The sequence below is a fragment of the Alnus glutinosa genome, chromosome 1, assembly GCF_958979055.1.
Source record: "Alnus glutinosa chromosome 1, dhAlnGlut1.1, whole genome shotgun sequence".
Taxonomy (NCBI): Eukaryota; Viridiplantae; Streptophyta; class Magnoliopsida; order Fagales; family Betulaceae; genus Alnus; species Alnus glutinosa.
In genome coordinates this window covers 39,498,394-39,570,482 of record NC_084886.1, presented here as the reverse complement: position 1 = coordinate 39,570,482, position 72,089 = coordinate 39,498,394, and the positions used below count along the sequence as shown (strand labels likewise).

Here is a 72,089-nt window from a genome sequence, read left to right as displayed (position 1 = left end):
TATAGGAGAGCTAGTAGATAAACTAAGTAAGCATTTATATAAACATAAAGCCAGATAAGTAGAGTACGTTCTATATGTTTAGTAGTTTATACAAAGCATACAAGAAAGAGCTACTTTTGTAGTCCAACAATGCCGCGGTTTCCTTTTCCGATAGGGGGTTCCTTGATCACTACCCCACCAAATCTATTGGCCGCCTCCTCGTGAGTGATGACAGCAGGCTCTTGTTTAGAAACATATGTAATATATTATTCCTTTTTGGTTGTGGCCTTTATATCACATTTACGGTATTTACTATGTTTATTATTTTTTCAATAAACATATACGGCATTATGGATATTTCCATTAATTTAGATTACCGTAAATATGGAATCGGTATTATGGTTATTTCTATTAATTTAGATTACCGTAAATATGGAATCGGTTAATTGATTTTAAAATCAATTAACGATATTGTTTCCTTGATGGAAGGAAACAAATACGATGTTTACCATTTTGAGGGTCCCTAACCTAGCCTATAAATAGAGTGCCTGTGTACACCATCAGTACAGCCATCAAGCAATAGGCATAGGTTAGAAGATCCCTCAAATAATTTTTCCTTGTTCTTCAGATGGATCGTGGAAAAGCTTGAGCAAATATGGCTAGAGGTAAGCCTGAATCCTGCCTTATTCGTTTTCCGCTGCGCATGTTAGTTTAAGAAATATGTTAAATATTTCTAACATGTGGTATCAGAGCCATCCTCTGTGCTATTTTGCTTAGCGTATAATTTTACTATGCGTTATCAATATTGAATCAAGTATTTTTATTGGTTATCAATATTGAATCAAGTATATTCTATTTGGTATTGTTCACTTCTGTTTGTCAATATTGTTTGAGCAATATTTCGTCTTTTGTGACATGATAGAAACGCATTAGCGATTATTTTGTGAATATTTGTTGTTCACGTACTATTTGTGAAAACCCATAAATTTGATAAAACTATTTTTTGTTTTATCACTATTCTGTGTATTGTGATATACTGCCTAATTTTAAGTTGTTGTAATTTTGATATGGGTATTTTCATAAAGGGGTGGCGGCTAGGGTTCTATTTTTAGGGTTTTCAACCCATCTGGAACATTATGGGTCGGGTTGGTTGGTGACTGGGTAGGGTTTGGACCCATTAAAGTTTTTGGGTTGGATATATTTTTCGGGTAGGGTTTTTTTTTTTTAAAACCCATGCAGTTTTTGGCCATTTAAATGGGCTGACCTAGTTTGGGCCAGCACTATACATAGACCCAGAGGCCCGACCCGATTAAGTGGGTTGACCCAATTGCCCAAATACAGTAGCCCATTTGGAGTCTTGTGACCCAGAAACCCAACCCAATATAGTAGCCCATTACAGTAGCATTTAAATAAAATAAAAGATTTGGCTCATATGGGGTTCAAACTTGGGACCTTCATGTCCATAAAGTGACAAGCTTCAAACCATTGAGCTAAGTCTGGTTTTATGCTTTCACATTAAGGTTTTATTCCCTTTATTATTTACAGTACTGTGTATTAAAATTATTGTTTATTTAATACATGAGTTGATGAATATATTTTTAATTGTTGAATTTATATTGTTTAAATATAAATTGCTTGATGCCTAGACCTAAGAATAATTAACAATACCATATATACTGGTGTGTTTACAGCAATATCTAAGAATGCAATGTCGGGGAAAGTTCTGGCAAGGAAAGTCTTGGGATTTAAGTGTGTCCGGTGTGACCCCCCCTCACTTTCCTGGGAGCTCATCTGCTTGCACCTTGGAAAATGCTGTTTACCCCTTTTAAGTATTGGTTTGTTATATTCCTGGGGCTATTCAGGGGGCATCTATAAAGTTGTTAGATGTTAATGAAGTAGCAATTATCATGATAATTTTGGGAGAGCCACAGCATCCCAATTTTGAATGACAATTGCATCAAGATTACACACACGTAATTATCATAATAATTATGGGAGAGCCAAAGCATCCCATTTTTTGTATGATAATTACATCAGGATTACACGCATGAACCTCATAAAGATATATTAGATGTTCATGAATTACAGCGTGATTATTATGATTTTGGGAGAGCCAAAGCATCCTAATTTTGTAATAATTGCATAAGGATCGTACACATGAACTTCATATAGAAAAATTAACATCGTATTGTAATTAATTCATAAATTTAATTACCTATCCCCAAAGGGAAGTTTTTATTTTTGTGACTTAATTAGAATAAGATAACAAATTTAGTATTAAAAGTAAAATTTCTTTCGGTTGCCCAAAGGTACGAAGAATTTTATTTTTTAATATTTAAATTTGCTTTAGTCTTATTAATAAAGAGTAAATTTCATGCGTGATGCAACCTTTGCCCAAAGGTAGGTTGAAATTTACTATTTAAATTGGCATTGGCTAATTTAAAATAAAGTTGATATCGTCTTGTAGTTAATTCATAAATTTAATTACTTATCCCCAAAGGAAAGTTTTTATTTTTATGACTTAATTAGAATGAGATAACAAATTTAGTATTAAAAGTAAAATTTCTTTCGGTTGCCCAAAGGTACGGAGAATTTTATTTTTTAATATTTAAATTTGCCTTAGTCTTATTAATAAAGAATAAATTTCATGCGTGATGCAACCTTTGCCCATAGGTAGGTTGAAATTTACTATTTAAATTGGCATTGGCTAATTTAAAATAATATTAATTCATAGCATTAAAGTGTTTATTTTCTTGGGTTATTGCAGCTATTCCTGTTACTCTACCTTTTGGTGGTTTTATATTCCAATACATTATGATAATATTTTTCTGACTGGAAAAATGATTGATATGCTTTTTCATTTAGGGTGTTAAAAATTTTGGTACTCCGTGTGGACAAACCACCTACTCCCGCGGAATTAAGTACGCCACGTGAGATTATTAAGCATGAACGGTGGGAGTGATTTAATCACTTAAGTTAGATGTTCATGAAATCTCATGTCACTAAAGTCATCAGGGATTTATTCCTGAATGTTTTAGAGCCAAAGTTTTATAAAGGTTGTTTATGAACATTTAGTAAGTTCAAACAAAACTTGGCCAGCACCCTAATAGAAAAAGCTTTAAAGACAAACCTTTTACAGTTTCTGAAGTGTTTATAATCCCATTATGGGAATGAAGGATATTATAGATTAGCTTAAGTCCCTAAAGATTGAGATTTTTGAGTTATTGTTGGTCTATTTCAATTTTTTGAATTCTCTCTTCTAAGTGTAGAATTTTATCTTGTAACACACGTAAGGATAAATGGTTAGTAAATAAACTTCTAACCATGTGTGTTCAAGGATATGAGAGAATTTATAAAGTGTTCACATGATTATTCATGTCAAAGGAAGGACCAATAAATGCAATCATGTCCAACACTTAAAGCATGAGAATAAGGTGCCAATAAAGTATTATGGCAATCAAGATACATATTTCTCATGAAATAAGGAAAATTAAGGGCATATAAAGAAAGATTGCATGAAGTATAAGAAATGACTTAAAATAAAGATAATCTCCATATCTAGTATGTCGTGAATCTCTTTTAGTGACTCAATCAAATATATTGTGGATTGATTATGGTTTAACAATCCACATTGTCAACACAAATGCAGAGTCCTTTTTAAAATGGATAACACGTGTTTATAATTTGAGCTTGTTGGGATCTATAGGTTAATTTTAAAATTCAGTTATAATTTTGACCTAAAAAATGATTTATATTCCATAATCTTTTTGAAATCTATTTTCTAGTTTGGCTTATTAAAAATTTCAATTTTTATTTTTGAAATTTTTCTTATTTTTGGTGGAATATTGGTTGGGGTTTATTTAAAGTCTATTTAAAATTGACCTACATCCCAATTTTTGAAACAAAATTATTTGTTTATTTCTGCATACTGATGTTGACGTAAAGTAGAGTCTTTGAGAATTTAAAATGCTCTGGTTATGGCTTTGGAGATTGAAATATATCTCCATACAGTAAATAAAAGTCGGTAATTTACTGACTTTGGTTCTTGTGTGGGCTGCATAAGGGAAAGCATACCAACAAGACCACTAGAGGTGCCAAAGAGAGCATTTTGAGATTCTTGAGATCATGTACATTGAAATGTGTTAACCTTTCCATACTCATTGCCTAAATGGTCAGAGATATTTTTATCTCTTTTAGTGATGACCATATAAAGTTTATGTATCTCTATCTTCTAAATATTAAAGCTGGGGTTTATTTAAAGTCTATTTAAAATTGACCTACATCCCAATTTTTGAAACAAAATTATTTGTTTATTTCTGCATACTGATGTTGACGTAAAGTAGAGTCTTTGAGAATTTAAAATGCTCTGGTTATGGCTTTGGAGATTGAAATATATCTCCATACAGTAAATAAAAGTCGGTAATTTACTGACTTTGGTTCTTGTGTGGGCTGCATAAGGGAAAGCATACCAACAAGACCACTAGAGGTGCCAAAGAGAGCATTTTGAGATTCTTGAGATCATGTACATTGAAATGTGTTAACCTTTCCATACTCATTGCCTAAATGGTCAGAGATATTTTTATCTCTTTTAGTGATGACCATATAAAGTTTATATATCTCTATCTTCTAAATATTAAAGCTGGGGTTTATTTAAAGTCTATTTAAAATTGACCTACATCCCAATTTTTGAAACAAAATTATTTGTTTATTTCTGCATACTGATGTTGACGTAAAGTAGAGTCTTTGAGAATTTAAAATGCTTTGGTTATGGCTTTGGAGATTGAAATATATCTCCATACAGTAAATAAAAGTCGGTAATTTACTGACTTTGGTTCTTGTGTGGGCTGCATAAGGGAAAGCATACCAACAAGACCACTAGAGGTGCCAAAGAGAGCATTTTGAGATTCTTGAGATCATGTACATTGAAATGTGTTAACCTTTCCATACTCATTGCCTAAATGGTCAGAGATATTTTTATCTCTTTTAGTGATGACCATATAAAGTTTATGTATCTCTATCTTCTAAATATTAAAGCTGGGGTATTGAATGTTTTTAATACCTATAAGGAAGAAGAGGAGAAACAATTTGAAGATCATAAGATCTAATATAGGCATAGAGTACTAAGGTAGGTACACACAAAGGGAAATGATTAGTAATACTAATCTGCTATTACCCTTATAAAGTAAAGCTTTGAAGACCATTGTGTATATGTTAAACAGGATTCCATCTAAGGTTGTCTTTAAGACACCTTTTAAAGTATGAAATAGATGAAAGCTTGGTTTACATTATTTACACATATGGGGTTGCCTTGCTAAAGAGAGGATTTATAATCCTCGCCTAAGGAAATTAGATTCAAGGACAATCAACGGATCTTTTATAAGCTATCTAGTAAACTTTAAAGGGTTTTAATGTTTTATTATCCTTCATATAAGCCTAGAGTTGTTGATTGTAAAATTTCTAGAGGATACGGAACCTAGTGGGAGTGCTCATTCACATAAATTGGAATTTGAGGAAGCACTAGAGTTGGCCAAATCTCCTCCTCATAGAGGATGATTGATTGTATTCAGGAAAATTAAATTGATTATCCTGAGCCACAATCACTTCTAGAACAACCAACTCATACAGAACAGGTTCAAAATCTATTCTCCCATTGCAAAATGCAGAGGAAGTAGAATTAAGAAAATCCTATAGAATAAGTAGATTAACAATTCTTAGTGATTATGTTGTATATCTCCCAGAGTCTGATGTTGACGTTGGACATAAAGATGATCCAAATTTGTTTTCACATGCTATGAATGGAGAAAACTCCTCATTGAGATTCAGTGCCATGAAGTGAGAGTTAAGTCCATGGCTGAAGGGTCGAACTAGACTCGTAGCCAATGGTTTTACTCATAAGGAAGGCATTGATTATCGTGAAACATTCTCTCCATTGTCTAAGGATGGTTCATCAAGATGATCATAGCATTAGTAGCTTATTTTGATCCAGAGCTACATCAAGTGGATGCGAAAACAACTTTTCTGAATAGGGATCTTAAGGATGAGGTTTACATGAAACAATCAAAAGGTTTTATAAATAACAGTCAGAAAGCTTGCAAATTAAAGAATTCTATTTATGGGCTGTGATAGATCTCTCAATGGTAAGATACTTTTTACAAGGTTATTGTTTATAGAAAACCTTGTTGATTAGTATATATACCTTAAGGTCAGTGGGAGTACAGTAATCTTTCTAGTCCTATATTTGCAAGTGGTGATTTAGGTTTGCTACATAAAGTTCACAAAACTTTGAAATGAAGGATTTGGGTGAAACCTCTTATGTCTTTTAATATAGAGATTCACAGAGACATAAAGAATATTAACATTGTCTCGGAAGGCCTACATTGAAAAAAGTTTTAGAAAAAAATTTAGAATGAAAGATTTGCACCTTCAGTAGCAATTAAGAGGGACTAATTAAATACAGATTAATGTCCCAAAAGGTATTGGAATAAGGGCAGATGAAAAGTTTTAAGCGTCTGCATTATACATAACCATATGACTGACAATAAGTATATTGAGTCAATAAAGTGCTGCAAATAAAGCCTTGCGGTATATGCAAGGAACCAAGAAGAACAACTTAACCTAAGGATACACTTTCCATTTGAAGGTGGTTAGTTGTTTAGATTTGAGTTTGCTGATTGTGTAGATAGTAGAAAGTCTACTCTAAGGTATATATCTTTTTATTGAAGGATAGATCCTAGAGATGCAGTTTGCAGACTATAGTTGCTACGTCTACCAAGAAAGCTAAAAGTCTAGCGTGCTATGAATTTGGTACACAGGCATGATGGTTGAGACATTTGTTGAAAGTCTCAATCTTGTCGATTTTACAGTTAGACCATAAAGATACTCTGCGGTAATTCTACTATAATCTTCTTTTATAAGAATAAAGAGTAGAAGCAGAAGTAAATCGACATTAAGTATCTCAGTACGAGAGATAACATTAAGAGACATAAAGGGTCTATTGAGCATATAAGTACTGAATTAATGATTGCGGATCCCATGACTTAAAGTTTACCGGTAAAGAAAGAATAAAGTCATGCGGAATATATGAGACTCATTAATTCATTTTCGCTTGGTTTGTCTCTTTTTGGTCTATAGACATAAAGTTATTGTAATAAAGATTTTTTGTGCACATTTGTTATTTTATCCATGAGGATAAATAAAGTTGGACCCGAATGACTTATAGGAAGTTCATTCATAAAGCTTGATTATCCATAAGGTACTCATGTAAGGAGTGTTTTACATCGTGATACATGGAAGGGACGACCTAATTTTATAATGGTTTTACCGCCATGATTCGTGTGAAACATTTCTTAACTGAGTTGGAGGATTCCATAAAAGATTGGCCAAAACTAAAGAACCTAATACCATATGGTCATGTGTTATAAAGTCCAAGTTGGAGAATGTAATATATTATTCCTTTTTGGTTGTGGCCTTTATATCACATTTACGGTATTTACTATGTTTATTATTTTTTCAATAAACATATACGGTATTATGGATATTTCCATTAATTTATATTACCGTAAATATGGAATCGGTATTATGGTTATTTCTATTAATTTAGATTACCGTAAATATGGAATCGGTTAATTGATTTTAAAATCAATTAACGATATTGTTTCCTTGATGGAAGGAAACAAATACGATGTTTACCATTTTGAGGGTCCCTAACCTAGCCTATAAATAGAGTGCCTGTGTACACCATCAGTACAGCCATCAAGCAATAGGCATAGGTTAGAAGATCCCTCAAATAATTTTTCCTTGTTCTTCAGATGGATCGTGGAAAAGCTTGAGCAAATATGGCTAGAGGTAAGCCTGAATCCTGCCTTATTCATTTTCCGCTGCGCATGTTAGTTTAAGAAATATGTTAAATATTTCCAACAACATATACTTTTCCGGGCTTCGTAGCGCCGCGCCAGCAAGGTAATCTATCATTTCAGGCATCCAACGCATCCTTAACAAGGTTTGGCTGAGGTGCCATACTTATAAAAACAGGAGAACAGATATACAAATCAAGTTGCTGTCTAGCTTGCTCAATTTTCTGATACAGATTAAGGTTACTGCCCAAGCCCCATTATATAGGCATTTGGATCCTCTCCATTTCAAGATCCTCTCCATTTGAAATGGAGAGAACTTGCATGCAGCAAACCCCCTTAAGATTCCCACCTTAATTATGGGCCCAATAAAGAACGTGAAACAGAATATATATGGTCAAAAGAGAGAGATCGAGACAAGTAGAGGAGCCCCAACTTTTGGTGATTCACTTCAAAGATGCGTAGTTACTTGGAAACTTCCTCTGAAATTGGACTATAATGCACAATATTTTAGTGTAAGAGTGGACTACTGGGAAATGTTATTTTCCCCCTCACCCCACAAAATAGAACATATTGCTTTGCACACCTCCTGTGCTCACTTTTCTTATACATATCCGTAAGGTGTTTTTTTTTTCTTTTTTTTTTTTGGTTCTCTCCATAGATATCCCTTTCATCTTTGTGTTGTTTTCCTTAGCCAAAATCTTTTTGATCCATCATAGTTTTTGTTCTATTCTTCAATATAGATGAAGGAATATACCTATTTTGGAATGAAGAAAAAAAAAAAAAAAAACCTTTTCATTATTATTTGTTTATTGTTAAAAGAGTACTTTGTATAGAACCATTATTTTTTGTGATTGCTAAATTTTATTGGATGGCTTTTTACTTCTTTTATATTGTTTTCACGTGGTTCTTGTTCTTAGTTATATATAGTCTATTCTATTATGCCAAGATGATGAGAATTAAAGAAGGTTATTTGCTTTATGTGTCATGTGTAGTCTCTTTTGGAAGTGATACATTTGAATGTAAAAGTATGAATTACCACCTTTATGCAATATTGTTACTTGAAAAATATAATATAATTTACTAAATTACCTATTGCAAATATATTTCTTTTGACCTTTTCAGTTAGATTTCTCAAACTAATCATGTAATTTGAAAGAAAAAAATTTCTTACAAACTTATTTGTAAAAAATTCTTACAAATCAATTTCTAAAAGCAACATGAAATGGTTTAAGTTATTAAAAAAAACATGTATTTCTCACATAGAAAAGAGCTAGACATGTTAATTTTAAAAGTTCGTTTATAGAAAATTTCTTACAAATTGATTTGTTGAAAATTTATGTCCATGATTAAAAAGGTCATCAATTGATTAGCTTTCGAAGTTGTAATTTTTAGTGAGCATGTTTTTTGAAAATATATTTTTATAATCATTGTGTTATAGCATGAGCATCTTATACTACACAATACTATAATACATGATCAGCATCTTCACCTCATGATTTGCATTTTGACAATTACTCGTTCAACACTGATATTACTACAATAATGATCGAGTAGACAAAGCATAACCATAATCAAGAAGATGTGTGGAGTCAATTCTAGTTGATGACAAAATGAAATTAACATATTGGGAAAAATACATTTTACCTCTCATGTTGTATCGGTGGTTTTTTTTTTTAATTTTTAATTATTTTTATTTTGTCTCAAATGCTTACAAATTGACAATATCTCCTCACTAAGTTTATGAAATTGTCAATAGTGTAACCCATCCGTCGGTTAACAATTTTCGTCTTTTTTGACAAAAGAAGGACCCGGGGAGGGTTTGGTGATCATCTCGCCTTCAAGATGTATGGTCTCTACTTCGAGTTTTAATACACTAATATCATTTAACAAACTTAAAAATAATCATAGTAATTATAAGAAATTAAGCCAACTATAGCTTAACGAAAAATTCTTAATTCCAAATGAGGAGAGAATAATTAAGTAGACTTACAAACCTCAACATATTTTTTTTTTAAGAAAAATGTACCATAATTTGTACTAAGTTTTTCATTAATTAATTAATTAAGGTTCTTTTTATAATCTCATATAAATTGTTGAGATCTACATTATTAAAAATAATCATATATATATATATATATATATATATGATTTTAATTATAGTAGGGGCTTTAGACATTATCTTAACATTTATAGATGTCCCATTAATATATACAGGGGCGGATGGAGGAGGGGTCGAGAGTGGTCAATTGGTCAAATGCCTCCTGGCCTTCACCTCCCAAAATTTTTTCTTACTTTTGGATTTTTTTTTTTTTCAAAAGTCCTAGTTATCCACCCTCAAAAACTCATCAAGGGACAAATATTTTTTAAGATGATCAAATTTCATGAACCACATCACATTCTGCTATTTGCTACTGGTTTTTAACCTAAAACCAGTCACTCACCAGCCACAAGTTGAAGAATGTGATCGAGGTTGAAGATAATTTATTTATTTATTTTTTTTTTTTTATAAAAACAAAACGAAACGGTGCGTTACTTCGTTTAAACCAAGTGAGGTGTGGAGATCTATCATTGGTAGATGTCGGTATCGTAGGAGAGGACAGTTCACATGGGATGAAGAGATCAGGTGGATCCGAGACAATTTATTTTTAATCTGATGGGGTGAATAAATTTGCTTTCTTTTTGTGTAACAGTGTATAGTACCGCGGGTGAACGTCACTCTCATCTTTTATAAGGTAGATTCAATATAAGTCATGGGAAGAGATAAGCATATATATATTGGATCACTTCATTTAAAAAAAAAAAATTAAAAAAAAAAAAGGATATTTTTTAATATTTTTATTTATGCTCCTGAAAAAAAGAAAATTTGACCTCCCTTAACTAAAATTCTAGCTCGGCCACTGAATATATATATATACATCCATAATAAGTGAGTAGCAAATTATATTAAATCACAATCCTAATTATTGGGGATTCCCACAATGCGTGCCATGTGCCGAGTAGTGCCAATATATAGCTTATTATATATGTATGCTTATGATCTTCCATCTGATTTCAAATAGAAAATATACTTGATATATTCTCTCTGGAGTACTAGTGGGGAAGGTTTTTGATCAGGGGTGGAAGGATAAGATGCTTCTTGCAATATTACTTTAAGGAAAAAGTGGAATCGTATCTCTTCTTGGACATTTTTGCCAAATAATTTGGGTTCAGAAATTAGATATTTTCTTCTGATCATGAATATATAACATAGATAAAGTTTTTTGGTTGCAGTTTAAACGCCTCCGGTGGAGGCTCGGCGATCAAATGAGGAATGAGCTCTCTTTCTGTGCCTCTTTATTTAACGCCTTCTAAACAAATTCCTACCGGCCGGTAGTTCTATTTGCGATCGATGGGAGGTCTAAGTCAACGGACAACTATTATTTGTTGTTTTCTTTTTTGTTATTTGGATCGTCTAAAAATAGTGATGCTTTGTGTTCCTCCGGATCGAGTGGGCTACTTAATATCCATGAACCTCTCTCTATATATTTGCAAAAAATTCACCACCACCATTTTGTGACAAAAAACTTATTCTGTTATGGCTGGTTTAAAAAGTCTCATCATCCTCTTAAGGAAAATAAACTTCATTAGCAGAGAAATTAGAGATCATAGAGCAAATAGTATTTTGACATTTGACCTTTCTTATTTTTTTATTTTTTTTCTTTTTTTAGATGTTGCTTGTCAACTGATGCTTCAAGTCGAATAATTGGTCCTCCTCATCTCGTTTACCTAAAACTATTTCAATCATATACCCATCAGTAATCTCTTCGCCACCAAAAAAAATAAATAAATAAAAAATTATGAAAATAATTGGTCACTCTGGTTTTTGGTATACTCTCTTCAGAAGATACGAATTAAGTAAGCAATTAATATTAATTATATAAACAGGAAATTAAGCCAGATAAGTAGTTCTATATATAATATTACCGGAAAAGCATGTTTTCTAGCTTGCTGCAGAAAGCATATTACTTCTATAATACAAGAGGAGTATGTTTAGGAGTTTATACAAAGCATACTAGAAAGAGCTACTTTCACAGCGGAACGTAGCCGCGGTTTCCTTTTCCAGCAAAGCGTTCCGTGATCACTATCCCACCAAATCTCTTGGCTGCTTCCTCGCTATTGATGACAGGCTCTTGCTTTGGTGCACAACCCTTATGAACATAATTTTTTCCGGTCGGCTTCCTGGCGCGGCCAGAGAAGGCGTCTATAATATCAAAGCCTTCCAACGCAAACTTAACAAGGTCTGCCTGAGGTGCCATAACTATAAAAACAGCAGAACAGATGTACAAATCAAGTAGCTGTACGTCTTGCTCCTCAATTTCCTGATACAAAGGTTACAGGCAAACCACCCCTTATATAGAGCTTACAGCAAGCCCCCTTAAGCTTCGCACCATAATCATGGGCCCAATAAAGAACGTGAAACAGAATATGGACCCAAAAAAAAAAAAAAAAAAGAAGCGGAGGAGCCCCCAACTTTGGGTGATTCTCTTCAAAGATGCGTATAGTTACTTAGAAACTACCTCTGAAATTGCCAAATTGGACTATAATGCAAAATATTATCGCTAGTCATATGGTGTAATAGTGGAGAACTGGGAAATAACATTTGCCCCCCTCACCCCACAAAATAGAACATATTGTTTTGCACACCTCCTATGCTCACTTTTCTTATACATATTCGAAAGGAGTTTTTGTTTTTGTTTTTTTTTTTTTTTTTGTTCTATCCATATATATTCCTTTTTATCTTGTTGTTGTTTTCCATAACCAAATTTTTATGATCCACATATTGTAGTTTTTGTTCTCTATTCTTCAATATATATACACGAAGGAATATACCTATATAGTTGGGAATGAAGGGTTTTTTTTTTTTTCGTTATTATTTGTTTATTGTTCTTATTTTGGGTTTTGAAAAGACTTTGGATAGAACCAATTATTTTTAGTTTGTGATTTTTAAATTTTTTACTAACTCCCTCCCCTTCCCCTTCCCTTCCCTCCCCTTACTTTTACCTTTCCCAAAAAAAACATCAAATTCAAAACATTCTTTTCTTTTTTACTTTTTATATCACATCAATAATTTTTTATTATTATTTAATTAAAAAAATTCACTACAATACAAATTTTTTCCATTTTTCCATATAAATTCTTTCTACTTTATATCACATCAATCACTTTCTATTTTCACACAACAAAAAAATTCTCACAAAAGGAAGGGGAGGGGATTACTAAACGGGGCCATTATTAATTTTTCACATAGTGCTTTTTCTTAGATAGTCTATTCTATTCTGACAAGATGATGAGAAAGAAGGTTATTTGCTTCATGTGTCATGTACTCGTCTCTTTGGGATGTGATTAACGTAAAGTATGAATTACAAAACCTTACGCAATATTTTTACTTGGAAAATATAAGATAATTTACTAAATTACCAATATTGCAAATATATTTCATTTGTTCCGGTCATCAGTTAGATTTCTTAAACTAATGTTATTTGATGTACACCAATTTTTAGAAATTGACTTTTAGAAAACTCCTGCAAATAAATTTTTAAAAGCAACGCATGCTCTTTAAACTATTAAAAAAATATGTATTTCTCACATACAATAACACATTACTTTTAGAAGCTGATTTATAAGAAATTTCCTATAAACTAGTTTGTAAGAAGTTTTTGCCCATAATAAAAGAGGTTATCAACCGATTAACTTCATGATACACAAAAAGAGAAATTTTATTGGCGTTATGACTATGGTGATTTAACATGATATCAGAGCAAAGGTTTTGAGTTAAACTTTGTTTGCGTCATTTACGTCATATTTTAATTAAAAATTCTATGTGTTAGGTCTCACTTGTTGATGAGAGGAGTTTGAGCTCACACGTAAGGGGAGTATGAGAATATAATTTAAATGATTAATTTTACCATTTCTTATTAGTTTATGTTTAAGCTTTTAAGTTAAGTGATGATTTAACAATGACAATTACTCACTCAACAATGATATTAGTACAATTGCCGAGTACACAAATCATTACCATCATCAAGGAGATGCGTGGAGTCAATTGTAGTTGATGACAAAAAGAAATTAACATATTCAATTAGGAGCTATCTTGGTGATGCGTCCACAACCACAAGTGCTAGATTTTTGAATTGGCTAATATAATGGCGATATAATTTTTGTAAAGACCTGCTTTTTACAAAAATATGTAAATGAAAATTTTGAATTTTCATATATCGTTAAGACATCATCACTGACATTGTCAGAGTATAAATTAGTAGTGGAATATAATTTTTCTTTTACAACTTAGGAATCATAACACGTTGAGCTGACTGAAATACTTCTACTAGACATTCATTCTGAAATCATTCAACTATACATTGAAATAAGTGTCACTGATGACACTAAAAACATATATGAAAAATCAAATACAAGTATTCCTCTAAGTATACTACTTTCCAAAAGAATACAAACATTACAAGGAAATCATCAGCTACATTAATAAAAGCTTTAACTCTTCAATGCTAACATAATCCAATCCTTTAATTTAACAATCTTTGTACCTACATAATGGACTACCACCCATATATAAATATATGGGTCAGTCTACTATTTTCAATAATATAATGAATATGCATTTATTTATAAAATGCAACACAATGAATATATAGCTCTATGATTATATGTATATCCAATTCATATTTTGTAGGCATGAAAATATAAACATAAGGATAAAGAAGTAACGTGACAGTTTTAATGCAGTATCTTAATTAATCATCTTTTGCACACCATTCGTTCGCGAAGCCATAGGTCCGGTATAGCGTGTTAGCCCGGGATTACCGTCCCCTCACTTAACGTTTATTGGTTTGTTACTGGAAGCCAAAGGTTCCAGCGTCAGGTTATTTATTAGGTTCAACTGAGATCTGATGGTCCCACCACTGGCCTATAACCCCCTCTGCCTACCAGCTCGTTATTAAGCAGTTTAATTAAAAATATAAAACATGTAAAATCACATGCACAACCAAATAAACAAATCCATAATCATGATATTATAGAAAGTTACAAATAAGTATTCTAGAAATACTTAGAGCATCTGTATTGAACTCGGCATTTCAAACATTTTACTAAATTTTGGTGAAACTTCTCAAAATCACCTATGCATCAAGCTCTCCAGTCCTTCACCAAAATAGTTCTTGTCAGAATCCTTCTCCAGATTTAACGCCCATTTGATCTCACGCTATTCATTTTTTATTATTTTTGTTCATTCTCGTGCCATTCTTCACATCCTCCATCACCTGCAAGACCATCACTTTCCTCCGCATGAACCGAAACCCAACTTGCTGCTTCTAGGCACTGGGCCAACTCGCCTAGGTGATTCCAGTGGCTTTGGACCGACGAGAACGAGATCGAGCTCCTCCAGGGATTTCTCAACTACACGACGTCATGAACGCCGACAACGCAACCGGCCGAGAACCCTGAGAACGCAACCTTCAAAATCTACCGCAAGATCTGGAGCAACGCCAAGAACGCAACCAGCCGCCTCGTCGTCGATAACGACAACTGTCTTCAACTACGAAGATTCCAACCTCAAAAACCCTAATTTCACCGATGAAATAGGCGAGAAGATGCTAAATTTTACCCCGAATTTCCCTTCCCAAAATGTGAGTTTCATTCTTTGTTTTCAATTGATTTTGGGTTTGAAATTGAAACTTTTCTCGCCCACTGTCTGTCAACAAACTTTTCCCAAATCGTTCAAGTGAAATTAATGAACGATCGGGTGGGTAGCGGAAGATTCTGTAGAATCAATGATGCAGAATCAACGGCCGTAACCTCCCTTCCAATTGCTCAATCTCGTTCGGCTGTTGATGCGAGACCCAGTTCAATGATTGGAGGACGATGTGTTTTTTCCTTTGGCTATTCGGATTTTGGTTTTGATGTGCTGGGTTTTTATGCTTTTCTTCGGTTGTGTATCACTGTGGTTTGGAAAGGTTGTAGGTTAGGTGCTCGATCTTTTTTCTAACCCAGTACACTAGATGGGTATTCATGCTGGGATTGTTTGATGTAGAAAATCAATTAAAAGTGGTTGGTCTCAAATCTAATAAAAAATAATATATAATTAAAATAGAGAAATATTTAAAGAATTTGATATATGAAGTTTTTAAAAGTGTGAGATAAAATAAAAAAAAAAAAAAAGTAGATTGCTTGGCTAAAATTTGGAGATAATTTAGCTACTTTGATGACGATGCTCTTACAACCCTTTTCCTGAGTCTCTTCTCATCATCTGCAATAACATATATATATATATATATATATATATATATATATATATATATATATATATATAGAATATTAACATCATCACTCCTGAATATTAATTATATTCACAGATTCGATTATCGATTAACCTTGGCAAAATCCTTCTTAAATTCTTAACATATCTCACATATTAATTTCCAAACACTTTGTATATCTTTCCATAAATCTATTAAAACTCACATTATTACCACGTATCGTTTTAGACACCCCAAAATCATTTTCTTTCTCTTATAATAAAATACACCATTAAAACAATTACTAAAAACCATTCTACCCAATACAAATAATCTCACAAGATTTCATATTCATCCAAAACTCATTATTAACCATACTCACTGTTAATCCCAATTCCAGAAACTTAACAAATACAACCTAAATAAGAGGAAGCAATTAACACAATAAACACTCCGCCATAACACTATCTAACTAAGACATCACTAAAAATCTTCATTACAACTTAACAAAGAATGCAGGAAAATCACACGGCCAAACACAACATTCAGCCATAACACCTATACACAAGACAAGACACAACTCCACCAAGAAGGGAAATCCTTACCGAATCTAGAACAACCCATAAACTGCCGAACACTCACTATCCACAAACGGCTAAACTAAGAACAACACACACACTCACTTGGAACAGGGGAAACACAGCCAAAAACCCAAAGCCATTACTCAACCATCCAGCAACCGACCGAAACAGGGAAACACACAACATCCTAGTACACACAAGTCACTCCAAAATACTCACCAACCAAAACTCAACAATAAACCCAATCGGTTGAAGCTACAAAATACCCATAACCGAAATAGAGAAGACTCAGTTTAACAGAGACAATCGACCAACAGAAGGAGACCAAAACAGAGGAAATCAACACACAAAAACCCATTTCAGTCCATAAACCTAACCAGCCAAATATCCAACCAAACATTAACCAAAACCCTCACCGGACAAACACTACAGCCGAAACCCATACACACACAGCCGTACAAAATCCCACTCCACCGGCCAATCAAGACCCAGAACACCCAATATTAGGACACCACGGTAACCGGCCAAAACCAAGAAGAACTCCGAAAAATCATCAATGCCCATTATATATTTCAATAACAAAACCAAATAACATCATTTAGAATTTACCTTGAGAATTCCTTAGGAATTTATCTGAGAACAACCCATAGAAAGTCTCACTGGAAACCACCGAAAATCGCCACACAACTACCGGAAATCATCCTACGGTCGACCCATGTTATGGACTTAGTTGATTTAGAAGTAAAGAAGACAACTTTTGACACTTAAAGGGGTCAATCCCTCCTTTCACTCTAACACTCGGTTAAGAGGAACCACTTTGAATAATAATCTGGATAATTTCATTCATAGAAGCTATTAGACTTTAAATACAAATAATTTGAACAGCCCACGACTTGAGCTACTGACCCACTAAAGAAATGCTGTAAATAACTGACATGGCCCACTAACCCAGCCTATGTCTAACCACTACCCATTAATCTAGAAAGCACTAACATAATGTAGTTATCAGCTAACTACTGCTCCCATTTCCCACGATGACATTACTGCTATGCCACCTGTCTACCTTTCCTTCTCTTGAGATCTACTTGCACTTCCCACTTAGCACGCACACTGTTATGGCTCACATCTTCACACGTCTTCACCCCTTCCGCATATTTCACATATCTGCATTCCACTTCTCCTTCTTTTCAGTGTTCTGCCTCTTCTCCGACCAAGGCCATAACATTCGGTCATTCTCAGAAGACCTTGTCCACAAGGTCAGGAAATTTGTTCTTGAGCTCGTGTAAGTCCTCCCAAGTGGCCTCTTCTGCCGACGTACCAGCCCACTGCGTGAGAACTTCCGTTGTGGCTTGCTGTCCTTTTTTCTTCAACCGGCGCTCTAGCAGCTTCTCTAGAACAGGGGAGAGTGTTCCCTCCGGTGAGATGTACGGAAGCTGGGTAATTGCTTCAGTGTGTTGACCGAGCTTCCTCTTGAGGTTGGAGACATGGAAGGTAGGGAAGATTTGGCTATCAGGTGGTAGTTTCAGTGTATATGCCACCTGTCCGACCCTTTTAATTACTTGAAATGGTCCGTAATACCTTGGCGCGAGCTTGAGGTTTCGACGAAGGGAGATTGACATTTGGCGGTACGGGCGTAGCCGGAGGAATACCCAATCACCAACCTCAAAGCTTCGATCTGTGCGATTCTTGTCTGCAAAAAACTTCATCCTCGCTTGTGCCTCTTGCAGATTCTCCTTCAGCAGGGTAAGGATGAACTCCCGGCTTTTGAGCTCGTCGTCGATAGCTTGCACACGGGTGGCACCGTGTTCATGAGGTAAGAGTGCCGGTGGGGGGTAGCCATATACCGCTTCAAAGGGGCTCAATTTGGTGGATGTGTGGACGGAAATGTTGTATGACCACTCGGCTAGAGGAAGCCAACGCATCCAGTCCTTCGGCCTATCTCCTGAAAAGCTCCTGAGGTAAGCCTCTAAGCCCTTGTTCATTATTTCTGTTTGCCCATCCGTCTGTGGGTGGTACGCCGTGCTCATTAGAAGCTCGGTGCCACTTAAACGGAACATTTCTTTCCAGAAATTGCTAGTGAAAACCGGGTCCCTATCACTTACAATTGATTTTGGGAGTCCATGCAGGCGAAAAATTTGATCGAAGAAGACTCTTGCCACAGTTCCAGCAGTATAAGGATGAGATAGAGACACAAAGTGGGCGTATTTGCTCAGCCTATCCACCACTACCAGGATGACATTTTTACCCATAGAAGTAGGCAGCCCTTCTACGAAGTCCATGCTTATCTCTGTCCAAATGTGTGTCGGTATGGGTAACGGTTGTAGGAGGCCTGCTGGATGCAGATTTTCCACCTTGTTGCGCTGGCAAACATCACACTCCCGGATGTATGTGCGGACATCCTGCTTTAATCCAGGCCAGTAGAACTCTTTTCTCAATTTGGAATATGTTTTGTGCATCCCCATGTGACCTGCTAATGGACTGTCGTGATATTGATGCAGTACTTGTTTCTGGAAAGACAGCAATGAGCCTAAGTGAAGGCGACCTTTGTAGAACAGAAAACCATTTTGGAAATGGTACTTCACTGGATCCAACTTCCCTTGATGGAATTCTGAGAGCAGCTCCTTCAGCTGAGGATCATCTGGATAAGTTCCTCTGAGCCCTTCCATCCATGTGGATTTAGAAGTACTAATTGCATGAATGGTTGAGTCTGAAATGAGTTCTTGTGCTTTGGCATGATTGCTTGTTGGTACGTGTGGTGGGAATAAAATGCTTGAGTTTGTTGGCTCTGTCTGGTCGTAGTCTGGGGTTTCGGTGTAGATGACTCTTGACAGGGCATCCGCCGCTTTGTTTTCTCTCCCACATCTGTATTCCACCTGAAAATCAAAGCCCAAGAGCTTTGTTACCCATTTTTGCTGAGCCGGGGTTCCCACCCTTTGTTCCAGCAAATGTTTGAGGGCCTGCTGGTCAGTTCTGATCTTAAAGCTTTGCCCCAACAGGTAGTGCCGCCACTTTCGTACTGCCATAACCAAGGCCAAAAGCTCCTTTTCGTAGGTAGATAGGGCCAAGTTTTTACCCTTAAGTCCCTGACTTAAATAAGCTAAGGGTCTCCCTTCTTGCATTAGGACAGCACCAATACCTGCACCTGAGGCATCACACTCAATAATAAAAGCTTTAGAGAAATCTGGCAGCCCTAGAACAGGAGAATTGGTCATCACTTGTTTGAGTTTTTGAAATGCTTCCTCTGCTTCATCATTCCACCCGAAAGAATCCTTCCTAAGTAGGCAAGTCAATGGGGCTGCAATACCCCCATAACCCTTCACGAATTTTCTGTAATAACCTGTGAGGCCCAAAAAACCCCTTAAAGCCTTAGGGTTCCGTGGCACGGGCCACTTAACCATAGCCTCAATCTTGGCCGGATCTGCCATGACACCATCCTCAGAGATTAAATGCCCCAAATACTCCACTTCCAAACAACCAAAATCACATTTGGATAATTTAGCATATAGTTGTTGTTGTTGTAACACCTCTAGGACAACTTGTAAATGCCTAAGATGGTCCTTTATATTCCTGCTGTAAACAAGTATATCATCGAAAAAGACCAGCACAAACTTTCGGAGATAGGGCCTAAATACCTCATTCATAAGCCCTTGGAATGTGGAAGGAGCATTTGTAAGACCGAACGGCATCACTAGGAATTCGTAGTGTCCTTCATGCGTTCGAAAAGCAGTCTTTGGGACATCATTGGGTTTCATCCGTATTTGATGATACCCGGACCTCAAGTCAATTTTAGAAAATATAACCGCCCCAAACAGCTCATCCAACAATTCATCAATATTAGGAATAGAGTACTTATCTTTGATGGTTTCTTGGTTGAGTGCGCGATAATCAACACACATCCGCCAGCTGCCATCCGCCTTTCTTACCAACAACACCGGAGAAGAATAAGGGCTTCGGCTTGGCCTTATGACCCCGGTATCCAGCATCTCCCTCACTAGCCTTTCAATTTCTTCTTTTTGGTAATAGGGGTACCGGTAGGGCCGAACACAAGTTGGCTTGGCACCTTCATGGAGGATGATTTGATGATCGTGACTCCGGGACGGTGGTAAGCCCGTAGGCTCCTTGAAAACATCATTGAATTCCTCCACCAGCTCTTTTACAGCTGGATGCAACGCAACCTTTGACTTGGTTGTTTTCTCCCCAAGCATGTGTAACCATACTCCCTTGCAGCCAGCTCCCTCGAATTTTGGTAGTATCATGCCATCATCCAGCAATGTCTTCGCAGGTTGCAGCCCCTGCAACTATATTTCTTTCTTGTGCACGGTGAATTTCATGGTTAGAGCCACGAAGTCCCATAGGATAGGACCCAAGGTTCGTAACCAATCAATTCCTAGTACTACATCACAACCTCCCAGTGTTAAGAGATGTAAAGTTGTGCAAAAAATTTGACCTTGGAGGCCAAAAGAGACTGCTGGACAGCAACCCTGAGAAGGAAAAGTGGCTCCGTCTGCTACCATAACTGTCAATTTTCTCCACTGTGGATTGGCAAGTTGGCTTTCCTTGCTATATTGGGATCCAAGAAGCTATGAGTGCTTCCGGTATCAATCAAAACCACAACCATTTGAGCTCCAATTTTTCCCAAAATCCTCATTGTGTGAGGTGCTGGAGAACCTGCAAGAGCATGTAGTGAAATGCCTAGCAACTCACCATCCGCCGCGTCATCATCAAGTTCTTCCACCGGTAGTACCTCCTCGGCATTCTCTTCCTCCCTTGGCTCTTCATCCACCCCCATTCCTTCCAGCAAAAAGATTCTTGGCCTATTACAGCGATGACCGGGCTGATAGCGTTCATCACAAAAGTAACAAAGACCCTTCTCCCTCCGTTCCTGCATTTGGTCAGGAGAAATTCTTCTAACAGGGATATTTGGCTTGCGGTTGTAGGTGTTTGGAGGTTTATTGGTTGATGGAGCGGCCGGGTTAGATGTAGGTGCGGATTTGGAATAGAAAGTGGGAGCTGGCAGCCTAGAATAGGATGACTTGGTGACTTGATAATTGGAATTTGATGACCAAGAGTTTACCTTACGATTTCTCCTTAATACTTCCTCTTCTTGTAACCGAGCAAGGCCAAAAGCCGCTGAAAGGCAGTTTGGTTTGAGCATAGTGACGGTAATGCGTATCTCCTCCTTGAGACCACTTAGGAAAGTGTGCACACGAAACTCCTCCGTTAGGCCAGAAATGCGGTTGGATAACATTTCAAAATCAGATTGGTATACCTCAACAGTTGATGTTTGTAATAGTTTCGTGAAAGCTCCAATCGGGTCATCATATGCGGATGGAGCGAACCGCACCTTTAAGGCAACTACAAACTCCTCCCAACCTTCGGTATGGCCAGAATCCATGAGCCAATTGTACCATGTGAGCGCCTTCCCCTGCATATGAAAAGCTGATATAGGTACCTTTTGAGCATTTGGAGTATTACCATAATTGAAGAACTGTTGAGCCTTTTGAATCCAATCCATTGGATCAGTCCCATCAAACTTTGGAAACTCCAGCTTGAGAGCGCGTGCCTGGATTCCTCCATCTGGAAATGAAGCATTGGATCCAGCATTCTCTCCACTAGATTCTCCATGCTCTGGATGTTGTTTTTCTTTTGATTTTGGACTGCTTTGTTTGCTGAGTTCCGCATAACTAGCAGCTAGACTCCCCAATTGATTGAGAATGTCGGTTAGCATGGTAGCATGGTTAGCTACAGTGTCTTTGAGAATTGCCACAGATTCAGCTTGTTGGGCAGCTTGTTGGGCTCGAGTACCTTCCGCCATGTCGCAGGAACCTGGCTCTGATACCACTTGTTATGGACTTAGTTGATTTAGAAGTAAAGAAGACAACTTTTGACACTTAAAGGGGTCAATCCCTCCTTTCACTCTAACACTCGGTTAAGAGGAACCACTTTGAATAATAATCTGGATAATTTCATTCATAGAAGCTATTAGACTTTAAATACAAATAATTTGAACAGCCCACGACTTGAGCTACTGACCCACTAAAGAAATGCTGTAAATAACTGACATGGCCCACTAACCCAGCCTATGTCTAACCACTACCCATTAATCTAGAAAGCACTAACATAATGTAGTTATCAGCTAACTACTGCTCCCATTTCCCACGATGACATTACTGCTATGCCACCTGTCTACCTTTCCTTCTCTTGAGATCTACTTGCACTTCCCACTTAGCACGCACACTGTTATGGCTCACATCTTCACACGTCTTCACCCCTTCCGCATATTTCACATATCTGCATTCCACTTCTCCTTCTTTTCCGTGTTCTGCCTCTTCTCCGACCAAGGCCATAACAACCCACAGCCATCCCACCGGATTTCTACCCTGAACCGCCGGAAATCGCACCTCCAGACCACTCACCGGAGACCCAAAGGCGAGCCATGGAGGATCGAGCCTCTGCCTCTCTCCCTCTCTCCCTCTCTCGGTTTCTGCCTCCCTCTCCGACTGCATCTCTCTCGTCTCTCTCCCTCTGTTCCCATCTCTCCCCCGATCTCACTCTCGGTCTCTCTCATTCTCTGTTTCACTCACTCTCTCTCCAACCCACTCTCTGTCTCTCCCCCTCGCTCTCCGTTCGGTTTGAGGGAAAAGAAAGAAGAAAATGAAGAAAAGAAGAAGAACAAAAAAGTATAGAAGAGGAAAGAGCAACGTGGAAAAGAAGAGGTGAGATTTAATATATAGTGAGAGAAAACTTGTTGATTAAGTTGAGAGATGATGACTCATGATCGGCTTTGATTGCTGTTCAACATCTCCTCATATAATTTTTGAGTAATGATTTACTACCACTTAAATATACAACCTTTTACCACCTTACCTATGTGACAAGGTGGTCCCCCACTACTTTTTGAATTTTTTTATTTTTTAAAAATAAATTAAGGTGGGGGACCACCTTGCCACATAGACAAGGTGGTGAAAAGTTGTATATTTAGGTGATAGTGAATCATTACTCATAGTTTTTAAGGGATAGTTCAATCGGCTGGGGACCAGATTTCATGAAGCGGAGATCATTAGTTCGAATCCTCTTTCCCCCTCTTGTATGAACATGTCCCAAAAAAAAAAAAAAAAAAAAAAAAAAAAAAAAAAAAAAAAAAAAAAAAAAAAACATCCCCTCACATGAGGGTGGAAACTAGTATGTAAGTTTCACCCTCATGTGAGGGAGTGTTGTGCACATGTTGTGTCGGTGTAGTGAAAATAACATCTCCCTTTTTACTAACTCCAATTAAATTCTATCTTGGTTAATTTAATCAGAATTAAAAGGTAAAATATCTAATTAATCCAGGGCTAAGTTTTATCTAGTTAATTTAACCTAGGTTAAACTAAAGATATTTATTCAAAACTTACTATTTACCTTTTTGCCGCAGATATTATTATCTCAGATTTTTACTATTTTAATCGAATTGATTAAAATATCAATTTAAGTCCTTTTTTAGTCTAGTTTGTTTCATAGCAAATATTATTATTCCAATAATATAATATCACTGACAATATTATTATACCAAATAATATTGTGCCAATAATAAATATTAATAATAATATTATTAATTACCCTACTAAAATATTTAGTCTGTCTATTTAATAAATCATTAATATTATTATAGTCCAATAATATCCTTAACAGCTCGATGTGAGTCATTGCATGAGTTATAGCATGCAATGATTATTCACACAACTATTTAAGACAGGTGGCACATAAATATTTATTTATCCAAATAATGTTGATCGAGTGACATAAAATGATTATCGATCGATAGGTCGATCGAGCAACAGGTATTGTCGATCGGCAGAAGTGGTCGATCGAACGACTAAAAGTATGGATTGATGGTCACGAGTTTTAAATTCCATTTAAGACGGTATATTTTAAAATCTAGAGCGTTACAATTTTGGATATAAGTTTTAGAGTTAGGGTTGTGTTCAAGACAAGTTTGGGGTTGAAACAAAGAAAAATCAAGAGTTAAAGATTTTGATCAATCAAACTCAATTTGGATTGATCAAATTCAAATTTTATCAATCCAATTCGTTCAAATTTTTTGGACAAGGAATAGTTTGTTTGACAACATCACAAATTTGGATTAATAAAAAATAATTGGATCAATCAAACTTAAATTCGACCGATCAAAATTTAGGCAGTAGTGAAATTTTACCCTAGCCGACTTTGCTCAAATAACCTTGTCTTTCCCTAGTTTATATAAGCATCATAACCCACGACTTTGGGCGGGGAAGAGATGCTATTTTTCACTATATATTATCCTGGAAAGTTTTCATCCATGTTCTTGGCCTAAACAATACATAATTCTCTTATTCTTGTGCTAAGAGAAATTCATGTCTTAAGAGCTTTTATTGCTTATTCTCTTTGAGTATTTCTTTCAAACTATAGAGTTTATCATCAAACGACTTTCAACCTATTTGAGTTCTGGTAAAGGAGATCAAGTAGTAGAATTGTCCAGAGGCTCTAGGAGAACTATTGCGGTAGCGGGCAAGTGAGTCGTTTACTTAGTACAAGAGTATGTCGATTGCAAAGGTTTTCTAAGTATGAATATCTTGTAATTTCTCAGTCTTCTATTGTAGATTGATTTCTTAGGTTTGGCTGCCTCAGTGTGGTTTTACTTTTGAAGAGTTTTTCAAAAGGTTTCTACTTCATCACCAAATTATTTGTGTTGATTGATTTATATTTGGTGAATGCTTGTGTGGTTGTTAACTTTTAAATTCCGCATTATATTGGCATAAACTTATTCAATCCCTTTTCTAGGTGTTGTTTGGAGTCTTGGGCTATAATTTTCAACTAGCCACATGTAAAGTATTACTGCAAATAGCTTATTATATAGGCTTATCATCTTCGAATTACAAATTAAGGAGAATAAATGATTCGGGACACAACTAAAATTATTCTAACAACGTATGATAACAGTAGAAACTATGAATTGAAAATAGAAAAGAAAATTCAAGAAAAGAAAAAAAAAATAACAAATAGGGAAGAAAAAACCCCTAATTGCCCCAAATAAACAAACAAAGAAATAACTCTGAAAGACTTTAAAAATTAATTGATACTTTAAAACTTCATCCCAAAATAATACAGACCTGCATTTATATAGGCAAAGTTTGAGTACTTAATTTCCAAGAAAAACACTTGGAGAAAAAGAAAGCAATAAAAATACAAAAATAACCGTAAACTTGAAGACAAAGTAAAATTCATATACATAAAGTAAAAGATATTATTTTAAAAATAATCTTCAAATATTTTGTACGATTCTTTCTATTCTCGGGTTGATCTTATTCAAGAAATAATTTTCAAATCTTATATATGATTTTCTCCTGCATCAGTTTCATTGGGTTGGAAAGAATTCGTCTTTGACTTTAAATCATCTTTGCCTCAATCTTTTGGGTGTCGAATTAATTCATTCCGTTTTATACTTTTCAACACCAAAGCAACTTGATGCTAGAAGAAAGATAGCTTAAAACTCATCACAATATGACTCTAAATATTAGATCTGAAGTTACTCGCATCAACTTGAGATGAAATAATCTTCACAAGCTTTTTATTGATTGTCATAAATTTACTCTCCGTAAATTTTCCATAAATTTTCAATTCTTTCTTGAGCACAAAAAAATCAAAATTTATTCCAACATGCTAAAACAAACATTAAGATTTTCTTTAGGAAAATTTGACAAAAAAATTTCAATATCAAGAAAATCAACATAATTTATTTTCACAAGACCCCATTGAGATATTTCACTCTTTGGATTTTCATTAAACACATAATTATCTACTTTTTGTTCAATCTCTTGACCATATGAAAAAAAACTTACCTATATAAGATCTTCGTCATTGATATACGTATCATAAGTTGGTGGAGAATTCTAATCTACAAAACATTGAGAATGATCTTCAATGTGTTCTTCATGTTGAAACTCTTCAGCAATAAACTTTTCATCTCGACCACGTTGTTCTCGAACCAGAACATGATTATAATACGGGTTTTCGAAATTGGATTCTGAATCGCGGCCGTCAATAGCGCGATACATCTCCATGTTTTGCGCTGCTAGACGTTGGGTTAACTTTGCAACGTGTATCTGCAAGTCTTCAATCATTGAGTCTTGTAAATTTCGTTCATGGTAGGAGACTTCCTCAATTTGAACCTGCTCACACCAACCACGACCATGACCACCAATCATGAAACTGATGAAAATTCACCCCAAGAAGATGCTTAAGCTCTGATACTAACTAACGTGAGACAGAACTAAGATTGTTTTGACAGCATATGATAGTAGTGTAAACTATGAATTAAAGATAGAAAATGAAATTCAGGAAGACAGAAAATAACAAATAGGAAAGAGAAAACCTCAAATTGCCCTAAATAAGCAAACAGAGAAATAACTTTGAAAGACTTAAAAATTAATTGATACTTCGAAACTTCATCCCAAAATAATACAGACTTGCCTTTATATAAGGAAGGTTTGAGTACTTTCCAAGCAAAATACTTGGAGAAAAAGAAATAAATAAAAATATAAAAATAACTGTAAACTTTGAGACAAAGTAAAATTCTTGTACAAAAAGTAAAATATATTATTTTAAAAATAATCTTCAAATATTTTGTACAATTCTTTTCATTCTCGGGTTCATCTTATTAAAAAAATAATTTTTAAATCTTATACCTTATTTTCTCCTGCATCAATAAATCCCACCAAGCCAATGGGTTCCTGATAGAAGACTCCCGGACCATGTTCTCCTTCTTTAACTTGGTAGAAGTCTCTCATGTTAAACGGGAAGCTAATAAGGCAGCCCATGTTTTGGCTCGTAATGCCATTTCACAACTTCTTGATAAGGTATGGGTTGCGGATTGTCCTCCGCTCATTTCTCCAATTGTAATCGCAGAGCAAGATATTTCTTCTTGAGTAAGACTAATCATTCTTCTTTCAAAAAAAATCCCACTACTACTTCTGGCATGGTCCATTGGATTTCCCCTCCTGAGGAAAAAAAACAAAAAAACCTTTATGGTTATCTATGTGGGGTAGGAAAGGTTTGTGAGCTATTTGAGGCCTCAAGATAAGATGTTTATTGTATCAGTCGAAGCAAAAAATTGAAGCAATTGTATATATCTTGGCAATTGTACACTAGAGTAACACACAACTTATATAAATTAATCTTGAAATTTTCTAAGAATTATGGGGAGTAAAGAAAAAAATAAACTATTTTAACAGTGTTTTCTTATTGATAAAACTAAAGAATAATATCAATTGGATGGTTAAGCCATTCTTATTGTCCTAAAATAGAGGTTTGGGATGCGTTTATAAAAATAATCGTAAATTCGCTCGATCGAACAAACATCACACGAGTGTCGAACGAAGTTGCGAACATCGAGCGAACTTTCTATATATTTGCCTCCAATAGCAACTCGGTCGAGCAAATACTCAAACCTTTCCATAAAACCACAGACAATCTGGTCTACATCAAGTATAATTATGTCCGGTAACAAGGGAGAGAAAAAAAAGAGGATCGAGCATTTTTCCTTATGCCTGCAAGCAGATCTAGATATACATGCTGCATGCTCGTGATCTTCAGTTGGATGCTTGAACTTTCGGCAGAAGATGAAAGTTGATTAAATTTTTCACAGAACCTTTTTGTATGATATACTTGTAATTCCATTTTATGACTATAGCTCAGAGTTTCATGACCCTCACGGTAATCATATCTTAGCTACAATATTTATCTTCCATTTTGTATTTGATGTGTTAAAAAGGATTACGTTTTTCATTATAAATTTTGATGGGATTATGAGATTGACTCTTCACAATAACGCATCTCTTTTATTGTAAATAATTTTTGGACTCTAGCTAGTCATCTTGGCTCTCTACTTCGGGTATTAATATATAAATTAGTTTCATTTGACGAACTTAAAACAATTTTCATAGTAAGAAACTATTAAGATCTTTACTCTTACGACCAAAAAAAAAAAAAAAATTAGTGAAAAATTAGAGTAATGCTGCATATTATCCCCTCGCCCTCCTTTTATCCTCTCAAAATTGATGTGGCTCTTAAAATCACCATTGAATTTATGATAGATCATTATTGGATTTTGATCGATCCAACGGTGATTTTAAGAGCCACATCAATTTTGGGAGGATAAAATGAGGACAAAAGGATAATATGTAGCATTACTCGAAAAATTAAGCCAATTTGTTTTTCATTAATTAAGGTGCTTTTTATAATTATCTCATATATATTGTTGAGATCTCAGCAATTAAAAATGATCATATATATGTGATATGCTCTTTTTGTTACCATCATATTGGAAAGTACACCATTTAATATAATGGGACATCTACAAATGTTAAGAGAAATGGCACCTAAAGGCCCTACTATATATATATATATATATATATTTGAACGAAAGTCAATCCCCAAAAGGGGTTACAACATCCAGAAAGTCAATACAAAGAACAGCAGCACCAGATACAACCACTAAGCCCGAAGGCGAAATCAAAGCCCGAAGGCCGAAGTTAGTGAACTAGAGATAAAAAATCTCTACCCACTAAGCCAGGAAAAACCTGACTTAAAGCAGCTACCCAACGGTAGACTGTGATCAAAGGGAAGAATTTACATAAACACCAAACAGAAAACCCCAGAACACTAGCACCAGGAATAAACGACCGCCGAAGTCAGCACGTGTAAAGCACGCGCCTTCTCTGGGAACCCCTCTATAATGGATGACCTTCAGGAACACAGATCGACACCTCCCGAGACCAGAGAAGAAAGCCGTACCCACACGCGCAAAAACAGAATAGCAAAACCCCCGACGCGTGTGGGTCACGCGCCGAATAGAAGTGAACCGCAGAGTCTCGTTGAGTAACCATCTTGACTGGAAAAGGCCGGCGACCGTAACTAGAAGGTTCTTGTCGAAGAAAAACCAGCAAAGGAATATAGATTTAACTTTGAAAACACCTCCACTGGAAATCCACCAACACCCACCTTTCTTCACGGGCCAGCACCTGAAAATCTCTGCTCGCAACAAGAAACAATAGAAAAACAAAAGAAAAAAACAAGCCCCGGGGGGGGGGGGGGGGGGGAGGGGGAACAAAAGCCACCCTAGCCCTAAAGGCCAAGGGAAAACACCAGCACCAGGAGGAGGAGGTGCAAAGCCTCCCCCCCGGCAAACAAAGCTCACGATTTTTCTCTCCCTCTCTCTCTAGAAACCCTACTATATATAATTAAAATCAAATAATATTCGTAATAAGTGATTTAGCAAATTATATTAAATCATAAGCCATCTTGGTGATTCCCACAATACGTGCCATGGGCCAAGTAGTACCAATTAGCTCTTTTTCTTTTTCTTTTATCCGATAAATAGTGCCAATAGCTTATTATGTATGCTAAGCTCAATCATATACCTAAAACCTAATTATCTTAAAAACTTAAGCTAATATAAAAAAAGATAAACTTAATCATTTAATCAATGTTTAAAAAAAAAAAAAACTGTTACTTGCCGGCATTTCTTAATTTTTGAGGCGTTTAAGTGAAACGTCGACGTGAAGTAGTCTTAATTTATTAGCGGTTTTCCAACATGGCGTTAATTTTTTGGCGAAAATTTTGTGGTACTTTCGAAACTAATTGGTTGCACTGATTTTTGGTCATGCAAGTTGCATATATATGGGGAGAGAGAGACTATGATAACTAATGAACGAGATGCGATTACATACAGCCATACGGGAAGTATGGCTAGCTAGAAGATATATACCAAGTAATTAAGCAAGTACTTGTAAAAATATATATAGGAGATCGAGCTAGTAGATAAACTAATTAGTAAGCATTTATATACGTAGTTCTGTATATATATATATATTACAAGCAAAGTATGTTTTCTAGCTTGCTAGCTGCAGAAAACACATATATTTGCAGAGTAGAAAACTATGTTCATATCTTATATAATACAAGCGGAATATGTTTAGTAGTTTATACGACAAAGAATACAAGAAAGAGCTACTTTTGTAGCGCAGCGTTGCCGCGGTTTCCTTTTCCCTTGATCACTACCCCGCCAAATCTCTTGGCCGCCTCCTCATCAGTGATGACAGCAGGCTCTTTTCCGGGCCTTCTAGCGCGGCCAGCATGGTCGTCTATAATTTTAAAGGCATCCAACGCATACTTAACAAGGTCTGGCTTAGATGCCATACTGACAAAAACAGCAGAGCAGATACACAAATCAAGTTGCTGTCTAGGTTGCTCAATTTCCTGATACAGGATTGACGTTACTGCCCAACCCCCCTTATATAGATAGAACTTGCAGCAAGCCCCCTTAAGATTCCTACCTTAATTATGGGCCCAATAAAGAACGTGAAACAGAACATATATGGTCGAGAGAGAGAAAAGCAGATCGAGGAGTTCCCAACATTTGGCGATTCTCTTCATAGATGCGTGGTTACTTGGAAACTTCCTTTGAAATTGGACTAGAATGCACAATATTATAGTGTAAGATCGAGTGGACTACTGGGAAATAACATTTCCCATTTCCCCCCCCCCCCCCCACAAAATAGAGCATATTGCTTTGCAGATGCACCTCCTAATGCTCAGTACTTTTCTTATACATATCCGAAAGGTGGTTTTTTTTTTTTTTTTTTTGGTTCTCTCCGTATATGTCCCTTTTACCTTTGCATTATTTTTCTTAACCAAAATCTTTTTAATCCATCATAGTTTCTGTTCTATTCTTCAATATAGATGAATTGAAGGAATACAACTATTTGGGGAAAAAAAAAAAAAAAACCTTTTCATTATTATTTTTTTATTTTTTATTTTTTGGATGAATAAAGTCTTTTTATAACCAACACTAAAGTCAATTACAACGTACACTCCAGTATAACTGGAACTCCAGGACATCAAAACAAGTCCTAAGTCACCGAAAACCAGCAACACAAGACAGTAAACAGAACTGTCAAACAACCAAACAAACTCAAGACATGCAGACAGTCTCAATTACAAAAGGGAGAACAAGTTCCATTTGGCCACAAGAGCTAACTGTTTTTCAAGACACTTAAACTGTCCCTTGTGCATGATCCTAGCTCTGACCTGCCACCGAATTCAAGACACTTAAAACTTTTCATTATTATTTGTTTATTGTTTTTCTTATTTTGGGTTTTGAAAAGACTTTGGATAGAACCAATTATTTTTTCTGATTGCTAAATTTTATTGGATGGCTTTTTACTTCTTTTATATTGTTTTTCACATAGTGCTAGCTTGTTCTTAGATCGATGTATAGTCTGTTCTATTCTGACAAGATGATGAGAAAGAAGGTTATTTGCTTTATGTGTCATGTGTTGTCGATTATGGATGTGATTCATTTGAATGTAAAGTATGAATGAATTACCAACTTTATGCAATATATATTGTTGCATGAAAAATATAAGATAATTTACTAAATTAATTAATGATATTGCAAATATATTTCATTTGACCCATTCAGATAGATTTCTTAAACTAATTGTGTTATTTAATGGATTAGATAAAAAAAAAAAATTACAAACTGATTTGTAAGAAATTTCAACCATTCAGCTTCTAAAAGCAATATATATATATATATATTTGAAGAAAAAAATGTACTATAATTCGTACTATGTTTTTCATTAATTAAGGTTCATTTTATAATCTCATATAAATTGTTGAGATCTTTGCAATTAAAAATGATCATATATATATATGGATATTTGGTTTTAATTATAGTAGGGCCTTTAGACATTATCTTAAAATTGATAAATGTCCTATTTTATATATATATATAGTAATTTTTTTGTACAACTCTTACATAATTTTTGCACAACTCTAACTATTTTTATTTTTTTATTTTTTATTTTTTTTTATGATCAACCATTGGATTTGTTTTTTTATATGTAGGCCATAAATATTCAATAGTTGATCTTAAAAAAAAATTATTAAAATTGTGTAGGAAATATATATATATATATATATGATTTAGCAAATTATGTTAAATCACAATCCATATTGATGATTCCGACAATACTGCCATGTGCCATGCATGTGCCATGTGCCAAGTAGTGCCTTTTCTTTTTTTTTTTCTTTTTCTTTTTTTTATCTTTTTTTTTAATAAATATTCCAATAGCTTATTATGTGTGATTATGATCTTCTGATTTCAAATCGAAAATATTCTCGATTCTCTCTGGAGTGGGGAAGGTTTTTTGAGGTGGAAGGAGAAGATGCTTCTTGCCCAATAATTTGGGTTCAGAAATTAGATATTTTAACAATGAATAAATAATCTGCTAAATTTAATTAGCACTCTCAATTAATATGCCATACTAAAATTAATAGCACAACAAATGGACAAATTTGTAGATTAATTCTCTTATGGAACAATGGCCTACCGTACCTGGTACTCTTCTGGTTGGTCGGTGGCCTGTGGATATATTAATTAGATTCTCTCATGGCCGGCTGCCGGGATAATCTAGATTTGCAACCTTTGCCACGTGACAATCGCACATGGATTTTTGTTTTTTCCAAGCTTTAGCAATTCGTAACGCTAGTGACGTGATACTTGTTAGCTCGATCATGCTTCTTCTGATACTGAGCTTATTTAAGAAGCAAAAATATTCGAGTCCGTGGCTAGCTAGGCCGCTAGGGTATAGGTAGGCAGGATAATTAAGATGTTCATTGCGCTGGTCCAAGGCAAAATGGAATTAATTAAGCATATTGACCACCCAATTATCGAGATTCAGAACATGAAATTAATAAAGCTTCATGTCTTTTCTCTCTATTCTATAATGCTTAGAGCATTATTAATTTGCTTTCTTCCCTAGTGGCCGGGTGGGGTTAGCAAGTTAACACGTCGGCTAATATTGTCGTGATCTATATATCCATTATTCAATTTCTAGAAAGTTTGAATCCTTAAATTTCTAGAAAGTTTGTGCATGTGCTTCTTTTTCCTTTGTCTTTATATAGTTACTTTTCATTTTCTTTCTCAAACTTAAATTTGTCTCAAATCTCAAATCTTTTATACGTATAAACCAAAAAGGATCATGGGAGTCGCACCAACAGCTTTGAATTTTTTATTACTACAATTTTATGAAACTCCTTACTATATATTTATACATACTACATTGGTTCTCACATAAAAATTTGAGAGAAAATTAACATATGCACATAAGAAGAACACTGAACTCTAGTCATTGTCGGTTAAGCACTTTAATTGAATAACCTAAATTTAAACGTTTGTGAATTTGTAGAATCTAAAATCCTCACAATATATCTAAATGGAGAGTGTTGGATAGAGTTGTTGGCATATCTCTTTCTCACTTTAAAGTTATGACTAATGGAGAATCACAAGCTTAGTTATAAATAACTGATCAAGACCTTTACATACCCATAATCAACGGTTGCATCCATTCATAAAGAGAGACAACTTTCGATGAAACACTAAGGGAGACAACTTTTCATCTTAGTAGTTATCTATATTTAATTACCCAAAAATTTGAATTTAATAAAATTAAACTCTTATAATATTTAATATATGTGACATGTGTGCCACTTTAAATCTCCTTGTAGGAGACGAGTTCTAACTTCTCAAAGTTCTCTTTTATTTTTTTGGTTAATACAAACGTTCCACACTTGCTTTTGTTTTTCTAATTTTATTACAAACTCGGCCAATTAAAAGTTAATCATTTCAAAAAGAGTAATACTATTCTTTTCATTTATTTCACATCAATTGACATATCATGTACATTTTAAGTGGCTTTTATTTTTTATTATTTTTTAAGTGGCTGACACACTTCTAAAATATGGTACATAGGTGTCGTTTTTTCCTAAGTCTTTTGAGTGAAACGAAATGATGTAAGTTTTGTTACTACTTATTTTAACAAATGACGTAAATTTCATGACTCTTTACAATAAAGGATGTTCATTTAAGTTTTATAATGTCGTGTTCTCTTAATAGACACATTTCATTTATAACTGATATCGGATAAAAATTGGACAACCAAAAAGGTAAATGTTGGGACCATGAGTCGACCATCAACTTAACGTTCTTTTATCCGGGGATTGGGACATTTTAAAAATGATCTGGATGAACTGATTTTTCATAGTAATATAAAATTGAAGTCATTTAAAACACGTAACATCATTCAATATGAAGAGTAGTATTACTCTTAAAAAAAATTCTCACGCATAATGAACAGTATACTTCCAAGCTATCGTCATTGGCAATTCTTCTAATGAAAGTAACATTATGATCCATATAATATCGTCCTCATTTTTTAAATTTAAAGATCGCTTCTCTAGTGGCTAGAGATCAAAAAAAAAAAAAAAAAAAACCATCAAATACCAACTCAAGAGCTAGCTTATATTAGTTGAACTTCGAATAATATTCTCAAAGAATTAAAGTTATAAGAAAAATAAATTAAAGAAAAAACTAATTTCATGATGTAGCTTACAAACGGTCAACTGAAAGCTATTGTTAGTAACAAACTAACCTCAAGTACTTATTTGACATTTGAATGAAAATTAATTTTGTGATCCATGAAACATTATCCTTGTTGTTAGGATCATTTAAGAGCACCTATAGTAAAAATTAATTGTGAGCAACAAACTAGCCACCGAAAATTCCATATATATATACAGACGCATATTACAGATCGAGTACTAAAGGTAGGAGGAGGAGGAGACTCTATTTCGTAAATCATCTTCCTATGATCCAGTTCTACTATTATTTTCTTCTTCTTCTTCATCTTCTTTACGCATGCTAGCTACTAAGTACTTCCATATTGACAGTCATGCAAGTAAAGAGAGAGAGAGAGAGAGAGAGAGAGAGAGAGAGAGACTATGTAATTAATTAAGATATACAAGAGATTGACTTTTATATATAACTAGGTTAATTACTAGGCAAAGGAGAGCTGGAAAATATTGTTAACGGTTTGTTTCATCTGAGGAACCTCGCTCCCCTGATAAATATTGTTACCATGTGCATATCCCGGAGGAGGAGCAAGCCTACCATACCTCTTGGGCCGGCCAAAGAATTTTGGGTCCCTCTGAAAATAATTGGTTGCACTGATTTTTGGTCATGCAAGTTACATATCGGGAGAGCGAGATTATGATAATTAATGAACGAGATGCGATTACATTCAGCCATACAGGAAGTATGGCTAGAACTAGAAGATACCAAGTAATTAAGCACTTGTAAAATATATATAGGAGAGCTAGTAGATAAACTAAGTAAGCATTTATATAAACATAAAGCCAGATAAGTAGAGTACGTTCTATATGTTTAGTAGTTTATACAAAGCATACAAGAAAGAGCTACTTTTGTAGTCCAACAATGCCGCGGTTTCCTTTTCCGATAGGGCGTTCCTTGATCACTACCCCACCAAATCTATTGGCCGCCTCCTCGTGAGTGATGACAGCAGGCTCTTGTTTAGAAACATATACTTTTCCGGGCTTCGTAGCGCCGCCAGCAAGGTAATCTATCATTTCAGGCATCCAACGCATCCTTAACAAGGTTTGGCTGAGGTGCCATACTTATAAAAACAGGAGAACAGATATACAAATCAAGTTGCTGTCTAGCTTGCTCAATTTTCTGATACAGATGAAGGTTACTGCCCAACCCCCATTATCTAGGCATTTGGATCCTCTCCATTTGAAATGGAGAGAACTTGCATGCAGCAAACCCCCTTAAGATTCCCACCTTAATTATGGGCCCAATAAAGAACGTGAAACAGAATATATATGGTCAAAAGAGAGAGATCGAGACAAGTAGAGGAGCCCCAACTTTTGGTGATTCACTTCAAAGATGCGTAGTTACTTGGAAACTTCCTCTGAAATTGGACTATAATGCACAATATTTTAGTGTAAGAGTGGACTACTGGGAAATGTTATTTTCCCCCTCACCCCACAAAATAGAACATATTGCTTTGCACACCTCCTATGCTCACTTTTCTTATACATATCCGTAAGGTGTTTTTTTTTCCTTTTTTTTTTTTTTTTTTTTTTGGTTCTCTCCATATATATCCCTTTCATCTTTGTGTTGTTTTCCTTAGCCAAAATCTTTTTGATCCATCATAGTTTTTATTCTATTCTTCAATATAGATGAAGGAATATACCTATTTTGGAATGAAGAAAAAAAAAAAAACCTTTTCATTATTATTTGTTTATTGTTAAAAGACTTTGTATAGAACCATTATTTTTTGTGATTGCTAAATTTTATTGGATGGCTTTTTACTTCTTTTATATTGTTTTCACGTGGTTCTTGTTCTTAGTTATATATAGTCTATTCTATTATGCCAAGATGATGAGAATTAAAGAAGGTTATTTGCTTTGTGTGTCATGTGTAGTCTCTTTTGGAAGTGATTCATTTGAATGTAAAAGTATGAATTACCACCTTTATGCAATAGTGTTACTTGAAAAATATAATATAATTTACTAAATTACCTATTGCAAATATATTTCTTTTGACCTTTTCAGTTAGATTTCTCAAACTAATCATGTAATTTGAAAGAAAAAAATTTCTTACAAACTGATTTGTAAAAAGTTCTTACAAATCAATTTCTAAAAGCAACATGAAATGGTTTAAGTTATTAAAAAAAACATGTATTTTTCACATAGAAAAGAGCTAGACATGTTACTTTTCAAAGTTCGTTTATAAAAAATTTTTACAAATTAATTTGTTGAAAATTTATGTCCATGATTAAAAAGGTCATCAATTGATTAGCTTTCGAAGTTGTAATTTTTAGTGAGCATGTTTTTTGAAAATATATTTTTATAATCGTTGTGTTATAGCATGAGCATCTTATACTATTTTTGACAATTACTCGTTCAACACTGATATTACTACAATAATGATCGAGTAGACAAAGCATAACCATAATCAAGAAGATGTGTGGAGTCAATTCTAGTTGATGACAAAATGAAATTAACATATTGGGAAAAATACATTTTACCTCTCATGTTGTATCGGATTTTTTTATTTTTTTATTATTTTGTCTCAAATGCTTACAAATTGACAATATCTCTTCGATCACTAAGTTTATGAAATTGTCAATAGAGTAACCCATCGATCCGTTAACAATTTCCGTCTTTTCTGACAAAAGAAAGACCCGGGGAGGGTTTGGTGATCATCTCGCCTTCAAGATGTATGGTCTCTACTTCGAGTTTTAATACACTAATATCATTTAGCAAACTTAAAAATAATCATAGTAATTATAAGAAATTAAGCCAACTATAGCTTAAAAAAAAATTCTTAATTCCAAATGAGGAGAGAATAATTAAGTAGACTTACAAACCTAAACATATTTTTTTTTAAGAAAAATGTACCATAATTTGTACTAAGTTTTTCATTAATTAATTAATTAAGGTTCTTTTTATGATCTCATATAAATTGTTGAGATCTACATTATTAAAAATAATCATATATATATACATATATGATTTTAATTATAGTAGGGGCTTTAGACATTATCTTAACATTTATAGATGTCCCATTAGATATATACAAGGGCCGATGGAGAAGGGGTCGAAAGGGGTCAAATGCCCCCTGGCCTTCACCTCCCAAAATTTTTTCTTACTTTTGGAATTTTTTTTTCAAAAGTCCTAGTTACCCACCCATAAAAACTCATCAAATGACAAATATTTTTTAAGAGAATCAAGTTTCATGAACCACATCACATTCTGCTATTTGTTACTGGTTTTTAACCTAAAACCAGTCACTCACCAGCCACAAGTTGAAGAATGTGATCGAGGTTGAAGATAATTTTTTTTTTTTTTTTTTTTTTTTTTGATAAAAACAAAACGAAACGGTGCGTACGTTACTTCGTTTAAACCAAATGAGGTGTGGAGATCTATCCTTGGCAAATGTCGGTATCGTAGGAGAGGACAGCTCACATGGGATGAAGAGATCAGGTGGATCCGAGACAATTTATTTATAATCTGATGGGATGAATAAATTTGCTTTCTTTTTGTGTAACAGTGTACCGCGGGTGAACGTCACTCTCATCTTTTATAAGGTATATTCAATATAAGTCATGGGAAGAGATAAGCATATATATATTGGATCACTTCATTAAAAAAATAATAATAAATAAATAAATTAAAAAAAGAAAAAGAAAAAAAAAATAGGATAATTTTTAATATTTTTATTTATGCTCCTGAAAAAAAAAAAAAAAATTTGACCTCCCTCGACTAAAATTCTGGCTCAGCCACTGAATATATATATATACACATCCATAATAAGTGAGTGACAAATTATATTAAATCACAATCCCAATCCCAATTATTGGGGATTCCCACAATGCGTGCCATGTGCCGAGTAGTGCCAATATATAGCTTATTATATATGTATGCTTATGATCTTCCATCTGATTTCAAATAGAAAATATACTTGATATATTCTCTCTGGAGTACTAGTGGGGAAGGTTTTTGATCAGGGGTGGAAGGATAAGATGCTTCTTGCAATATTACTTTAAGGAAAAAGTGGAATCGTATCTCTTCTTGGACATTTTTGCCAAATAATTTGGGTTCAGAAATTAGATATTTTCTTCTGATCATGAATATATAACATAGATAAAGTTTTTTGGTTGCAGTTTAAACGCCTCCGGTGGAGGCTCGGCGATCAAATGGGGAATGAGCTCTCTTTCTGTGCCTCTTTATTTAACGCCTAGCTTCTAAACAAATTCCTACCGGCCGGTAGTTCTATTTGCGATCGATGGGAGGTCTAAGTCTACGGACAACTATTATTTGTTGTTTTCTTTTTTGTTATTTGGATCGTCTAAAAATAGTGATGCTTTGTGTTCCTCCGGATCGAGTGGGCTACTTAATATCCATGAACCTCTCTCTATATATTTGCAAAAAATTCACCACCACCATTTTGTGACAAAATACTTATTCTGTTATGGCTGGTTTAAAAAGTCTCATCATCCTCTTAAGGAAAATAAACTTCATTAGCAGAGAAATTAGAGATCATAGAGCAAATAGTATTTTGACATTTGACCTTTCTTATTTTTTTATTTTTTTTCTTTTTTTACATGTTGCTTGTCAACTGATGCTTCAAGTCGAATAATTGGTCCTCCTCATCTCGTTTACCTAAAACTATTTCAATCATATACCCATCAGTAATCTCTTCGCCACCAAAAAAAATAAATAAATAAAAAATTATGAAAATAATTGGTCACTCTGGTTTTTGGTATACTCTCTTCAGAAGATACGAATTAAGTAAGCAATTAATATTAATTATATAAACAGGAAATTAAGCCAGATAAGTAGTTCTATATATAATATTACAGGAAAAGCATGTTTTCTAGCTTGCTGCAGAAAGCATATAAGCAGATGTAGAAAACTACTCATATTACTTCTATAATACAAGAGGAGTATGTTTAGGAGTTTATACAAAGCATACTAGAAAGAGCTACTTTCACAGCGGAACGTAGCCGCGGTTTCCTTTTCCAGCAAAGCGTTCCGTGATCACTATCCCACCAAATCTCTTGGCTGCTTCCTCGCTATTGATGACAGGCTCTTGCTTTGGTGCACAACCCTTATGAACATAATTTTTTCCGGTCGGCTTCCTGGCGCGGCCAGAGAAGGCGTCTATAATATCAAAGCCTTCCAACGCAAACTTAACAAGGTCTGCCTGAGGTGCCATAACTATAAAAACAGCAGAACAGATGTACAAATCAAGTAGCTGTACGTCTTGCTCCTCAATTTCCTGATACAAAGGTTACAGGCAAACCACCCCTTATATAGAGCTTACAGCAAGCCCCCTTAAGCTTCGCACCATAATCATGGGCCCAATAAAGAACGTGAAACAGAATATGGACAAAAAAAAAAAGAAAAGAAGCGGAGGAACCCCCAACTTTGGGTGATTCTCTTCAAATTAAGATGCGTATAGTTACTTAGAAACTACCTCTGAAATTGCCAAATTGGACTATAATGCAAAATATTATAGCTAGTCATATGGTGTAATAGTGGAGAACTGGGAAATAACATTTGCCCCCCTCACCCCACAAAATAGAACATATTGTTTTGCACACCTCCTATGCTCACTTTTCTTATACATATTCGAAAGGAGTTTTTGTTTTTGTTTTGTTTTTCTTTTTTGTTCTATCCATATATATTCCTTTTTATCTTGTTGTTGTTTTCCATAACCAAATTTTTATGATCCACATATTGTAGTTTTTGTTCTCTATTCTTCAATATATATACACGAAGGAATATACCTATATAGTTGGGAATGAAGGGTTTTTTTTTTTCGTTATTATTTGTTTATTGTTCTTATTTTGGGTTTTGAAAAGACTTTGGATAGAACCAATTATTTTTAGTTTGTGATTTTTAAATTTTATCGGATGACTTTTACTTCTTTTTATATTATTAATTTTTCACATAGTGCTTTTTCTTAGATAGTCTATTCTATTCTGACAAGATGATGAGAAAGAAGGTTATTTGCTTCATGTGTCATGTACTCGTCTCTTTGTGATGTGATTAACGTAAAGTATGAATTACAAAAACCTTACGCAATATTTTTACTTGGAAAATATAAGATAATTTACTAAATTACCAATATTGCAAATATATTTCATTTGTTCCGGTCATCAGTTAGATTTCTTAAACTAATGTTATTTGATGTACACCAATTTTTAGAAATTGACTTTTAGAAAACTCCAGCAAATAAATTTTTAAAAGCAACACATGCCCTTTAAGCTATTAAAAAAATATGTATTTCTCACATACAATAACACATTACTTTTAAAAGCTGGCTTATAAGAAATTTCCTATAAACTAATTTGTAAGAAGTTTTTGCCCGTAATAAAAGAGGTTATCAACCGATTAACTTCATGATACACAAAAAGAGAAATTTTATTTGCGTTATGACTATGGTGATTTAACATGATATCAGAGCAAAGGTTCTGAGTTAAACTTTGTTTGCGTCATTTACGTCATATTTTAATTAAAAATTCCATGTGTTAGGTCTCACTTGTTGATGAGAGGAGTTTGAGCTCACACGTAAGGGGAGTATGAGAATATAATTTAAATAATTAATTTTACCATTTCTTATTAGTTTATGTTTAAGCTTTTAAGTTAAGTGGTGATTTAACAATGACAATTACTCACTCAACAATGATATTAGTACAATTGCCGAGTACACAAATCATTACCATCAACAAGGAGATGCGTGGAGTCAATTGTAGTTGATGACAAAAAGAAATTAACGTATTCAATTAGGAGCTATCTTGGTGATGCGTCCACAACCACAAGTGTTAGATTTTTGAATTGGCTAATATAATGGCAATATAATTTTTGTAAAGACCTGCTTTCTACAAAAATATGTAAATGAAAATTTTGAATTTTCATATATCATTAAGACATCATCACAGACATTGTCAGAGTATAAATTAGTAGTGGAATATAATTTTTCTTTTACAACTTAGGAATCATAACACGTTGAGCTGACTGAAATACTTCTACTAGACATTCATTCTGAAATCATTCAACTATACATTGAAATAAGTGTCACTGATGACACTAAAAACATATATGAAAAATCAAATACAAGTATTCCTCTAAGTATACTACTTTCCAAAAGAATACAAACATTACAAGGAAATCATCAGCTACATTAATAAAAGCTTTAACTCTTCAATGTTAACATAATCCAATCCTTTAATTTAACAATCTTTGTACCTGCATAATGGACTACCACCCATATATAAATATATGGGTCAGTCTACTATTTTCAATAATATAATGAATATGCATTTATTTATAAAATGCAACACAATGAATATATAGCTCTATGATTATATGTATATCCAATTCATATTTTGCAGGCATGAAAATATAAACATAAGGATAAAGAAGTAACGTGACAGTTTTAATGCAGTGTCTTAATTAATCATCTTTTGCACACCATTCGTTCGCGAAGCCATAGGTCCGGTATAGCGTGTTAGCTCGGGATTACCGTCCCCTCACTTAACGTTTATTGGTTTGTTACTGGAAGCCAAAGGTTCCAGCGTCAGGTTATTTATTAGGTTCAACTGAGATCTGATGGTCCCACCACTGGCCTATAACCCCCTCTGCCTACCAGCTCGTTATTAAGCAGTTTAATTAAAAATATAAAACATGTAAAATCACATGCACAACCAAATAAACAAATCCATAATCATGATATTATAGAAAGTTACAAATAAGTATTCTAGAAATACTTAGAGCATCTTTATTGAACTCGGCATTTCAAACATTTTACTAAATTTTGGTGAAACTTCTCAAAATCACCTATGCATCAAGCTCTCCAGTCCTTCACCAAAATAGTTCTTGTCAGAATCCTTCTCCAGATATAACGCCCATTTGATCTCACGCTATTCATTTTTTATTATTTTTGTTCATTCTCGTGCTATTCTTCACATCCTCCGTCACCTGCAAGATCGTCACTTTCCTCCGCATGAACCGAAACCCAGCTTGCTGCTTCTAGGCACTGGGCCAACTCGCCTAGGTGATTCCAGTGGCTTTGGACCGACGAGAACGAGATCGAGCTCCTCCAGGGATTTCTCAACTACACGACGTCGTGAACGCCGACAACGCAACCGGCCGAGAACCCTGAGAACGCAACCTTCAAAATCTACCGCAAGATCTGGAGCAACGCCAAGAACGCAACCAGCCGCCTCATCGTCGATATCGACAACTGTCTTCAACTACGAAGATTCCAACCTCAAAAACCCTAATTTCACCGATGAAATAGGCGAGAAGATGCTAAATTTTACCCCGAATTTCCCTTCCCAAAATGTGAGTTTCATTCTTTGTTTTCAATTGATTTTGGGTTTGAAATTGAAACTTTTCTCGCCCACTGTCTGTCAACAAACTTTTCCCAAATCGTTCAAGTGAAATTAATGAACGATCGGGTGGGTAGCGGAAGATTCTGTAGAATCAATGATGCAAAATCAACGGCCGTAACCTCCCTTCCAATTGCTCAATCTCGTTCGGCTGTTGATGCGAGACCCAGTTCGATGATTGGAGGACGATGTGTTTTTTCCTTTGGCTATTCGGATTTTGGTTTTGATGTGCTGGGTTTTTATGCTTTTCTTCGGTTGTGTATCACTGTGGTTTGGAAAGGTTGTAGGTTAGGTGCTCGATCTTTTTTCTGACCCAGGACACTAGATGGGTATTCATGCTGGGATTGTTTGATGTAGAAAATCAGTTAAAAGTGGTTGGTCTCAAATCTAATAAAAAATAATATATAATTAAAATAGAGAAATATTTAGAGAATTTGATATAGGAAGTTTTTAAAAGGTGTGAGATAAAATAAAAAAAATAAAAAAAAGTAAATTGCTTGGCTAAAATTTGGAGATAATTTAGCTACTTTGATGACGATGCTCTTACAACCCTTTTCCTGAGTCTCTTCTCATCATCTGCAATAACATATATATATATATATATATATATATATATATATAGAATATTAACATCATCACTCCTGAATATTAATTATATTCACATATTCGATTATCGATTAACCTTGGCAAAATCCTTCTTAAATTCTTAACATATCTCACATATTAATTTCCAAACACTTTGTATATCTTTCCATAAATCTATTAAAACTCACATTATTACCACTATCGTTTTAGACACCCCAAAATCATTTTCTTTCTCTTATAATAAAATACACCATTAAAACAATTACTAAAAACCATTCTACCCAATACAAATAATCTCACAAGATTTCATATTCATCCAAAACTCATTATTAACCATACTCACTGTTAATCCCAATTCCAGAAACTTAACAAATACAACCTAAATAAGAGGAAGCAATTAACACAATAAACACTACGCCATAACACTATCTAACTAAGACATCACTAAAAATCTTCATTACAACTTAACAAAGAATGCAGGAAAATCACACGGCCAAACACAACATTCAGCCATAACACCTATACACAAGACAAGACACAACTCCACCAAGAAGGGAAATCCTTACCCAATCTAGAACAACCCATAAACGGCTAAACTAAGAACAACACACACACTCACTTGGAACAGGGGAAACACAGCCAAAAACCCAAAGCCATTACTCAACCATCCAGCAACCGACCGAAACAGGGAAACACACAACATCCTAGTACACACAAGTCACTCCAAAATACTCACCAACCAAAACTCAACAATAAACCCAATCGGTTGAATCTACAAAATACCCATAACCGAAATAGAGAAGACTCAGTTTAACAGAGACAATCGACCGACAGAAGGAGGCCAAAACAGAGGAAATCAACACACAAAAACCCATTTCAGTCCATAAACCTAACCGGCCAAATATCCAACCGAACATTAACCAAAACCCTCACCGGACAAACACTACAGCCGAAACCCATACACACACAGCCGTACAAAATCCCACTCCACCGGCCAATCAAGACCCAGAACACCCAATATTAGGACACCACGGTAACCGGCCAAAACCAAGAAGAACTCCGAAAAATCATCAATGCCCATTATATATTTCAATAACAAAACCAAATAACATCATTTAGAATTTACCTTGAGAATTCCTTAGGAATTTATCTGAGAACAACCCATAGAAAGTCTCACTGGAAACCACCGAAAATCGCCACAACTACCGGAAATCATCCTACGGTCGACCCACAGCCATCCCACCGGATTTCTACCCTGAACAGCCGGAAATCGCACCTCCAGACCACTCACCGGAGACCCAACGGCGAGCCATGGAGGATCGAACCTCTGCCTCTCTCCCTCTCTCCCTCTCCGACTGCATCTCTCTCGTCTCTCTCCCTCTGTTCCCATCTCTCCCCCGATCTCACTCTCGGTCTCTCTCATTCTCTGTTTCACTCACTCTCTCTCCAACCCACTCTCTGTCTCTCCCCCTCGCTCTCCGTTCGGTTTGAGGGAAAAGAAAGAAGAAAATGAAGAAAAGAAGAAGAACAAAAGAGTATAGAAGAGGAAAGAGCAACGTGGAAAAGAAGAGGTGAGATTTAATATATAGTGAGAGAAAACTTGTTGATTAAGTTGAGAGATGATGACTCATGATCGGCTTTGATTGCTGTTCAACATCTCCTCATATAATTTTTGAGTAATGATTTACTACAACTTAAATATATAACCTTTTATCATTTTACCTATGTGACAAGGTGATTCCTCACTAGTTTTTGAGTTTTTTTATTTTTTAAAAATAAATTAAGGTGGGGGACCACTTTGCCACATAGACAAGGTGGTGAAAAGTTGTATATTTAGGTGATAGTGAATCATTACTCATAGTTTTTAAGGGATAGTTCAATCGGCTGGGGACCAGATTTCATGAAGCGGAGGTCATTAGTTCGAATCCTCCTTCCCCCTCTTGTGTGAACATGTCCCAAAAAAACAAAAAAAAAAAAAAAAAAACATCCCCTCACATGAGAGTGGAAACTAGTATGTAAGTTTCACCCTCATGTGAGGGAGTGTTGTGCACATGTTGTGTCGGTGTAGTAAAAATAACATCTCCCTTTTTACTAACTCCAATTAAATTCTATCTTGGTTAATTTAATCAGAATTAAAAGATAAAATATCTAATTAATCTAGGGCTAAGTTTTATCCAGTTAATTTAACCTAGGTTAAACTAAAGATATTTATTCAAAACTTACTATTTACCTTTTTGCCGCAGATATTATTATCTCATATTTTTACTATTTTAATCGAATTGATTAAAATATCAATTTTAGTCCTTTTTTAGTCTAGTTTGTTTCATAGCAAATATTATTATTCCAATAATATAATATCACTGACAATATTATTATACCAAATAATATTGTGCCAATAATAAATATTAATAATAATATTATTAATTATCCTACTAAAATATTTAGTCTGTCTATTTAATAAATCATTAATATTATTATAGTCTAATAATATTCTTAACAGCTCGATGTGAGTCATTGCATGAGTTATAGCATGCAATGATTATTCACACAACTATTTAAGACAGGTGGCACATAAATATTTATTTATCCGAATAATGTTGATCGAGTGACATAAAATGATTATCGATCGATAGGTCGATCGAGCAACAGGTATTGTCGATCGGCAGAAGTGGTCGATCGAACGACTAAAAGTATGGATTGATCGTCACGAGTTTTAAATTCCATTTAAGACGGTATATTTTAAAATCTAGAGCGTTACAATTTTGGATATAAGTTTTAGAGTTAGGGTTGTGTTCAAGACAAGTTTGGGGTTGAAACAAATAAAAATCAAGAGTTAAAGATTTTGATCAATCAAACTCAATTTGGATTGATCAAATTCAAATTTTATCAATCCAATTCGTTCAAATTTTTTGGACAAGGAATAGTTTGTTGGACAACATCACAAATTTGGATTGATAAAAAATAATTGGATCAATCAAACTTAAATTCGACCGATCAAAATTTAGGCAGTAGTGAAATTTTACCCTAGCCAACTTTGCTCAAATAACCTTGTCGTTCCCTAGTTTATATAAGCATCATAACCCACAACTTTGGGCGGGGAAGAGATGCTATTTTTCACTATATATTGTCCTGGAAAGTTTTCATCCATGTTCTTGAGCCTAAACAATACATAATTCTCTTATTCTTGTGCTAAGAGAAATTCATGTCTTGAGAGCTTTTATTGCTTATTCTCTTTGAGTATTTCTTTCAAACTATAGAGTTTATCATCAAACGACTTTCAACCTATTTGAGTTCTGGTAAAGGAGATCAAGTAGTAGAATTGTCCAGAGGCTCTAGGAGAACTATTGCGGTAGCGGGCAAGTGAGTCGTTTACTTAGTACAAGAGTATGTCGATTGCAAAGGTTTTCTAAGTATGAAAATCTTGTAATTTCTCAGTCTTCTATTGTAGATTGATTTCTTAGGTTTGGCTGCCTCAGTGTGGTTTTACTTTTGAAGAGTTTTTCAAAAGGTTTCTACTTCATCACCAAATTATTTGTGTTGATTGATTTATATTTGGTGAATGTTTGTATGGTTGTTAATTTTTAAATTCCGCATTATATTGGCATAAACCTATTCAATCCCTTTTCTAGGTGTTGTTTGGAGTCTTGGGCTATAATTTTCAACTAGCCACATGTAAAGTATTACTGCAAATAGCTTATTATATAGGCTTATCATCTTCGAATTACAAATTAAGGAGAATAAATGATTCGGGACACAACTAAAATTATTTTAACAACATATGATAACAGTAGAAACTATGAATTGAAAATAGAAAAGAAAATTCAAGAAAAAAAAATAACAAATAGGGAAGAAAAAACCCCTAATTGCCCCAAATAAACAAACAAAGAAATAACTCTGAAAGACTTTAAAAATTAATTGATACTTTAAAACTTCATCCCAAAATAATACAGACCTGCATTTATATAGGCAAAGTTTGAGTACTTAATTTCCAAGAAAAATACTTAGAGAAAAAGAAAGCAATAAAAATACAAAAATAACCGTAAACTTGAAGACAAAGTAAAATTCATATACATAAAGTAAAAGATATTATTTTAAAAATAATCTTCAAATATTTTGTACGATTCTTTCTATTCTCGGATTGATCTTATTCAAGAAATAATTTTCAAATCTTATATATGATTTTCTCCTGCATCAGTTTCATTGGGTTGGAAAGAATTCGTCTTTGACTTTAAATCATCTTTGCCTCAATCTTTTGGGTGTCGAATTAATTCATTCCGTTTTATACTTTTCAACACCAAAGCAACTTGATGCTAGAAGAAAGATAGCTTAAAACTCATCACAATATGACTCTAAATATTAGATCTGAAGTTACTCGCATCAACTTGAGATGAAATAATCTTCACAAGCTTTTTATTGATTGTCATAAATTTACTCTTCGTAAATTTTCCATAAATTTTCAATTCTTTCTTGAGCACAAAAAAATCAAAATTTATTCCAACATGCTAAAACAAACATTAAGATTTTCTTTAGGAAAATTTGACAAAAAAATTTCAATATCAAGAAAATCAACATAATTAATTGTCACAAGACCCCATTGAGATATTTCACTCTTTGGATTTTCATTAAACACATAATTATCTACTTTTTGTTCAATCTCTTGACCATATGAAAAAAAATTTACCTATATAAGATCTTCGTCATTGATATACGTATCATAAGTTGGTGGAGAATTCTAATCTACAAAACATTGAGAATGATCTTCAATGTGTTCTTCATGTTGAAACTCTTCAGCAATAAACTTTTCATCTCGACCACGTTGTTCTCGAACCAGAACATGATTGTAATACGGGTTTTCGAAATTGAATTCTGAATCGCGGCCGTCAATAGCGCGATACATCTCCATGTTTTGTGCTGCTAGACGTTGGGTTAACTTTGCAACGTGTATCTGCAAGTCTTCAATCATTGAGTCTTGTAAATTTCGTTCATGGTAGGAGACTTCCTCAATTTGAACCTGCCCACACCAACCACGACCATGACCACCAATCATGAAACTGATGAAAATTCACCCCAAGAAGATGCTTAAGCTCTGATACCAACTAACGTGAGACAGAACTAAGATTGTTTTGACAGCATATGATAGTAGTGTAAACTATGAATTAAAGATAGAAAATGAAATTCAGGAAGACAGAAAATAACAAATAGGAAAGAGAAAACCTCAAATTGCCCTAAATAAGCAAACAGAGAAATAACTTTGAAAGACTTAAAAATTAATTGATACTTCGAAACTTCATCCCAAAATAATACAGACCTGCCTTTATATAAGGAAGGTTTGAGTACTTTCCAAGCAAAATACTTGGAGAAAAAGAAATAAATAAAAATATAAAAATAACCGTAAACTTTGAGACAAAGTAAAATTCTTGTACAAAAAGTAAAATATATTATTTTAAAAATAATCTTCAAATATTTTGTACAATTCTTTTCATTCTCGGGTTCATCTTATTAAAAAAATAATTTTCAAATCTTATACCTTATTTTCTCCTGCATCAATAAATCCCGCCAAGCCAATGGGTTCCTGATAGAAGACTCCCGGACCATGTTCTCCTTCTTTAACTTGGTAGAAGTCTCTCATGTTAAACGGGAAGCTAATAAAGCAGCCCATGTTTTGGCTCGTAATGCCATTTCACAACTTCTTGATAAGGTATGGGTTGCGGATTGTCCTCCGCTCATTTCTCCAATTGTACTCGCAGAGCAAGATATTTCTTTTTGAGTAAGACTAATCATTCTTCTTTCAAAAAAAAATCCCACTACTACTTCTGGCATGGTCCATTGGATTTCCCCTCCTGAGGAAAAAAAACAAAAAAACCTTTATGGTTATCTATGTGGGGTAGGAAAGGTTTGTGAGCTATTTGAGGCCTCAAGATAAGATGTTTATTGTATCAGTCGAAGTAAAAAATTGAAGCAATTGCATATATCTTGGCAATTGTACACTAGAGTAACACACAACTTATATAAATTAATCTTGAAATTTTCTAAGAATTATGGGGAGTAAAGAAAAAAATAAACTATTTTAACAGTGTTTTCTTATTGATAAAACTAAAGAATAATATCAATTGGATGGTTAAGCCATCCTTATTGTCCTAAAATAGAGGTTTGGGATGCATTTATAAAAATAATCGTAAATTCGCTCGATCGAACAAACATCACACGAGTGTCGAACGAAGTTGCGAACATCGAGCGAACTTTCTATATATTTGCCTCCAATAGCAACTCGATCGAGCAAATACTCAAACCTTTCCATAAAACCACAGACAATCTGGTCTACATCAAGTATAATTATGTCCGGTAACAAGGGAGAAAAAAAAAAAGAGGATCGAGCATTTTTCCTTATGCTTGCAAGCAGATCTAGATATACATGCAACATGCTCGTGATCTTCAGCTGGATGCTTGAACTTTCGGCAGAAGATGAAAGTTGATTAAATTTTTCACAGAACCTTTTTGTATGATATACTTGTAATTCCATTTTATGACTATAGCTCAGAGTTTCATGACCCTCACGGTAATCATATCTTAGCTACAATATTTATCTTCCATTTTTATTTGATGTGTTCAAAAGGATTACGTTTTTCATTATAAATTTTGATGGGATTATGAGATTGACTCTTCACAATAACACATCTCTTTTATTGTAAATAATTTTTGGACTCTAGCTAGTGATCTTGGCTCTCTACTTCGGGTATTAATATATAAATTAGTTTCATTTTACGAACTTAAAACAATTTTCATAGTAAGAAACTATTAAGATCTTTACTCTTACGACCAAAAAAAAAAAAAAATTAGTGAAAAATTAGAGTAATGCTGCATATTATCCCCTCGCCCTCCTTTTATCCTCCCAAAATTGATGTGGCTCTTAAAATCACCATTGAATTTATGATAGATCATTATTGAATTTTGATCCAATGTGATTTTAAGAGCCACATCAATTTTGGGAGGATAAAATGAGGACAAAAGGATGATATGTAGCATTACTCGAAAAATTAAGCCAATTTATTTTTCATTAATTAAGGTGCTTTTTATAATTATCTCATATATATTGTTGAGATCTCCGCAATTAAAAATGATCATATATATGTGACATGCTCTTTTTGTTACCATCATATGGGAAAGTACACCATTTAATATAATGGGACATCTACAAATGTTAAGAAAAATGGCGCCTAAAGGCCCTACTATATATATATATATATATATATATATATATATATATATATATATATATATATATATATATATATATATATATATATATATATATATATATATATATATATTTGAACGAACAGTGCCATCTTCTTCATTACCGAGAGTCAATCCCCAAAAGGGGTTACAACATCCAGAAAGCCAATACAAAGAACAGCAGCACCAGATACAACCACTAAGCCCGAAGGCGAAATCAGAGTCCGAAGGCCGAAGTTAGTGAACTAGAGATAAAAAATCTCTACCCACTGAGCCAGGAAAAACCTGACTTAAAGCAGCTACCCAACGGTAGACTGTGATCAAAGGGAAGAATTTACATAAACACCAAACAGAAAACCCCAGAACACTAGCACCGGGAATAAACGACCGCCGGAGTCGGCACGTGTAAAGCACGCGCCTTCTCCGGGAACCCCTCTACAATGGATGACCTTCAGAAACACAGATCGACACCTCCCAAGACCAGAGAAGAAAGCCGTAACCCACACGTGCAAAAACAGAATAGCAAAACCCCCGACGCGTGTGGGTCACGCGCCGAATAGAAGTGAACCGCAGAGTCTCGTTGAGTGACCATCTTGACCGGAAAAGGCCGACGACAGCAACTGGAAGGTTCTTGTCGAAGAAAAACCAGCAAAGGAATATAGATTTAACTTTGACAACACTTCCACCGGAAATCCACCAACACCCACCTTTCTTCACGGGCCAGCACCTGAAAATCTCTGCTCGCAACAAGAAACAACAGAAAAACAAAAGAAAAAAACACCAACAACCTCTACCGATTCAAGCACAGAGAGGACCAAAAGCTCCAACAACCCTAAAAGTTTGGAGAAAAAGACCACTCACCTCTGGAAACAAGCCGGGGGGGGAGGGGGGGGAACAAAAGCCACCCTAGCCCTAAAGGCCAAGGAAAAACACCAGCACCAGGAGGAGGAGGTGCAAAGCCTCCCCCCGGCAAACAAAGCTCACGATTTTTCTCTCCCTCTCTCTCTATAAACCCTACTATATATAATTAAAATCAAATAATATTCGTAATAAGTGATTTAGCAAATTATATTAAATCATAAGCCATCTTGGTGATTCCCACGATACGTGCCATGGGCCAAGTAGTACCAATTAGCTCTTTTTCTTTTTCTTTTATCCAATAAATAGTGCCAATAGCTTATTATGTATGCTAAGCTCAATCATATACCTAAAACCTAATTATCTCCTAATTATCTTAAAAACTTAAGCTAATATAAAAAAAGATAAACTTAATTATTTAATCAATGTTTTAAAAAAAAAAACTGCTACTTGCCGGCATTTCTTAATTTTTGAGGCGTTTAAGTGAAACGTCGACGTGAAGTAGTCTTAATTTATTAGCGGTTTTCCAACATGGCGTTAATTTTTTGGCGAAAATTTTGTGGTACTTTCGAAACTAATTCGTTGCACTGATTTTTGGTCATGCAAGTTACATATGGGGAGAGAGACTATGATAATTAATGAACGAGATGCGATTACATACAGCCATACAGGAAGTAGGATCAGGATTTTCTATAATTTCAAAGAAATTTGAGATTCTCAAATTTTTTTGAACTCAAGCCGATTTTTATATTGAGATGACGTAAAAAATACTACATATCAAAGATATGACATATATATTAACAATGAAAAAAAAAAAATCATTCAAAAAAGTTTTATTTTACACTTTATGTCGTATAAAAATTTTGAACAAAAAACTGTCATTCCAGCATTTTAGAATTATTATTATTTTTTAGTTTCATTATTAACATATCATATCTTTAATATGCAACATTTTTTCAGTTCATTTCGATGTATAAAACAACTTGATTTCAAAGAAATTTAAAAATTTCAAATTTCTTTAAAATTGTAGGGAATCCTAATTCCAGGAAGTATGGCTAGGAGATACAAAGTAATTAAGCACTTGTAAAAATATGTATAGGAGAGCTAGTAGATAAACTTAGCAAGCATTATATTTATATAAACATATATATATATATATATATATATATATTACAAGCAAAGCATGTTTTCTAGCTTGCTTCCTACAGAAAACATATATGAGTAGAAAACTACTCATATTATTTCTATAATACAAGCTAAGCGGAATATGTTTAGTAGTTTATACGACAAAGAATACAAGAAAGAGCTACTTTTGTAGCGCAGCGATGCCGTAGTTTCTTTTTCCGATAGGGGGTCGTTCCTTGATCACTACCCCACCAAATTTCTTGGCCGCCTCCACGTGAGTGATGACAGCAGGCTCTTGCTTAACATATACTTTTCCGGGCTTCCTAGCGTGGCCAGCAAGGTCGTCTATCATGTCAAAGAAATCCAACGCATCCTGAAGAAGGTTTGGCTGAGGTGCCATACCTATAAAAACAGCAGAACAGATATACAAATCAATTAAGTTGCTGTCTAGCTTGCTCAATTTCCTGATACAGATTAAGGTTACTGCCCAACCCCCCCTTATATAGAACTATTGCAGCAAAAACCCCCTTAAGATTCCCACCTTAATTATGGGCCCAATAAAGAACGTGAAACAGAATATGGTCGAGAGAGAGAAAAGCAGATCAAGGAGCTCCCAACATTTGGCGATTCTCTTCAAAGATGCGTGGTTACTTGGAAACTTCCTCTGAAATTGGACTAGAATGCACAATATTATAGTGTAAGATCGAGTGGACTACTGGGAAATAACATTTCCCCCCTCACCCCACAAAATAGAACATATTGCTTTGAGCATGCACCTCCTATGCTCAGTACTTTTCTAATACATATCGGAAAGGTGTTTTTTTTTTTTTGGTTCTCTCCATATATGTCCCTTTTTTTCGATGAATCACATATGTCCCCTTAATTATATACCTTGGCGTTATTTTTCTTAACCAAAATCTTTTTGATCCGTCATAGTTTCTGTTCTATTCTTCAATATAGATGAATTGAAGGAATATAACTATTTGGGAAAAAAAAAAAAACCTTTTCATTATTAATTTTTTTTTTTTTTGGATGAATAAAGTCTTTTTATAACCAACACCAAAAGTCAATTACAACACTCCAGTATAACTGGAACTCCAGGACATCAAAACAAGTCCTAACTCACCGAAAACCAGCAACACAAGACAGTAAACAGAACTGTCAAACAACCAAACAAACTCAAGACAGACAGTCTCAATTACAAAAGGGAGAACAAGTTCCATTTGGCCACAAGAGCTAACTGTTTTTCAAGACACTTAAACTGTCCCTTATGCATGATCCGAGCTCTGACCTGCCCCCGAATTCAAGACACTTAAACTTTTTCATTATTATTTGTTTATTGTTCTTATTTTGGGTTTTGAAAAGACTTTGGATAGAACTGATTTTTTTTTTTTTGTGATTACTAAATTTTATTGGATGGCTTTTTACTTCTTTTATATTGTTTTTCACATAGTGCTTGTTCTTAGATCGATGTATAGTCTGTTCTATTCTGACAAGATGATGAGAAAGAAGGTTATTTGCTTTATGTGTCATGTGTTGTCGATTTTGGATGTGATTCATTTGAATGTAAAGTATGAATGAATTACCAACTTTATGCAATATATATTGTTACATGAAAAATATAAGATAATTTACTAAATTAATTAACGATATTGCAAATATATTTCATTTGGCCCATTTAGTTAGATTTCTTAAACTAATCTGTGTTATTTAATGGATCAGATAAAAAAATTTTACAAACTGATTTGTAGGAAATTTCAACGATCCAGTTTCTAAAAGTAATATGGAGTCGTTTAAGCTATCTCTCTCTCTCTCTCTCTCTCTCTATATATATATATATATATTAAGAAAAAAATGTACTATAATTTGTGCTATGTTTTTCATTAATTAAGGTTCATTTTATAATCTCATATAAATTGTTGAGATCTATGCAATTAAAAATGATCTTATATATATGGATATTTAGTTTTAATTATAGTAGGGCCTTTAGACATTATCTTAAAATTGATAAATGTCCTATTATATATATATATATATAGTAATGTTTATTGTACAACTCTTACACAATTTTTGCACAACTATAACTATTTTTTTTTTTTTTAATGATTAACTATTGGATTTGTTTTCTTACATGTAGGCCCTAAATATTTAATAGTTGATCTTAAAAAAAAAATTGTTAAAATTGTGTAAAAATTGTGTAGAAAATATATATATATATATATATATATATATATATATATATATATATAAAATGTATTCGTAATAAATGATTTAGCAAATTATATTAAATCACAATCCATATTGATGATTCCCACAATACTGCCATGTGCCATGTGCCATGTGCCAAGTAGTGCCTATAGCCCATTTTTTTTAATAAATATTCCAATACCTTATTATGTGTGATTATGATCTTCTGATTTCAAATCGAAAATATTCTCGATTCTCCCTGGAGTGGGGAAGGTTTTTTTGAGGTGGCTGGAAGGATATATAATTAAGATGCTTCTTGCCCAATAATTTGGGTTCAGAAATTAGATATTTTAACAATGAATAAATAATCTGCTAAATTTAATTAGCACTATCAATTAATATGCCCTACTCAAATTAATAGCACAACAAATGCACAAATGGAAGTAGATTCTAGCTCTTATATATGGAACAATGGCCTACCGTACCTGGTACTCTTCTGATTGGTCGGTGGCCTGTGGATATATTAATTAGATTCTCTCATTGCCGCCGGGACAATCTAGATTTGCAACCTTTGCCCCATGACAATCGCACATGGATTTTTGTTTTTTCCAAGCTTTAGCATACGTAACGCTAGTGACGTGATACTTGTTAGCTCGATCATGCTTCTTCTGATACTGAGCTTAATTAGAAAGCAAAAATATTCGAGTCCGTGGATAGCTAGGCCGCTAGGGTATAGGTAGGCAGGATAATTAAGATGTTCATTGCGCTGGTCCAAGGCAAAATGGAATTAATTAAGCATATTGACCACCCAATTATCGAGATTCAGAACATGAATTAATAAAGCTAAGCTTCATGTCTTTTCTCTCTATTCTATAATGCTTGGAGCATTATTAATTTGCTTTCTTCCCTAGTGGCCGGGTGGGGTTAGCAAGTTAACACGTCGGCTAATATTGTCGTGATCTATATATCCATTATTCAATATATTTCTAGAAAGTTTGAATCCTTAAATTTCTAGAAAGTTTGTTCATGTGCTTCTTTTTCCTTTGTCTTTATATAGTTACTTTTCATTTTCTTTCTCAAACTTAAATTTGTCTCAAATCTCAAATCTTTTATACGTATAAACCAAAAAGGATCATGGGAGTCGCACCAACAGCTTTGAATTTTTTATTACTACAATTTTATGAAACTCCTTACTATATATTTATACATACTACATTGGTTCTCACATAAAAATTTGAGAGAAAATTAACATATGCACATAAGAAGAACACTGACCTCTAGTCATTGTCGGTTAAGCACTTTAATTGAATAACCTAAATTTAAACGTTTGTGAATTTGTAAAATCTAAAATCCTCACAATATATCTAAATGGAGAGTGTTGGATAGAGTTTTTGGCATATCTCTTTCTCACTTTAAAGTTATGACTAATGGAGAATCACAAGCTTAGTTATAAATAACTGATCAAGACCTTTACATACCCATAATCAACGGTTGCATCCTTTCATAAAGAGAGACAATTTTGGATGAAACACTAAGGGAGACAACTTTTCATCTTAGTAGTTATCTATATTTAATTACCCAAAAGTTTGAATTTAATAAAATTAAACTCTTATAATATTTAATATATGTGACATGTGTGCCACTTTAAATCTCCTTGTAGGAGACGAGTTCTAACATCTCAAAGTTCTCTTTTATTTTTTTGGTTAATACAAACATTCCACACTTGCTTTTGTTTTTCTAATTTTATTACAAACTCGGCCAATTAAAAGTTAATCATTTCAAAAAGAGTAATACTATTCTTTACATTTATTTCACATCAATTGACATATCATGTACATTTTAAGTGGCTTTTATTTTTTATTTTTTTTTAAGTGGCTGACACACTTCTAAAAAATGGTACATAGGTGTCGGTTTTTCCTAAGTCTTTTGAGTGAAACGAAATGATGTAAGTTTTGTTACTACTTATTTTAACAAATGACGTAAATTTCATGACTCTTTACAATAAAGGATGTTCATTTAAGTTTTATCATGTCCTGTTCTCTTAATAGACACATTTCATTTATAACTGATATCGGATAAAAATTGAACAACCAAAAAGGTAAATGTTGGGACCATGAGTCGACCATTAACTTAACGTTCTTAACTTAACGTTCTTTTATCCGGGGATTGGGACATTTTAAAAATGATCTGGATGAACTGATTTTTCGTAGTAATATAAAATTAAAGTCATTTAAAACACGTAACATCATTCAATATGAAGAGTAGTATTACTCTTAAAAAAAATTCTCACGCATAATGAACAGTATACTTCCAAGCTATCGTCATTGGCAATTCTTCTAATGAAAGTAACATTATGATCCATATAATATCGTCCTCATTTTTTAAATTTAAAGATCGCTTCTCTAGTGGCTAGAGATCAAAAAAAAAAAAAAACCATCAAATACCAACTCAAGAGCTAGTTTATATTAGTTGAACTTCGAATAATATTCTCAAAGAATTAAAGTTATAAGAAAAATAAATTAAAGAAAAAACTAATTTCATGATGTAGCTTACAAACGGTCAACTGAAAGCTATTGTTAGTAACAAACTAACAATCTCAAGTACTTATTTGACATTTGAATGAAAATTAATTTTGTGATCCATGAAACATTATCCTTGTTGTTAAGATCATTTAAGAACACCTATAGTAAAAATTAATTGTGAGCAACAAACTAGCTACCGAAAATTCCATATATATATATATATATAGACGCATGTTACAGATCGAGGACTAAAGGTAGGAGGAGGAGGAGACTCTATTTTGTAAATCATCTTCCTATGATCTAGTTCTAATATTATTTTCTTCTTCTTCATCTTCTTTACGCATGCTAGCTAGTACTAAGTACTTCCATATTGACAGTCATGCAAGTAGAGAGAGAGAGAGAGAGAGAGACTATGTAATTAATTAAGATATACAAGAGATTGACTTTTATATATAACTAGGTTAATTACTAGGCAAAGGAGAGCTAGAAAATATTGTTAACGGTTTGTTTCATCTGAGGAACCTCGCTCCCCTGATAAATATTGTTACCATGTGCATATCCCGGAGGAGGAGCAAGCCTACCATACCTCTTGGGCCGGCCAAAGAATTTTTGGGTCCCTCTGAAAATAATTGGTTGCACTGATTTTTGGTCATGCAAGTTACATATCGGGAGAGCGAGATTATGATAATTAATGAACGAGATGCGATTACATTCAGCGATACAGGAAGTATGGCTAGAACTAGAAGATACCAAGTAATTAAGCACTTGTAAAATATATATAGGAGAGCTAGTAGATAAACTAAGTAAGCATTTATATAAACATAAAGCCAGATAAGTAGAGTACGTTCTATATGTTTAGTAGTTTATACAAAGCATACAAGAAAGAGCTACTTTTGTAGTCCAACAATGCCGCGGTTTCCTTTTCCGATAGGGGGTTCCTTGATCACTACCCCACCAAATCTATTGGCCGCCTCCTCGTGAGTGATGACAGCAGGCTCTTGTTTAGAAACATATACTTTTCCGGGCTTCGTAGCGCCGCGCCAGCAAGGTAATCTATCATTTCAGGCATCCAACGCATCCTTAACAAGGTTTGGCTGAGGTGCCATACTTATAAAAACAGGAGAACAGATATACAAATCAAGTTGCTGTCTAGCTTGCTCAATTTTCTGATACAGATTAAGGTTACTGCCCAAGCCCCATTATATAGGCATTTGGATCCTCTCCATTTGAAATGGAGAGAACTTGCATGCAGCAAACCCCCTTAAGATTCCCACCTTAATTATGGGCCCAATAAAGAACGTGAAACAGAATATATATGGTCAAAAGAGAGAGATCGAGACAAGTAGAGGAGCCCCAACTTTTGGTGATTCACTTCAAAGATGCGTAGTTACTTGGAAACTTCCTCTGAAATTGGACTATAATGCACAATATCACTACAAAAAAAATCGAAAATCGCCACATGCAGTTCGCCGCGTGTACAGTAACTGTACACGTGGCAAACAGTTCGCCGCGTGTAATTAGCCGCGTAGATACACGCGGTGGACCTGGGCAATGCTAATTGCACATTTGGCAGCGTGTATTTTAATACACGCGGCCAGATGGCCGCGTGTATTATTATACACGCGGCCAGTTGGCCGCGTGTATTAATGTACACGCGGCCAGATGTTGGCCGCAGTATATTTTATATATATAAATATATATATATAAATTCTATTTTGTAATTTCTTTTTATTTAAAATATATTTATATATTTTATATAAATATTATTTTATATATATATATATATATATATATATATATATATATATTTTAATTCTGTTTTTTAATTTCTTTTTATTTAAAATATATATATATATATATTTATTTTTTACTAAAATTCTCCAAATTTATTTTATCCAAAAATATCACAAAATCAAATTGCACAAATTAATCAAAACAACGTTTTTTAAAAATTCGAATACCATGTACTAATAAATATATTCATTACTATATATAACTACTTTCACAACAATATCAACAAATTTGAGATTCTTAATTTAATAAAGTTATTCGGTACTAAAAAAAAAAAAAATACACAAAATATCTACAAATCTGGAGGACGTCTCTGCGGATCACGAGGTGCAGTCCCGGGCGTGAGCTCGCCAACTGTCGATTGTCCCGCAAGAGATGGTGTAACGGGCGAAGGAGTCCCGAGAGGGGATTGTTGGGTCAGCAATTGTCCAGAAGGCGACAACGGACCAACCGTTGTCGCATTACCTGCAAGTACTAAAAATAATTAACCTACATAATATTATATGCAAATTTAAACAAGTAATGAGAACAAATTAAAAATAAACCTAAGTGTATACATAATATGAACCATACCTGCAGGCGCACTACTAACAGATGACGTACTACCGACGTGTGCAGGTGAAGACTGCTGAGCACCAGGGCATACGAACGATAATCCTGTAGAGGACATGAAGGCCTCAAAATGTCGCATGCGCTGCTCCATATCATCAATCTGTCGTATGCGCTGCTCCATGCTGTCAGCCCGCTCTCTCTCGGCCCGCACTATGCCCTCCAACTCCGCAATTTTGTGAGCAGCCCAATCCTGAGAAGTGCCCTCGGCCGGTCCCCCCCGTGTGCGACCCCTATACGAGAAACAAGTCCCGCGAACAGGAGTAACGTTCGGCCCAACCTGCCGAACCCTACCCGCATACTCGGGTCGCCCAACTGCTTGCTCGTACGCGTCGCCAGGTGCCCAACGCACCGTATCTGATGAGACGGGGTCCGAGGCAGCAGGATCAGTGGACAAACTCTGTGTCATCCGCTCCTGTACGTCGTCAACATACAAAACAATGGTAATTAATAAATATTTTATCACACACATAACTAATAATAATCGATAACCTATAACAGTAGCATACGCATAGGTCCCGTGTCCGCTCGTTCAGGAAAGTGCCGTCTTTCCTTGTGTGCGTCTTCACAAACGACTCGGCGCGAGTGGGGGGCGTGCCAGATATAGATGCCTGTCGCCATACAGTATAAATATATAACAAACATTGGATATTCATTTAACGTTAAGAAAGAACAATTACGCACAAATAAGAATTAGGGTTTTTACATATTGTTCCATACCTCATCGTGATTAAATCTGGCATAACTTTTGGACCCCAGACTATGGGGGATGTCTTGCTGCTCCCGCAGCCGCTTCATTCGTTCAGACCTCTCCTTTACATTGAACATTCCCAAAACAAATGTCAGAATTGATACTTTTAATTACTTATGTATTATGATTTGAATGAACTGTTTATTAAAAAAACACAACATTATAGTAATACATTCAAAGACCTACATACCACATTTACTTTTGTGCACGACTCGTGCAGTACGTCCTCCACATCCGTTTGGTCATACTTATCAAAAAACGTCTCTGGCATTCTCGCACGTACTGTCAATGGCGTGTCACCGTCTCGAATATTTAGCTGGGTCCTCAACTTCGACTTCCACGAACGGTGCTTACGGCCCATATCACCCCAGAATTCATTCTGTGCCAGGCGCTGGTCGACGGATACGGGTACATAAAATTCTTGCTGCACATTCAATCTAATGATTAATTTTAGCAGTTCAATAAAGAAAAAATCATCTTAACTTTAATTTCACAAAATACATATATTAGTTTTATACACATACCATTATGGCATCCCACATAGCCTGCTTAACCTGTTTATCTACCTTTCCCCATTTGTCCCGCAAGTGAATATGGGACCCGCTCCGTAACAGCTTGCCCGCAGCCCGTCTATAACGATTGCATGCTCGTCCCACTGGTTGTGTTGCAGCATTGTACTGCAACACAACTTTCTTACCCCTCGGGAGCACCCAATTTCTCTCAGGGTCCTTAATCACCTCAAAATATATGCTCCCGTCTGGGTTATACCCTAGTCAATAAATATAAAACGTTAATATATTAACACTAAATAACTTAATTATATCAATAAATTAAAAATTCAATTTAAATATTATATGAACTTACTAAATTAATTAGTTTATAATAATGTATACAAATGTACTTACCCATCAGCCGAATATGGTCGAACGCTATGTGCTCGGTCGCTGGGTCACCAGCATGCTCCTCGCCTGCCTGATCTTCTGGGTGATGCTCATCATCATGATCGTCATCCGAAGGCATATCCTGGGGGACATCATGTGCTAACTGATCAAGCCCCAACATCACATCATCCCCCTCGTGGGGCAGCTGGCTCTCCCCCACATCTGGGTCCTGACTCTCCCCATGAAGCGGCAACTGGCTCTGTCCATAAACATGCATCTGGCTCTCCCCAGGTGCCGGGCCCTGGCCCCCAGCCGGTGACGACAGCTGTCCCGACCGCATAGCCGGCATAGGCATCCCCCCCCGCTGTGACAGCGGGAATCTGTCATCCTGAGTCTCACTATCAGGAATGACTGGCATAGGTGGTGGAAGGGGGTATGGATAGTACAACGGAAATCTGCTCAGATCATGACAGTCTCGCGCCCACCATCGATCAACATGGCCCGGTGAGGTCAGCCCCAACTGCGATAACGTCGTGAATGGAGAAGGAGAATATCCAGCTGAGCTCGTCTGGCCGGGATCTGACCTGCTCATCCCCGCCGCACCCGGGGGCAATGGTCTATAAACGGCGTCCAGGTGGTGTGGCCACGGTGTAGTATGTAGTGCCGCTGACATCGCCGGTGTCGACGTAGGCGGGTATATAGAAGGAGAATATCCAGCTGTGCTCGTCTGCCCGGGATCTGACCTGCTCATCCCCGCCGTACCCGGGGGCAATGGTCTGTATACAGCGTCCGGGTGGGGTGGCCACGGTGTGGTATGTAGTGCCGCTGACATCGCCGGTGTGGATGTAGTCGTGCAATGCACGGGCTGGCGTGGTGCACGATGTGCGCAAGTAGGGGGTCTCGGGTCCATCGAAACCTGCGAACAAATGTGAGACAAATTACTTGAAATTCGTTTTAATTTTAATATTAAAATAAAATATGCATAATATACAATGAGCTCTATGCAAAATAAGAAAGTATTTTGAGTTTAAGCAAATTGTACCAATAATAAATATAGCAATCATTGTATAACATGAGCTTCAATCGGATCAATGTCGGGCCTGTCGTGATCGAATTCATCATTCGTATCATGCAGGTCATCAGTGGGTAATACGATCGGTACACACTCGTGATATGCATTATCTGCATCACTACTCCCTTCCCCCTGACCAACATCGTACACGTTGCGCGGTTTAGTCCTCACGGCACAAACCCAGTTTGGGTTCCTTTCATCCTCGACATAAAACACTTGGTCTACCTGAGATGTAAGCACGTACGGCTCGTCAGTTAGCAGTTCTCCCCTGTGGACGAGGTGAGTGAAGTTGACAAACGCTAGACCATAATCGTCGACTCTAAATCCTCTGTCCATCGTGGGGTCCGCCCAATTGCACTTAAATAGGACGTACGTAGTCCTATCGTAGTACTCGACTTCAACCACATCGGTTAACTGCCCGTAGTAGGTTTCGCATTCAACGGTTGGCACACATACCCCGCTGTTCTGAGTCCTCCTTCCCACATCATGGGCTAGCGTGCGGAACAATTTCCCGTTTACCACGTACCTGTTATACTTCACTGCTGTCTCCTTCAACCCTCTACTCCGCATAACCAATTTCAGCCCCAATTCCTCCCTACTTTGATCGTCAAGGCCATCAACCTATGTTATCATTTCATATATTAAAAGAGTACATCGGTTAATAGCGGCATATTGTCGAACCCTATCTTAAATTGACACTGAACATAGGTAAATATTATATACGAAAATACCACTACTTCCTTACATATGCGCGGTACCACTCGCAGAACTGCTCGTGATGTTGGGCTTCAATCAGAGCGTCCGTGATGCGACCCCTAACGCATGATCGCCTAATAGCGTCTTTATGCATCCTACATTCAGCGGATATAATTAAAAAACTAATTATTATCAATTATATCATTTGAATCCGGTTCAATATGTAAACACTACTTACATCCGCAAATTGAGAAACTCGTCAGAGTTGAACACAATATAACGATGAATCTGATGCATCGTCAACCGGTTCAATCTAACTCGCGTTCCCGCCCCCTTGGAACCATCAGGGTTTCTCAAAGGTCTGTTGTGGAAGGTTGGTGCATTTTCTAGATATCTCGAACAGAACGTTACTAGCTCGGTCGCTATGTAACCTTCCGCAATGCACCCCTCAGGAGCCGCTTTGTTGCGCACATTCGACTTGAAACCCCCAAGACTCCTGGTGCACACACAAACATTAAGGACTTGCCCCCATTTAATGCCATGAGTTACATGAACAAAAAAAAAAATTTATATATATATATATATATATATATATATATATATATATATATATATATATATATATATATATATATTATGTTGTATTTTACCTCTCTGCCGGGTACATCCACCTATACTGAACGGGTCCGCCGAGTCTACATTCGCGCACAAGATGCATGACCAAGTGGACCATGCTAGTAAAAAACCCAGGAGGAAATACCTGTTCCAGCTTGCACAGTGTGATACAGACGTCACCCTGCAGTCGGTCCATCTCGGCTTGGGTTAGCTTGGTTGAGCATATGCCTCTGAAAAATGCTGACATCTCAACGATAGGTCTGACCACTTTGTCTGGCAATGACTGACGCAATGCAATTGGTAGAAGCTGCTGCATCAGTATGTGGCTGTCATGACTTTTTAACCCTTAAATTGTACGGTCCTTCATCCGAACACACCGTGAAATGTTCGACGCATATCCGTCTGGAACTCTCACATTTCGAAGCACCTTTAAAAAGCTTTCTTTATCCTCCCTGGACATCGTGTGACAAGCCGCGGGTATATATGTTTTACCATTTGCGGCGGTGAACGGATGCAATTTAGGTCTCAACCCCATCTCCTGCAAATCCAGCCGAGCTGCCAAGTTGTCCTTCGTTTTCCCTTTGATGTCCAAAATAGTGCCAAGTATATTGTCCATGACATTTTTCTCTATGTGCATGACATCAAGATTGTGCCGAAGCAAATTGTCCTTCCAGTACGGCAATCTGAAGAAAATACTTTTCTTCTTCCATACAACATCATCAGCACCCCGTGCACCGGTCTTCCGCTTCTTCCGTCTCGTCTTACCCGCATTCTCATTCCCAAACGCAACTCCGTCCAACTGTTGGAGGATCTCGTCCCCGCAAGGCACATCCGGAGCACATTCTAACTCCTCAGTCCCATCAAACGTTCTTCTGTTCAGCCGCCACAGATGTTCGGCTGGCAAGTACCTCCTGTGTCCCATGTAACAAAATTTACAACCGTTCTTCAGATGTTTAGAACGTGTCGAATGCATGCAACAAGGACATGCCTTCACACCTTTGTTAGGCCAACCGGATAAATCTGCATACGCCGAGAAGTCGTTTATTGTCCACATCAACTGAGCACGCATATTGAAATTCTCCATCTTCGCAGCATCTAGTGTTCGTACCCCTACATCCCACAGCTCCAACAGCTCATCAATCAGTGGCTGAAGGTAGACGTCGATATCCATACCAGGTGAGCTCGGTCCGGGGATAACCAGTGACAGGATGAACGACGTCTGTTTCATGCACATCCAAGGAGGCAAATTGTACGGTACAAGCAATACGGGCCATGTGCTGTGGGATGTACTCATGTTCCCAAATGGATTGAATCCGTCTGCTGTCAGTCCCAGCCGCACGTTCCTACTATCGGCCATGAAATCCGGATGTAGAGAGTCGAACGATCTCCATGCCTCACCGTCCGCGGGGTGCCTCAATACCCCGTCCCTAGTGCGGCCTTCTGCATGCCACCTCATATTGTGCGCCGTGTGCTCCAACATGAATAACCTCTGTAACCGTGGGATGAGTGGAAACCATCTCAACACCTTCACTGGACGTTTTTTCCTCGACGATATTACCTCACCATCCTGATCGAAATGTATATCAGCCATCCACTTAGATTCTCCACATACGGTGCAGATATCTAGATCTTTATTGTATTTCCAGAATAGCATACAGTCATTACGGCACGCCGGAATCTTCTCATACCCGAGACCCATGGAACTGAGGAATTTCTTCGCCTCGTACGTATTAACCGGCAATGCATCATCGCAAGGAGGCAATAACTGACAGACAAGGTCCAGAATATCAGAAAAAATCTTGTTACTAATACCTCCAATGCACTTCAAGTTGTAGAAATGTACAGTAGCACTCAATTTACTGTGCTTTGTACCGGGGTGAAGTGGCTTGTCGGCAGTCTTCAACAACTCAAGGTACTTCAATGTGTCCCTTGCAGAGGTTCCTTCATTTACTTCTCCGGGCTGGCCAACATTATCAGTGTCACCTACTTCGTGCACGCCGAATGCGTCACGCAACATTGCGTGCATGTCACCACCTTGTTCCAGGTCTCCGCCTTGTTCTGTGACTTCTACATGTTCAATGCCACATGCAGCCGTATCTGTGACACTGGGATGGTCGTGACCCCGAACAGGACCAGCAGGGTTTAGGGTTGTCTCACCGTGCATATACCAGAAACCGTATCCCGTGGACATTCCCTTCCCCCATGTCAGGTGTGCAAGAACGTAATCTGGGGGGTGCCGCTGGTTATTCCGGCAGTACTTACATGGGCAGTAAATTTTGCCATCACCAGACCTACAGTTACGAACGGCAAATGCCACGAACGCTCTACACCCGTCGTTATACTGTGTTGTTCCTCTAGGTGCTGACATCCACGACTTATCCATATTCCTCTGTACGCGAGATAACAGTCTGAAACGAAATATGTTATTTGATTACAGCAAATAAAGTGCTTGTTTGTTTACTGTTTGTTTTAAACAGTTAACTCAAAGTATCATTTTCTCATACTTTTTTTAGGGGTTAGGGTTTTTCCTTTTTAGGTTTTAAGGTTAGGGTTTAGGTTTTTAAGGGTTTAGGTTTTTAAGGGTGTAGTTTTTACGGTTAGGGTTTAGGGTTTAGGTTTTAATATTTGTAGGGTTTAGGGTTTAAGGTTAGGGTGTAGGGTTTTAGGGTTTAGGGTTTAGGGTTTAACTAAAATAAAATAGTTAAAAAAAAATAAAAAAAGATCTCGAACCCTTTTCTTTTATATTTTTTAATAATCTTCTTTCTTTTTTTTGGGTTTAGGGTTTTTTTTTTTTTCTTAGGGTTTAGGGTTTTAGGTTTTTACGGTTTAGTTTGTAGGGTGAGGGTTTGGGTTTGGGTTTACCTGACCATAAAAAGTAATTAAAAAAAAAAAGAGATCTCTCCCTTTTTTAATTTTTTCTTTTTTAATATTCTTCTTTCTTTATTTATGGTTTAGAGTTTTAAGGTTTCTTTTTTTAGGGCTAGGGTTAGGATTAAAAAGGTTAGGGTTTAGGGTTTTAGGGTTAGGATTTTAGGTTGTTAGGGTTTAGGGTTTAGGGTTTAGTTTTTAGGGTTAGGGTTTAGGTTTTGAAGGTTTAGTTTTTAGGGTTAGGGTTAAAAAGGTTAGGGTTTAGGTTTTTAGGGTTAGGGTTTAGGTTTTAGGGTTTTAAGGTTAGGGTTTAGGGTTTTACGGTTTAGTCTTTAGGGTTAGGGTTTTAAGGTTAGAATTTAGGGTTTAGGGTTTAGCTTTTAGGGTTTTTAGGGTTAGGGTTTAGGTTTTAGGGTTTTTAGGTTAGGGTTTAGGTTTTTAGGGTTTAGTTTTTACGGTTTAGTTTTTAGGTTAGGGTTTAAGGTTTTAGGGTTATGGTTTTAAGGTTAGGGTTTAGGGTTTAGTTTTTAGGGTTTAGGTTTTTAAGGTTAGGGTTTAGGGTTTTAGGGTTTAGGGTTTAGGTTGTTAGGGTTTAGTTTTTACGGTTAGGGTTTAGGTTTTGAAGGTTTAGTTTTTAGGGTTAGGGTTTAGGTTTTGAAGGTTTAGTTTTTAGGGTTAGGGTTTAGGTTTTAGGGTTTAGTTTTTACGGTTTAGTTTTTAGGGTTAGTGTTTTAAGGTTAGAATTTAGGGTTTAGGGTTTAGGTTTTAGGGTTTTTAGGGTTAGGGTTTAGGTTTTAGGGTTTTTAGGGTTAGGGTTTAGGTTTTAGGGTTTTTAGGGTTAGGGTTTAGGTTTTAGGGTTTTAAGGTTAGGATTTAGGTTTTTAGGGTTTAGTTTTTACGGTTTAGTTTTTAGGGTTAGTGTTTTAAGGTTAGAATTTAGGGTTTAGGGTTTAGGTTTTAGGGTTTTTAGGGTTAGGGTTTAGGTTTTAGGGTTTTTAGGGTTAGGGTTTAGGTTTTAGGGTTTTTAGGGTTAGGGTTTAGGTTTTAGGGTTTTTAGGGTTAGGGTTTAGGTTTTAGGGTTTTAAGGTTAGGATTTAGGTTTTTAGGGTTTAGTTTTTACGGTTTAGTTTTTAGGGTTAGTGTTTTAAGGTTAGAATTTAGGGTTTAGGGTTTAGGTTTTAGGGTTTTTAGGGTTAGGGTTTAGGTTTTAGGGTTTTTAGGGTTAGGGTTTAGGTTTTAGGGTTTTTAGGGTTAGGGTTTAGGTTTTAGGGTTTTAAGGTTAGGATTTAGGTTTTTAGGGTTTAGTTTTTACGGTTTAGTTTTTAGGGTTAGTGTTTTAAGGTTAGAATTTAGGGTTTAGGGTTTAGGTTTTAGGGTTTTTAGGGTTAGGGTTTAGGTTTTAGGGTTTTTAGGGTTAGGGTTTAGGTTTTAGGGTTTTTAGGGTTAGGGTTTAGGTTTTAGGGTTTTTAGGGTTAGGGTTTAGGTTTTAGGGTTTTAAGGTTAGGATTTAGGTTTTTAGGGTTTAGTTTTTACGGTTTAGTTTTTAGGGTTAGTGTTTTAAGGTTAGAATTTAGGGTTTAGGGTTTAGGTTTTAGGGTTTTTAGGGTTAGGGTTTAGGTTTTAGGGTTTTTAGGGTTAGGGTTTAGGTTTTAGGGTTTTAAGGTTAGGATTTAGGTTTTTAGGGTTTAGTTTTTACGGTTTAGTTTTTAGAGTTAGGGTTTTAAGGTTAGAATTTAGGGTTTAGGGTTTAGGTTTTAGGGTTTTAAGGTTAGGATTAGGGTTTTAGGGTTTTAAGTATTTTAGGGTTAGGGTTTTAGGGTTTAGGTTTTAGGGTTTTAAGGTTAGGATTTAGGGTTTTAGGGTTAGGGTTTTAAGGTTAGGATTTAGGTTTTTAGGGTTTAGTTTTTAGGGTTAGGGTTTTAAGGTTAGGGTTTAGGGTTTAACTACAATAAAAAAGTAATAAAAAAATTTCACTCTTTTGTAGGGTTTATGGTTTTTAGGGTGAACGGTAATTTGGGCTAGGGTTTAGGGTTTATGGTTTATGCTTGTTTTTTAGAGTATAAAGCTTAGGGGTTTGGTTTTGAGATTTGATCATAGGCATTTTTATATTGGTTTTGATTTAGGGTTTAGGGAAAATTGTTTACACCTTTGTTATAAATTGAATAAGAAAAAAAATAATTATAAATGGTAGACGGTGGCGAAATTTAATTTTCTGTATCTATCCAATAATCGTTAGATACGATCATTTTATTGTGAAATGATGGCGAGTTTACTTTGAATTGGTTTTTTTTCGTTTGTAAAAAAATTACCTGAAATGAACAATTAAACTTTTTTTCTTTGTTCTTAAAAAACCCAAAAATTGTTTTTTGTAGTACCGAATACTTATTTATATTTTATTGGTTTTGATCATTTATTTTATGATTAAGTTAATAAAATAATTGTGACAAATAATAATCCACACACAAATTCGTAGTACAGTAAAACATTACAAAAAAAAAAAAAAAAAATACCACAACTGTAAGAATATTTTTCATGCATAACAACCAACCACATCAAAACACATAAAATTACACAACAATAGATATTCAAACCCAACAAAATTAACAGCATTGCATAGACCATTATTAATTGCTAAATCCACAATTATTATATGAAACTATTAAAAAAGTTAGAAACAGATTTTAAACAAATTAATTTAAATGCACCAAGTTTATTATAGCCAAAAGATATCAGAAAAAAATTTAATGCTAAAATTACTCACAATTTTTTTTTTTTTTTTTTTTTGTGATTTGTATGCCCCTTTGCCAAAATGTACCTGCATTAAAACATATTAGTCCCAAAATAATATCCCAAAACAATTAAAAAAATACTAATCACGTACAAGGCAGAGAGAGAGAGAGAGAGATAGAGAGAGAGAGAGAGAGACCGGGAGAGGTTTCAGAGAGAGAGAGAGATGTAGAGAGAGATAGTGTCAGAGAGAGAGAAATCTAGAGAGAAAGAAAGGGTTAGGGTTTAGTCTGTGGTTCGGTTAGAGAGAGAGAGAGAGAAAGCTAGGGTTAGGGTTTAGTATGTGGTTCGGTTAGAGAGAGAGAGAGAGAGAGAGAGCTAGAGAGAGACAGAGAGAAAGAGAGAGAGAGAGAGAGAGAGAGAGAGAGAGAGAGAGAGAGAGAGAGCGAGAGGGAGATGTAGAGAGAGATAGGTCCGGACCTAGGGTTAGGGTTCCTGGTTCGGTTAGAGAGAGAGAGAGAGAGAGAGAGCTAGAGAGAGAGACAGAGAGAGAGAGAGAGTGAGAGGGAGGTGTAGAGAGAGATAGGTCCGGACCTAGGGTTAGGGTTGCTGGTTCGGTTAGAGAGAGAGAGAGAGAGCTAGAGAGAGACAGAGATAAAGAGAGAGAGAGAGATAGAGAGAGAGAGAGAGAGAGAGAGAGAGAGAGAGAGAGAGAGAGAGAGAGAGAGAGAGAGCATGCACCGTAATAATTGCTGAACACGGGTGGTGCAGTCACGGCCGGAGAGGGAGCTGGCCGGAGATCCTGGTGGTCAGTGGACGGAGAGGGAGAGAGAGAGAGAGAGAGAGAGAGAGAGAGCTGAGTGAGCGAGGGAGAGATGAGTGAGCGAGCTGAGAGAATCGAGCTGAGGGAGAGAGAGGGAAATGCGAGGATCGAGGGTAGCTTCCTCTGGAAGCTACCCTTTTTTTTTTTTTTTTTTTTTAATTGAAATATTAGCCAGGTGGCGCGCGGGAAATGTCCCGCGCAGGTCACCTGGCCAAAAATTGGCCGCGTGGCGTAATGCCACCCGGCCAATTAGGGACGTGTATTATTATACACGTCTCTATCTGTTTTTATTTTTTATTTTTATTTTTTTTTAAAAACGAAAAATGGTATATATATATAAATATATATATATATATATATATATATATATATATATATATATATATATATATATATATATATATATATATATATAGATTATATATATATATATAGTTTTGTATCTATATATATCTATATATATATATATATATATTAAATATATATATATATAGTTTTGTATGTATATATATATATATATATATATATATATATATATATATATATATATATAGTTTTGTATTTGTAAACACAAACACAAACCCTAATCCGACCCTAAGTGTATGTAATATATATAGTGTTAAGGTTTACGTAAACTCTAACCCATAAAACTAAACCCTAAACGGTAACCCTAAAACTAATTCTTAAACCTTAAGTCTGTGTTAAGTTTCATATATATATATATAGGTCCTATATATATATAGGGTTAGGGTTTTATTAGATTACTATTCCATTAACGTAAATCCTAATTAGAGTTAGGGTTTACTTATAAGTATACCATATATATTTAAAGTACTCAACACGTAAAACGTAAATATACTATAAACATATTGCACGTAGCCCATACCCCTAACCCTATGTCTATATACTATATATAGTCATAAACCCTAACCCTAAGTGTATGTACTTTGTTATGTTGCATATTTTTATTTTTGTTCCTCGCCGTATAATTATGCATATATTTGTAGCCCAAATTTGGGTATATACAACGTTATTATATATATCTATAAACTCTAACCCTAAGTGTATATATATACTATATATAGCTATACACAATATAGGTATATAAGTATACTATATATATATATATATATATATAGCCATAAACACCAATGTTAGGGTGTATACAAGTAACTATAAAGGTATATAGTTTCGGCACG

General features: G+C 35.3%; 2 protein-coding genes and 1 long non-coding RNA gene across 3 annotated transcripts; all 3 read right to left on the bottom strand.

Moving 5' to 3' along the window:
- Positions 1-42,098: 42,098 nt before the first annotated feature.
- LOC133880846 (uncharacterized) lies at positions 42,099-45,719 on the bottom strand. The gene is made up of 2 exons (XR_009902442.1): positions 45,259-45,719; positions 42,099-42,414 (listed from the first exon to the last, which is right to left on the bottom strand). It is a non-coding gene; the product is annotated as an uncharacterized LOC133880846 (long non-coding RNA).
- Positions 45,720-60,070: 14,351 nt separating this feature from the next.
- LOC133863124 (uncharacterized) lies at positions 60,071-60,762 on the bottom strand. Its single transcript, XM_062299117.1, has 2 exons — positions 60,422-60,762; positions 60,071-60,313 (listed from the first exon to the last, which is right to left on the bottom strand). Exons 1-2 carry the CDS (start codon positions 60,579-60,581, stop codon positions 60,141-60,143), a joined length of 333 nt encoding a protein of 110 aa, XP_062155101.1. The 5' UTR covers positions 60,582-60,762; the 3' UTR covers positions 60,071-60,140.
- A 556-nt stretch (positions 60,763-61,318) lies between these two features.
- On the bottom strand, positions 61,319-62,317 carry LOC133859976 (uncharacterized). The gene is made up of 4 exons (XM_062295579.1): positions 62,114-62,317; positions 61,733-61,977; positions 61,399-61,632; positions 61,319-61,345 (listed from the first exon to the last, which is right to left on the bottom strand). The coding sequence occupies exons 1-4, from the start codon at positions 62,268-62,270 to the stop codon at positions 61,319-61,321; spliced, it is 663 nt and encodes a 220-aa protein (XP_062151563.1). The 5' UTR covers positions 62,271-62,317.
- Positions 62,318-72,089: the final 9,772 nt, after the last annotated feature.

Coding starts and splice junctions, on each gene's coding strand:
- LOC133863124 (XM_062299117.1), bottom strand. CDS start 60,581: ATGGAGCAGCGCATACGACAGATTGATGATATGGAGCAGCGCATGCGA. Junction 60,314..60,421: donor TGTTAGTAGTGCGCCTGCAG/GTATGGTTCATA, acceptor TAGTACTTGCAG/GTAATGCGACAACGGTTGGT.
- LOC133859976 (XM_062295579.1), bottom strand. CDS start 62,270: ATGTTGGGGCTTGATCAGTTAGCACATGATGTCCCCCAGGATATGCCT. Junction 61,633..61,732: donor CTATGTGGGATGCCATAATG/GTATGTGTATAA, acceptor TTGAATGTGCAG/CAAGAATTTTATGTACCCGT. Junction 61,346..61,398: donor CGTGCACAAAAGTAAATGTG/GTATGTAGGTCT, acceptor TTTAATAAACAG/TTCATTCAAATCATAATACA.